At 49.9% G+C, this 71,126-nt stretch overlaps 1 protein-coding gene across 1 annotated transcript; it reads left to right on the forward strand.

Moving 5' to 3' along the window:
• Positions 1-19,127: 19,127 nt before the first annotated feature.
• Positions 19,128-43,619, forward strand: Trim29 (tripartite motif containing 29). The gene is made up of 9 exons (XM_055622372.1): positions 19,128-19,931; positions 27,797-27,892; positions 28,802-29,035; positions 30,602-30,800; positions 33,191-33,292; positions 35,432-35,524; positions 38,001-38,096; positions 40,939-41,015; positions 43,557-43,619. The coding sequence occupies exons 1-9, from the start codon at positions 19,128-19,130 to the stop codon at positions 43,617-43,619; spliced, it is 1,764 nt and encodes a 587-aa protein (XP_055478347.1).
• Positions 43,620-71,126: the final 27,507 nt, after the last annotated feature.

Below are 71,126 nucleotides of genomic sequence, written 5' to 3' on the forward strand. Positions count from 1 at the left end.
AGCCATTCCCCTAAGCTGGATGTGAGAAAGCCCATCAGCACAGGCATGCTCTAGACCCACTTCCTGTCCACTGGCGGTGCCCTGCCTCTGTGTGTGTTCTCACAGACATCGTGCTCGTCTTCACCGCGGGCCAGAATTAACGGAGATAAGAACCACGTGGGGAAATATCTGGAACTCTGAGCCGAATGAACACTTCTGCCCCTGAGGCTGGTTTCTCAGGTATTTGTCACAGCGATGCGACACTTGCCGAATACAGATGTGGTTAGTGGCAACGCTGACCCACAGTAAAGGAGGTCCGACAGTCAAAGGGCCTGCAAAGCAAATTGAATTTTTCTAGAACTAAGAGTTCTGCCTAAGGACAGCAACCTCGGCTTCTGCAGAGAACTGGGAATTGCTAACACATTGCTAACTTGTCATGTCCTTAAAATTCTCCCTCTCTTCTCTCCTCTCTCTCCCTTCCCCCTTCGCCTGCTTCTCCTTACTTTCTGGCTGTACCACTCAAACAGAATTCACCAAAAAGCAGCAGTTACTATATTTGTATCGGATGAAATAGATTTCAAGACTGAGTGAAAGTGATATTTCATAATGATAAAAGGGTCAATACATTAAAGAATCACAATAATTATCAACATGTTCCAAAAGCATAGTAGTAATAATAATAATTATAATCTGTACCAAATCTAATAACAGAGCTTCAAAATACACGAAGCAAAAACTGACAGAACAAAGAGAAAAAGTAGAGAAATTCACAACTACAGCTGCAGATTTTATTCTTCTCAAAGTAATTGATGGTATGATTGGACACAAATTCCGTCAGAATACAGAAGACCTGAACGCTACTACCCACTTCCTCGAATGAATTGATGTTTCTGAAGAATTACACACACCAACTCATTTTCCCCAAGAGTGCATGGAACACTCAGGCTGCTATAACAAGGCCTGGGGAAGCACCTCAAGTGGTAGAATGTTTGATTAGCACACACCACGTCTTGGATTTGAGCCCCAGAACCACGTAAAGCTAACAGTGGTTGCACATGACTGTAACCCAGCACTCAGGAGGCAGAAGCTAGAAGACCAGTTCGAGCTAATCCCGCTACATAATGAGTCCTGGTGTACATAAAATTTCTCAAAAATAAAAACAAAATAGAAATGAACAAACAAAAATATAGTGATATGTCACAGGCTGGATAAAAGAAAAATTCTTAAATGTCACAAGACTGAGCAGCATGTTGGCTGGCAGTCGTAATTCCAGCATTAGGGGAATGGGAAGTCCTGAGGGTGGCCTTGAGCTCAAGGCCAGTTTGCGTTACATACTGAAGTAAGCCCATACTGGGTGGCTGAGAGTCCCAGCTCACATTCTGAAAAGGTAAAATGAAACAACTAGAGCAATGGAATTGAATCCAAATCTACAAGATCTTTAGCAAATCTTGATGCTCTATCATCATCATTATTTAGTTTAAGATATTTTAAAGTTTCTGTTGTGTTTTTTTTCTTCTTCTTTGTTCTGTTAGATTTTGCTTCATATATGTTGAAGCTCTGTTATTAGATTTGGTAAGGGTTATACTTCTTATTATTACCAGGCTTTAGAACATGTTGGTAATTATCGTGATTCTTTAATGCACTGGCCTTTTTATCGTTATGAAATATCACTTGTACTCTCTCTCTATTTCTTTTTGTTGTTGCTGTTTTTTGAGACAGGGTCTCTCTACATAGGCCTGGCTGTCCTGAAACTTACTATGTAGACCAGGATGTTTTTGAACTCACGGAGATCCATCCTCCTGCCTCTCTTCCAAAGTGTGAGGCAAGGCACTAAAAGAGGATTAGAAGATACACCACCACAGTCAGCAAAGCTATGCGATTTAATTTTAAACTAAATCCAACAATACACAACGGATAGAGTCTAAACGCTTGTTTGCATGTATATGCTGTATTCACTTGTTAGTGTCGGGGAATTTTCATGTGTGTTTATGTATGTGGAGGTCAGATGTCTTTATTGGTCATATGTCATCTATTTCTCTGTTGCAGGGTCTCTCGCTGAACTTGAAGCTCATCAGTTCTGCAGTAATTGGCCAGTAAGCTTCAGGGATCCACTTTACCAACCAAGCCATCTCCCCATCTCCACAAACAGAGTTTCATCCAAATAGCTAAACCATAAATTGAAAATTATTATTTTTATTATTTATTTATTTATTACAATTTATTCACTTTGTATCCCAGTTGTAGGCCTCCCTCGTCTCCCCCCAGTCCCACCCACTCTCCCTCATCTCCCCCCTCCCCTAGTTCACTGATAGGGAAGGACCTCCTTCTCTTCTATCTGACCCTAGCCTATCAGGTCTCAACAGGACTGGCTGCATCATCTTTCTTTGTGGCCTGGCAAGGCTGCGCCCCCTTCCCCCACCAGGGAGTGGTGATCAAAGAGCCAGCCACTGAGTTTATGTCAGAGACAGCCCCTGATCCCCTTACTAGGGAACCCACTTGGAAAATGAGCAGCCTATGGGCTTCATCTGAGCAGGGGGTCTAGGTCCTCTCCATGCTTGAAAATTCTAAGTCAAGAATGTATTTGAATTAGGGCTATAGGGCAGGGCAGGACATTAACCAGCATGATTGAAGTCATGAGTTCAATCTCTAACAAAGCCCCAAACCCCTAAACTAAACAACAGCTACCCCAAATTAAAACCAAACAAAGAGCACAAAGCAAAACAAAACAAAATACATTTGATATGCTTAACCTACCAACCATCGTAGCTTAATAACACAGTGCCTGAATGTATCTGATGTGTATTTCCCCAAATATAGTAAGATAAGAAAACCGCCAAGAGAACTCTCCTTCATGAGTAAGAGACTGTAAACAGTCCATATTGAATTAAATTTGCAGAACAGTTATTGTAACCCACTCTCCTTGCAGAATCAAAGTGAAAAGTTTTGCTGTTTGTTTTAGAAAGACTCTTGTGTGTAAGGACCACCTATGAGGCTGGGTTTGGTAGTGCATGCCTTTCATCCCAGAAACTGGGAGGCGGAGGTAGACAGATCTTTTCATGTTTGAGGCCAGCCAGGTCTACAAAGTGGGTTCCAGGACAGCCAGGACAGTTATAAGGAGAAACCTTGTGTCAGAGAAACAAAGAAAAAAACAAGTGAACAAATGACATCTGAGAGAGGCAGAAGGCTCGGAGAGCCTGGGGAAAGAGGGAGTTGCTCAAAGTGTACATATTAGGGACTTTCTATCAAAGTGTGTCTTGAAGAGTAGCAAATAAGGATTCTTGTAACTCAGGGCAAGAGAAAGAGTTTTATATTCCAGACTGGACAAAGCAGGGCGGCAGCCAATGGAAATGTACCTGGGCTTTCTCGAAACCTATTAACATGGCACGCATCAGGTGAGCAACAATCTGGGCCTGGCACGGAATGCTTGGGCTGACTCTTAATGACTTTGTTTATCTTCTAGCATATGAAATGGGTGCCAAGGCTGCTTGGCAGGACGGTAGTTACAACTACAGGGCTGCAGTCGGGTTAAGCTGGATACTGATGCTGTCGCATCGGTAAGTATTCAAAAATCATTTGAAAAAAAAAATCCAACCACTCACGGGAAAACTTCGGGGAGCTATAAAAATTCAATCAGTCTGATAAAGGGTATTTATTTAAAAATCCAGCTAAAGTCACCGTTACTGGTACAATCCCTAATACATGCTTCACAGCCCAGGAAAAACTTCCAGGGTGTTTATCTTCATTACTCCTGCTGCAAAGTGTGCAGACACGGGAAGAAGCGAAACAGTGTGTATTAGCACATGCCATCGTGATTCATGTAGATAAAAATCTTCCTAGAACTAATAAGTGAAATTAGCAAGACTGCAGGATACAAGGTCGTTATAAACCAATAAACTGTTCTTATAGATACTAGTGGTCAGAAAAGCCATTGATCAGACAGGGAATATTTCAGTTACAATAGTACTATACACAATGAACTATTCAGGAAAGTCTTTATCTAAGACAAGCTGGAACTGTGCTCAGAAAAACATCAAACATGGCTGAGTGAAACGGAAGACGATCCAAGCAAATGGAGAGATAAACTATTTATGAATGGGAAGACACCAAGATGGTAATTTTTGACAAACTTTTAAAAATAATTTGTTTATTTAAATTTTATGTGCAGTGGTGTTTAGCCTGCATGGACATGAGTGTGAGGGTGTCAGATTTTGGAGTAACGGACAGTCGTGAGCTGCCCTGTGGGTGCTAAGAACTGAACCCTCATCTTCCGGAAGAACAGTCAATGCTCTTAACGGCTGAGCCATCACCCCAGCCCCCAACTTTTGACAAATTAATCTATAGATTTAATGTAATTTCTGCCATACCCCTGGGAGGCTTTCTGGTAGGTTCATTCTGAAAATACATGGAAGTATAAAGAACCAAAATAACCTAAAAGAGAAAAACAAACCTGAAAGATGAGTGCTGGGTTTGCTTTAAGACCTGAAAGAGAGAGAGAAAGAAAGAAAGCCAGGGGCAGTGGAGTGGACAATGTGACTGTAATCCTGACACTCGGAGAGGCAAAGGCAGGTGGATCTCCAAGTTCAAGGTCAGCCTGGTCTAAAAAGTGAGTCCACAGAAAAACCCAGAAGAACCAAAACCAAAACCAACCAACCAACCAAACAAACAAAAAAGAAAAACGATAGCAATTGAGATGGTGTTGTACTGACATGTAGAAGGATCCGTGAACCGTATGATAGAAACTCTAGACATGGGCTGACAGTATGCAGTTGACTGAATTTAGACAGCGGCATCAAAGAAATTCTGTGGAGAGGAGAAAATCTTTCAAGCATTGGTGAAGAAATAATTGAACATTTTTGTCCGGAAGTAAATGGAACTTAGCTGGGTGCCATGACTGACACCTGAAATCCCAGCTCTTGGGATGTTGAGGCAGGAGGGCTGAGTCCCAGGCAAGCCTGGACTATAAGTATGAGTAAGACCCTATCTTGCAACAAAAAAAACAACAGCAAAGGCTGGGGATGGAGGTCAATTGGCAGAGCGCTTATTGAGCAGGTGCAAAGCCCTGGGTTTGGTTCACAGAACATGGTGTCAGGTGTGATAACACATACCTGTAATATCAGCACTTGGGAGGTGGAGACAGGAGGATGAAGAGTTCAAGGTCATTTTTGATTATGTAGCAAGTTTGAGTCCAGTCTGGGATATGTGAAACTCTGTCTCAGGGAAAAAAAAAAAAAAAAAAAAAAAAAAGAAAAAAGATTCTTAGTTAAAACCTTCTAGAAGGAGCTCAGTTCTTCCTTGAGTCATAAGATTCATTTTGGAATTCTGACTTTGATGGGGAGAGCTTAGGGGACTTCATACCTTATTTTAAGACACACAGCAAGGTGGCGATAGTCAGGACAGTGTTTTATGACATGGTAAACTCATTTAGATGACTGGAAAGAGAAAGATAGTTTGAAAACAGAGTTAAATACAGTGAATTTTTTAAAAATAAAGATGACACTGTAATTTAATGGGGAAAAGAATAGTTTTTGTTCAACAAGAGTTTTTAATAAATGGTTCTATAAAGATTGGAAGTCCATGGTCTGTGGGCAATAATCTAAAAAAAATTTTTTTCAAGACAGGGTTTCTCTGTGTAGCCTTGGAACTCTGTAGACTATCGAACTCACAGAGATCTGCCTGCCTCTAACCCCTGAGCTCTGGGATTAAAGGTGTGTGCTTTGGTCCACTGGAAACATTATTATTATTATTAATATTATTATTATCATTATTTTGTACCAAAATCAAGAATTAACTTGTTTCAATGCCTAAAATCTTTGAAACCTACAATTAGTTAAGATTTTTTTTTTTTTACATAGAAAGCATAACTCCTACAATTCCTATAAGAAAAGCAATCAATATTTTGGATTTTTATTAAAGTGAAAATCTACTTTTTAGAAGACATGGTTCTGAAAGTGGAAAGGCAAGCCATAATGGGGCTGAAATATTTGCAAAATCTGTGTCTAACAAAGGACTTGGGTGGGGAATGTATGCCTGTATCTCCTTTTCCCACTCCATAAGAAAACAAACAGCTTGTGTAAGAACCGGGCCAAAGGTATAGAGATCCTGAGACAATGATGGCGAGCACGCAACAGAAGCTCAAGTGTCATTAATACCTAGATAAACGTTCACCGCCATCGCACGGGGGTGCCATGAAGTGGCTAGAAGGGCTACGGTGGGAAAAGAACGGTTAGACCCTGCATTGGCAAGATGTGAAACAAGATGGTGCGGTCACCCCGGAAAAATGGAAAACAGTCTGGCAGCTGCTCACACAGTTACATGACCAAAAAAGAATCCATCCATAAGAAATGAAAACAGGCATTTCTGGGGGCCAGGAGGATGGCTCAGTGGTTAAAGCGTTTGATGCAGATGTGTGAGGACCTGCCCAGAACCCGTGTTTATGCTGAGTGGATGTGATAGCCAGCCTGCAGTTCCAGACTCAGAAGGTGGAGACAAGGGACCTCTGAACGATCTGACTAGATCGACTAGCCATGTCTGAGAGCACTGAGTTTGATTCAGAGGCCCTGGCTCAATGGATAAAATGGAGGAGTGGATAAAAGATGATTCCGGTAATCATCCTTAGGCCTCCACATACCTGTGCACACACCACATGTGCGTTCACACCCAAATGTGCGTGCCCACAATGTGCAGATGTGTATACACACGCATACTCCACACAGTAAGAACGGAAAAAGGGGGAAAAACATTTCTGCAATTCTTCATAGTATGTTTTCTCTTTTTCACTTTTCCTTTCTCTCTTCCTTGTTTCCTTCCTTCCCTTTTTCTTTCTTCTTCTCTTTTTCTTTCTTTTTGTTTTTGAGACAGGGTCATTCTTTGTACACCATACTGGCCTGGAACTCATTCTATAACCTACCCCAGCTCGTGGCAAACCCCCTGCCTCAGTTTCTCAAGTGCTGGAATTATAGGTGTGAGCCACCATTCCAGCTTATTCATAGCAGTTACTATAACAACTTCAAACAAAGAGCAAATGTCCATCAAAGGTTGGTTAGGTAAATCAGTCATGGTTCCCCCAGTGATGGACACTGAAGAGGAAATTATAACAGAAGTGCCATGGCTCTCAAAACACGTGCCAGAGAAAGAGACCATGCAGAGATGACAACATCCTGCAAGTCCGCGCTGATATGAAAGTTTAGAAAAACTAATGTCAGGAAGCAGGTCGGTGGTGTCCAGCACCTGGTAGCTGCTCCAAAGGAATTTTCTGGAATGTTGAAAACTTCTGTATTGTGATTCTCATGAGTGAGTGCACTTGTCAAGAGCTCACGGAATGGCACACTTGAAGCTCGCTTACGTACAGTATGCCTTATACAGTTTTATACGCCTTATGTAAAGTATGCATCAGTAAGTCTAAAAAAGGCATACTATTAAGAAAATCAATAGGCAAGCCACAGATTTAAAGAAAATATCCATAAAGCACGTATCTGAAAAGGACTTGTTGCTACCAAAATATACAACAGTCTTTTCATTCAATAACAGGGGCTGGGGCATAGCTTGCTGGTGAAATTTAGAATGTGTGAAACCCTGGGGTCAGTCCCAAGCATTAATAATATTAATAATAAGTCACATACGGGGCTATGGTGATGGCTCAGTGGATATAAGGCTTGTCATATAAGTGTAAGGATCTGAATTTAGACTCCCATGTGAAGACCGGGCATGACTGTACTTGGCTGTAACCCCAGTTCCAGGATGCTGAGACAAGAAATCCCAAGGGCTCACTGACCAACCAATACAGCCAATCAATGAGCTCGAGACTCAGTGACCAGCCAATAAAACCAATCAGTGAGCTTGAGGTTCCGTGATCCATGACCAACCAACACAGCCAATCAGTAAGCTCAAGGCTCAGGGATTAGCCAACACAGCCAATCAGTGAGCTGGAGACTCAGTGAGAGACTGACCCTGTCTCAGAAAGGAAGGTGGAGAGTGCTTCCGGAAGATACGAGACGTTGGTCTTTCTCCTTTACACGTGCACTCTTGGGCACACACAATCTCATATCCTTGCGCATGCACCCCCGTGAACATACAGATGCATCACATATGCTCCAAGTAACCCTATTAAAAGTGGGTAAAAGAGTTACAGAGAGTCTTCACACAGCAAGGAAAACTTAAGCACATCAATATTCACGTGACACATCGTTTGACATCATTAGTCACTAGGCAACTAGGAGAGACCGCCACAGACCTCCTGGTGGCTGTACTGAAAAAACTTACAGGGGCTGGAGAGATGGCTCGGTGGTTAAGAAAGAATGCTGGCTGCTCTTGCAGGGGACCCTGGTTCACTCCCCAACACCCACGTGATGACCATGAACAACTGTCTGTAGGTCCAGTTCTAGGGGATCTGGTGCCTCTTCTGGTCTCTTCCAACACCAGGCACATATGGTACACAGACACACATGCAAGTAAAATTAAAAGTAATTTTTTTGGGTGGGGGGCAGAGGCGGAGAGAAAGCCTAAAGCAACACGAAGTTGGTGACGCTACAGAAGTACACATCGGAGGAAGGAGGACCCCGCGATGGGTTAGTGTGGAGAAAAAAAACCCCACTTGGGTTGAGAGGAAGGACTCCAATCATGGCGTGAAAAGGCCCAGATGAAGAATAGAAGCAAGTACCATGGGATTGTGTATGGCAGGTAGACTGGATGAGGAGGATTAAGGCAGATGACGTTGGCTGGGGGCTGGGGGCTGGATGGTGAGGCTATTGAGACAGTGTAAGTGAAATATCCGCCCGGCCCAAGGTAAATAAGGCAATTTTAAATCTAACAGGTGTCTGTGTCTTATTATTTGTGATAGCAGTTTAGATAGTAGCGCTGTGATAATCTTAGGGCTGATAATAAACATTATATAACCCAACACTCATTTTCTTTCTTTCTTTTTTTTTTTTATTTACTACAACACACACCACTGGTGGGAATGTCACACAGCACGGCCACTTCTGAAAAGAATTTGACTCCTTCCTTCCTTCCTTCCTTCCTTCCTTCCTTCCTTCCTTCCTTCCTTATGTGTTGTGCATGTGCAAACATAAGCATGCATGCATGTTCAAGAGCACCCACAAGTGACACAGTGCTCACGTGGAGGTCAGAGGACAACTTGTGGGAGTAAGTTTTCGTCCACCATGTAAGTCTCAAGGACCAAACTCAGGTCCTCAGGTCCAACGGCAAGTGCTTTTCCTGCTGAGCCATCTGGCCAGTCTCCTACTGTTCCTTTTAACGTTAAACACATGCTGTTTGATGCGGTGACTCTGCTCCTGGGAGTGGAGAAGTGAAAGTATGCCCGCAAAGACGAATGTCACAGGAGCCTTAGACTCAGTAGTCATGCACCAGAAACAACCCAAATGTTCCCGGCAGAACTCTGAGACGATTTCCAGTGTCCTCATCCAGAGGAATCAAAAGTTACAGGCATGAGTCACCAAGGCGTGTTGCTCAGAAACAAAGCAAGCCTGTGAGGAAGTTTTGCTGTATGATTCTGCTTACTTTGAGATCTAGAGGAGGCAAAGCAGATCCATAGTTGGAGATGCTATTATTTTGGAATGGAGGTAGGCGGTGGGATTACCTGGGAAGGAATGAGATTTCCTAGGAAGGTGGTAACTTGCCATGTTATGACAGAGACGTGGGGCATTAGGATATAAACACTAATCAGCACCACACAGCTAATATTTGTACATTTTGTGTGTGTAAATTTTCTCAGAAGAGTTGTGTCAAAAAAAGAATAAAAATCGAGTGGGTGAAATCCCAGCGACATGAGAACGGCACAATGTGATCGTTGTTGAGGCCGGGTGACGGGCACACGGGGGTTTCAATGAGACTATTATGTTTACTTTGTGTGTTTTTCAAGTTTTCCGTGATAAAAAGTGAAATAAAATGAAGGGGAAGAAAAGGATAATTGCACCTGGAGGGGCTGTTTGGAGTTCCTGCGAAGGCTGGGAAGCACATTCTGAAGTCTGCTCGTTCTCTCCTTGATCTACTTCCCCCTCCCCTCCTCAGGCCCTTGCTCTTGCTGCTGCATCTTTCTTCGCCCTTCCTGATGAGTTCTTTCCTTTTATTCTTTCTCCCTCTTCTCCCCCATCTTCATTTCTTCCTTCCCATTTTTTTTTTTCTCACCATCCAGCTCAGGCTGTCAGATGTCCTCCAGGTGTCCTGCTGTCTCAGCCTGTCCCGTGCTGAGATTACAGGTGAGGCCACAGTACCTGACAAGCTTTTCCCTGTTTTCCACCTGTCTCTCTTCTACCGTGAGCCCTCATTGCCCTTTTCTTATAGCCCTTTGTCCACCAGGATGGCACTGTGACAAAGGTGCCCGTTTTTAGGGGAGACGGTGAGAGAGGGGCTCGGGATTCCTTTGAGGCTCCACTCGCTTTCCTCCTTGTCCTTTGCTCTCCACTCTGATGCTGGCACGTGTCCTCCAGAAGAGGCTGGTGACACCCTTGTCTCCTTGTCTGAAAGCCAAGCGCACCTGTAACAGGATGGGCAGGCTCTGCGGCTCACATTTGTCATCTCTATCTGGCTTCCCCGAAAACTCTCAGATTAAAGAAAATCTGATTCTGGTCCCAGCCCTAAGACCTGGCTCACCTCCCCACAGAAGCCACCCCGCCCTGCCCAAACTTCCACCTCAACCTGGTTCCTGTCCAGACAGACTTGGGTGACAGCTTTCCTTCTCTGTCAGCATCCCCAGACGTTGTACCCTGGTTTTTCTTACCAGGCATCAGCCAGAGGCAGTCTCACAAGACACTGTCCCTCTGCACTCTTTCTCATTCTATGTTTACCACCCATGAGCTCAATAATGTTAAATGAGCACCTGTTATTTGCTAGGCACTGTGGCCATAGCATTGGTAAGGCAAGCAGATAGAACAGAGGGCTATGGTACAGTGTTGCCAAGCAGCTCCTGGGGCGATTGGGGAAGCTGGGTGGGGGGCACACAGAGAGGTCTGATATACAGCATGGATTGGGGGTGGGCAGGTCGAGCCACTCCAGACAAAACACCAGTGAAGCTAAGACCGAAAGTAGGCAAACAAGCTTGAACTCAGCCTGTGAGGCAGTGTGCTCAGCGCTTCTGGGTAGGGCGCCCTGAGAGCTGCAGGCAGGGCGGGTGGTTAGACTCTTGGTATAAAGGGAGGGTCAGGCTAAGAAGAAGCCTGCTCTGCTCACACACAGCCTCTTTGCTAGTAGTGGCCACGCCCACCTTCCTCAGCTGAACTGCCAATGTGTGCGCTCACCTAGATATGGCCTTTCCTGGAGTGGGTAAAGTAGAACTGGTGCCCAGCCTTCATCCATCTTCCACCTGGGTGCCCCCATGCCCTGACCCGCACACCCCAATTCTTACCCCCTGTACCCCCATTTTCCCAATTCCTCCCACCCCACTCCACCCCACCAAACCTTGGGCTAGGCAATGACTCAGGAGGAGCTGGCCTCAGTGTCTGACACGTGACTCCTGCTCACCTGCTCCTCTGTTCCCTTTGTCTTCTGGGGAATCCTGGGGCTTTGTCTCTGAATTTGGGTCATGTTTTTGGTTGTGGTTCTGATGCTGGTGCTGGCCCTGGGTACAGCAGGTTTCCCAGCTGAGCACATACCCAGGGATCCAGGCCTTCTGGAGGCAGATTCTGACTTCACGGATACCGGAGGGAGAAAACCCCCACACTCTTGAGCTGGGTTAGAAAGACAATGGGCAAGGTGGGTGGGCTTCAGAGGCCTCCCTAGGGTGAAGAAGCAGCTGGAGGAGGCCTCCTACCTGCATTGGGAGGCTGAAGGAATGTGGAAGCATAGAAAAACTTGTTAGATCCTTCAGAGTAGCTCCTGGCATGCCCAGCTAGGAGGAAAAAAACCCACTAGCATAGTGTAGGGAATTAAAGAGAAAATTCTGGGGCCGGATTATTCGAAGTCCAAACCCAGTTCTGCTAGCTATTAACCTAGTGACCTTGGGCCTGTTACCTAACCTCTCTGTCTATTTCCTCATATTTAAAAGGAGGAAAATGAAAAGGCACCCACTTCCTATTAGGAGAGGATGCATTGAGATAACCATGGCTGAGACTTCCAATGGTGCCTGCCTGGTACCTGTTAAACACTGCACATATAATGGTAAGGCCATTTATTGTGAGGTTTCTAGCTATTCCTGTCACCCACTGGGGGCCTTGCAGGAATTCTCATCTGGTGTCCCTGGGAATAAGAGAACAGGAAGGAGAGTGGCAGAGAAATGTGAAAGCTTGGAGCTGGGCATCCTTGGCATCCGTGAGTGAGGGAAGCAGCTCAAGTTCTCACTCTCAATTCCTTTTTATGTAAGATGGAGATAATGTCCTCTCAGAGGGCGTGGGTATATGAATGGTTCAAGGCTGGGTCCTGGCTGCTGGGTGGCTTTGGGTGAGTTGTTGTGTATCTCTGGGCCTCTGATTCCTTACCTGTGTCTTGCAGTAGGCAGTTATGCAACCAGGGCAATACAGAGCTCCTGGCAGAGAGTATGCACCCAACCCCAAACAGTAGCTGGTTCTCTTACTTCAAGGGCACCAATAGTGATGATGAAGGAGCTGAGTGGGGGCAGGACCAGGACTGGCTAAATGACAGGCTCAAGACAAAATGTCTCCCTTCCCAGGCTTCCTTGGAAGTTTACCTTCTTACACCTGGGCATTGTTCCAGGAAAAGAGGAAAAGAAGGTGCCTTGTGGCCCCTGAGGATCCAGCAGGGACTCCATGCTTCTCTCTGTGACCCCTTGTGATATTTAAGCCTCTCTGGAGGGGGACATCCCATGGTTCTCTGAGGCTAGGGCTGCTGTCCCAACCTCTCCCTACCTCCTAATATCTGTTCGTTTTGTACAAAACAAATAGTAGCAGTAACAAAACAAAACCCTCTTATTCTATTCTCTACTTCCTGTATGTGGACAAAATTGTGTCAGGCATCTTCCAGCCCCTGCCTCCACACTTCCCTTCTCTGTCATCATGCCTCTCTCAACACTGTGAGCTATCTCCCTTGGGAATCATAAGTCAAAACCAACCCTTTCTTTCCTAGTCTCTTCTCTCTCTCACAATTCTACAAGAAACAAAGATCTGGAATCCAAATGTCAAGGAGGAAATGTTGTCTAATTAATTTTCCACTGTCCCAGCCCGAACTCCTCCGGAGCGTTGTAGAGAGGCCTTCACCTAGCTGTCTTCAGTTGCTCTTGCTGCAGTTAGTCTAGAGGGGAAGCTGGCTCAGCCTTGGTTCAGAAGGGTATCATTATGCCACCCCCTCTCCAGGCTAAACAATCCCAGTGCCTTTAACCCTTTCCTCTCAGGTCTTGTTTTCCAAGTCTTTAATTATTTTTGCTGCCCTTGTTCAAATTTCAGAACACAGGCCTATAATCATGGAACTTCAGGGCTTCAAGCTACCTGGATGTGCTCTGGAGGAGAGCCATTAGCAGAGGTGGCAAGCTTTGCCCTCCCCAGCCATTCCACAGGGGAGGGAACAGGTCACTTGCCCTTCACAGACCTTCCCAATGGCTCCTGCCAGAGGAGGACCTTGCCTGGGTCTCTTTATAGGGAAACAGCAATCTGGAGAGCTCCTTGTATATCGGCAGTATGTGCCGCCCTTCCTACCCTCTGAAGTCCTTCTGGGCAGTGAAGGTCAGCCTCATTTCGTAGACAAGGAAACTACATCAGAAAGATTAAGTAACTTACCCAAATCTACCCACTGAAAAAGTCCCTTGCTGGGCTTGGTTGGAACATGGCTGTAACCCAGAACTAAAGAGACTGAGGCAGGAGGAGCATCACAAGTTCAAGGTCAGCCTGGGTTATATAATAAGACCAAGGCCAACTTGAGATGAGAGGCGCTGACTCAAAAATTAAAATAAAACAAGTAAAACGCAACAAAATTAAATGAGGTAAAACGCAAGTCCCAGGCTCCCGCCCCCAAGCTCTGTCCCCACCTACTCTTATTACCCTCCTACTCCCAACTCCTTGCTCTCACACAGGCCCTGAGTACAGCCGTGGTCTCTCTAGAAAGAAAAAAAAAAAAAAAAAAAAAAAAAAGCTCAGGGCCAGGGAGTAGAGTCTGGAGTCTAAACCAACTGAGAACCAACAGCATAAATGTGAATTTATGGAGGGCCTCATTCCCACCAGTTGCCTGTGGCTGTGAGACCTGACCGTGGAAACCTGGAGGCCATGGGGAAGCAGGGTGGTAAGGCAAGAGCTCTGGGACCACGTCTTCTTCTGGAAGCTCCTGTCTTTAACCCTTCCAGCCTTTCCGTTCATAAGAAGAGCTGGACCGCACCACCTAGAGTATTGTTTTTTGTTGTTGTTGTTTTGTTTTTGTTTTTTAATTTAAAGTCAGAAGATCTCTGGACCTGGTGCTGCACACCTGTGATTCCAGCACCCGGGATGCTGAAGTGGGAGGACTTAGGAGTTCCTGGACAGCCTGGGCTACAGAATGAGACCGCCTTGTGACTAAAACACGAATGAAAACGAAACAGAACAAAGGGAAACCGCGGCCCCCAAATCAACCCACGAATGTGTTCAGACTGGTCCAGACCCTTCTCTCACAGCCCTGATGGCTACTTAGCTCATTTTTCAGTAGGATCAAAACTCGGGTTCCCCTGCATGGAAAACTGTCGCTTGTAGTGTATTGAAGCGAGATTCAAAGAAGACTTCCCTGCGGCAAAAATAGTCCTTTAGCATGGGCTGCGTGGTGGGGTTTTCCTCCCATATTTTTAAGGGTAGAGACAGGGACATGAAAGACTTTCGAGGTAGAGTCTTGTCTGGAGGCAGAAGGATGGGCCCTGTAGCCACTCCCTTCCCAGCCTGGGTTCCCAGGAAGGTGGAGGTGCTCTTTCCTTTTAAGGGGTTTCCTCTGCCCGTGACAGGAGGGTTAGTGTCAGAGTCAGGTGCAGTCAGGCCACCAAAAGTGGGCGGAGGAGGCTGCTCCACCCCGCTGAATCAAGGCTTACTGGAGGGGGACCGCTTCAAGCTTCCTCTTGAAAGGACTCTGGGAGGAGTCCAGGGTCAGCTGCAGGTGGGCGTGGGAGTAGGCAGCCCAGTGGGGGCTGGCAGGCTGGGCAGCTTGGCATTTATCCTGAGCCAAGGCAAGGCGTGGAAATCTCCCCCGCTCTGTAAGGACTCTTCTCTGGAAGCGGTATCTCCGCTTCACAACCCTTGCTAGGGATGAGGGAGGGCCCAGCATTGCAACTACACGATAGGCTTTAAGCTAGACCAGAGGGAGGACAGGAGAAGGTGGGCAATGAACAACTGAGGAGGCCCACCTCTGTTTCCTTTCTTTTCTCAAAAGGCTTTTGTTTGTTTGTTTGTTTTTTGTTTGTTTTAATATAAAGGTCCTTCGGCTTTGGTCCTCTGGGAGCCATTTGCAGTTTGCATGTGACACACAGGTTCAGAGGTCCATCAGGAAATGAATTTTCTTAGGTTGCCCTTGGGTGGGCACAAACACAGAACCAAAGTGGGAAGCCTTGGAGAGGGATGGAGTAGTCACCTTTCTATGAACCCCTCCAGCACCTCAGTGCTGGAGCTTGGCCTAGCCCAGGCTAGCCTTGAACTCCCCAAGCAGCTGACAAAAATCTTGAACTTCCGGTTCTCCCTTCTCTCCCCCTCCCCCCCCAAGTGCTGGGGTTACAGGCATGTACCATCTTGCACAGTTTATGCTGAGGACTGAACCGAGGGTTTCACGCATGCTAGGCAAGCACCCTCCCTAGAGCTATAACCTCAGTTTTAGCCTCACCTCCTTGGTCAGCTCTGCAGACATCGGCTACGGAAATTGAAGATTGCCTGGTGGGCAGGGAGGGTGCTCTGAGCGGGACCTGAAACCTGCTCAACCTGATTAGGCAAGGGGTCACTCTCAGGATGGCCTGGGCTCTCCCTCCTCTGGGCATCCCAAGCCCCCTTGTACTTGTTCTCTTATGAGCCATTCACCCAAAATTCGAATGGATTATTCCCTCTCCTGTGACATCTGCAAGCTCCTCAGTGTGGATCAAGAACTCACTCCTGTCTGTGTGATGGGTCCCTGCTCAATGCCAGGTACACAGTAGTGCTCAGATATAGGTGGGGACGAACCAACTCTAACCCACACAGACAGCAGGTCCGAGCTAGATGTCGCCTGTGGGACAGGCAGGTGCTAGGACCAAGCCACAAACCCCGACGCCTCAGATAAGAGGGAAAGCCTTTTGGAAGAGAGAATGGCATCTCTTCATGCCATGTGCCTGGAAGCCCTTGCACCTGCTTGCCAGCCCTTAGGACAGCTGAGAGTGGCTTACTCCAGGACCTGCCATCCACTCACCTTCCTCCAGTCCATCCGTGTACCTCCATCATCCATCCACCATCCCCAGGCCTGTGTGGGATGTGTTGGGGGAGGCTCATACTGACTCAGAGAGCACCAGGTACTGTCAGCACTTTGAGGTATTAGCTGCAGATTGACAGCTCAAGATGGTGACAGCAGGGTGGGAGGAAGCAGCAAGTTACACAGACCAGGGCCTTGCAGGGTCAGGTGCCAAGCCTCCATTAGCAAACCTTTGCAAGCCATTCATCACCTACAAACTGTCTAGATCTCTCTTTCCTTTCTATGTCCTCCCCCTAGTCTTCCTTCCTCTCTCTTACCTTCTGCTTACCTCCTTTTCTAATTATTTTTATCAGTTATTCATCTGTTTAGCAATCTGTCCATCTACCCATCCACCCCCCTATCCACCCATTTCTACTCATATTCATCTTCTGATTTCTATTGTCCAGACAACTACCCACAGATTTGTTTTTGGTTTTTGGTCTGGGCATCTGTGGATCAGCTAATTCCTAAGGTTCATGGTTCTTCCTGGATTTCTGGGAGGCAGGTGTATGAACTCTAAGGACCAGAGCTGTTGGATTGCAGGGAGCCCAGCGGCTTCCCTTCCATCTTCTCTTGCTCTTCTTCCTCTTTCATCCTCATCATCTGGTCCCTCAGGATGAGGAGACTCTCAGGGTGAGGAAGGGCATGTCTATACCAAAGGCCCAGGACAACCTTTTCTTTTCCCGCTCTGTTTCTCCTAGGCTTCAGGCAAGAGTGCAGTGTGGTGACACTGGCTTTCCCTCCTCTCCCCTCCCTCCTCCCCCCTTCACTTCCTCTTTGCCTCTCCATTTTGTCTTTCTCCTTTTCATTTTCGATTTGCTCTGTTTGGATTTATTTATTTATTTTTGGCCTGGAACTTCCTATGTAGACCAGGCTAGACTCAAACTTGGGGCAATCTTCCTGCCTCTACCTCCCAAGTGGCTAGGATTGCCACCCTGAACAATTACACAGCCTCGGGTCTGTCTTTTTGACGGTAGCTGGGTTCCCCAACCCAGAAATCTCCTTGAGTTCTTCGGTAAGCCATCAATGAGTTCGAATGAGTGGGGTTCCCGTGATGCCCCAGGACAGGAACAAGCCGGCACGCCCACCTCCAACACACACACCCCTTCTTACCTCTAGCTACTTTGTGAGCCAGCTGTGTCTGTTCTGTTCCCAGGGCTGTGAACACAAAGGCTTAGCTGCCAGCGTCCTGAGTCAAGGGGTGGGGTTCCCAGGGTTTAACCTGCATCTGAGGGGAAGGAAAGGAGACCCTTTCTCTGCACATACCTTAGAACCTTCTATCCCAGCCATGCCCACATTCTACCCCATCCATCCATCCATCTCCAAGGGTAATGGGGACATTCCTGTACTCTGGGGCAGCTGTTTCCAGGGCATGTCCATAGGGCATGTCCTGTAAGAACAGAAGGTTCTGCTGCTTGGCAGGAAGAGATCTGGCGGTTCTCATGTCTCTAGAGTTATCTGAGTTCCACACTGTACTGTGCCATTTTGGAGGTTATTCCATACGGCCTGGCTCAGTGAAGGTGTGCAGGTTTTTCTGAGTCACACCACAAACCTACTGTAGAAAAAGGGGAGAGTCAAATGTCTGGGCTCTAGGGACCCTCTACAGGCTGCTTTTGCTCAGATTCCTTTCATTGCCATGTTTCTAGCCCACGGGCCCTAAGCAGGTTTTAATCTGTATTTGAGGTACCTAAGGCTTACCCGTGCCCTTTCTTAGGACTATGGGCACAAGAAAACTTCAGCATGTTTTTATGTTCTAGTTTATGTTTCAGATCGTGTTTAATACGTTCAAGTGAGATATTTAGGTGAAGGAACCTCACAATCTCAAAAGCCCCAGATTCCATTCCCAACCCTGAAATGGGCTGAAGCCAGCATCCTCTTAGTACCTAAGTTTTTTCTCTGTCAGAAGGCACCGTTGGGGGCTGGGGAGATGGCTCAGTGAGTGAAGTGTTCACTGGGCAAGCACGGGAACCGGGTTCAAATCCCCAGCACCATGGAAAAACCAGAAGTGTGTCTGAGTCCCACTGCCAGGAAGGAGAGACAGGCAGATCCCAGGCAGCTCCAGGTTCAGGGAGAGCTCCTGTCTCAAAAAATAAAGTGATGAACAATTGAGGAAGATGTTGGTCAGACAGACAGACGCATGCACAGAAGCACACCCAATCACACAAACACAGAGCCAGATTGAGGATTGGAGGGAGGCTTATATGTAAAGTACCTAAGACATCAGCAGCAAATTGGTTAGGATCAGTCGTTCAGATAAGACCCAGGCCACGGCTTCCTTTAGAATGTGCTGTCTCAGGGTGGTAGAGACTCGCCTTCACCTTTGATATCCAGCCCACAAATTACAAGGCGATTTGGTTTGTGTGACCCAATTAAGAACCTTCTGTCCCATGGACCTCCGTGAACACCTCACCTTCTGCCCCCGAGGGGCACCGACCTCCTCAAAGCCTGTCCACCTATGAGGACAGAGGCTCCGCCTTCTTGCTAGAAGTGCATCAGATGAAAGCAGCCAAACTGGGTTGTCAATGGTGGGAAGTAATAAAACGGGGAGAAAAAAAAAAAAAAAAAAAGAAAACCACTTCTTTAAAATCCCCAGCTAGGGATGAATGTGCAGGCGTGGCCCAGGTAATTAGCCACTGGGCCCCGCCTGTCTCTCTGGGCCCGTTGTGTCAGGTAGCTCCGCCTATGGCTCCTCCTCCTGCCCCACCTTCTCCTCCACAGGTGTGTCCCTGGGCACTGCCTGCCAGCCCCACTCCCTGCCTGAGACATCCGCTGAAGTCGGCTGCCAAGAGACCCCCAACCAGCAGAAACAGGCTAGCAAGTGACCTGCCATGGAAGGTGCCGACGCCTCCAGAAGCAATGGGGCCAGCCCGGAAGCCAGGGACGCCCGGAGCCCACCGGGTCCCAACGGCAACCTGGAGAATGGCGCTAAAGCAGACAGTAAGGACACCAAGACAACCAACGGGCACAGTGGGGAAGTGACGGAGGGCAAGACCCTGGGCAGTGCCCTGAAGACAGGGGAGGGGAAGAGTGCCCTATTTTCCAGCAATGAGTGGCGCAGGCCTATCATCCAGTTCGTGGAGTCGGTAGACGACAAAGGCCCCAACTACTTCAGCATGGACTCTGCGGAAGGCAGGAGGTCCCCTTATGCTGGGCTCCAGCTGGGGGCTTCCAAGAAACCCCCTGTGACTTTTGCTGAGAAGGGGGAGCTGCGAAAGTCCATCTTCTCCGAGCCCCGCAAACCCACGGTGACCATCGTGGAGCCGGGGGAGGCCCGCAGGAACAGCTATCCCAGGGCTGACTCCAGCCTCCTGCTCCGGGCGAAGTCGGGCTCCGAGGAGGTGCTGTGCGACTCCTGTATCGGCAACAAGCAGAAGGCCGTCAAGTCCTGCCTGGTGTGCCAGGCATCCTTCTGCGAGCTGCATCTGAAGCCCCATCTGGAGGGCGCCGCCTTCCGTGACCACCAGCTACTCGAGCCCATCCGGGACTTCGAGGCCCGAAAGTGCCCTTTGCATGGCAAGACTATGGAGCTCTTCTGTCAGACAGACCAGACCTGCATCTGCTACCTCTGCATGTTCCAGGAGCACAAGAACCACAGTACCGTGACAGTGGAGGAGGCCAAGGCCGAGAAAGAGGTGACCCGCTGGGCCCCTCGCTGCCCGCCCTTACCCCTCCCACCTTGACCCTCACTGGGGACCTAAGTTTCCACTGTGCTCTGATCCTTTCGAAAACTTGTCTTCTTCCTCTGTACCTCCGGCCTGAGGGGTCAGAGGTCACTCTCTAGCCTCCAAATATCTTGGGAGAGGGGCATGCCATAAGTGAGCAAATAGAAGCTCCAGAAAGATTAGAGGCTGGGCTGAGCTCTTGAGATGACTCTGAGTCAGGAGGTGGTGTAAGACTGAAGGGTTCGGAACTCTCTCCTGGGCTCTTCTTGGCTGGTCTGTCTGTAACCTGGCAGTCACTCTCTTCACTCCCCCTCTGGAACTCCTTACTCTGCTCTATCTGGTCCCCAAGCCACTCCTTTCTCACACACCCCTATCCCTTACTCTGCTCGCAGTTGGGCCCTGTGTGCTTTGTTTGTGTGGCTGCAGCCGACAGGTCTGTGCCTGTGGGTGGACAGCATTGGAGCGAGAGCCTGTGTGGGTGGGTGTTAACGTGTGTTTTATCCGCAGGCGGGTGTCTGCGAATGTGGGTGTCTACCCGTATTTGTGTATAGGCTACGTCAGTGTGTTTGTGTGAGCTTCCTGTGAGTGATTAGGTGGCACTTCCACCGGGAGGAGCAGAGGCAAGCAGAGACTTGTGGGTGTGTTGCACCTGGGGAAGGTATTCTGGGTTAGGCCCAAGCTAGGGCCACTGGTCTTTTCCCTCACCCAGCTGCATGTGTCCTCCCCAGGGCCAAGCCTTCCTGGTGGCCAGTGCAGGGCTCCACTTTCTTGTCAGCTTTCATACCCCAAGTAGCAGGGGATCTCTCCCTACCCATCTCCCTGATTGTATGCTCGCTGGTCACTCTCCCTGTGTGCCTCTTGCCCCTACCCTTCGGCAGCAGGTGCTGGGTCACAGGTGGGAACAGACTCAGTCATCCTCTCTAGAAGCTTCATTTGACTCCCAAAGGTGTCTTTAGTTTTTCCTGTTCCCTGGGCCCAGTATCCCCTGGCCCCAGTGTCCCTTAACTCCAGTATCCCCTGACCCCAGACTGACTTTTAGCTTCACGATGGGAGACACACACACACACAGAGAGAGAGAGAGAGAGAGCATGAAGCCCATTCTAGAGAGAGAGAGAGAGAGAGAGAGAGAGAGAGAGAGCATGAAGCCCATTCTCAGAAACTGTACTTGGGAATTCAGAACAGAATGAAGGGCTGAGTCTCAGGCCTAGTGTTAGGAGGTTACCAGTCATAAGCTGTAAGTTCTGTCCCTGTGAAACTGAGGGATGGGTTAGGCAAGAGGTTCTCAACCTTTGGGATGCAATCCTGTTGGCAAATTTCTATCTCCAAAAATATTTATACTACAATTCTTAACAATAGCAAAAGTACAGTTATGCAGTAGCAAGGAAAAGAATTTTATGCTTGGGGGCAAGGCACCACAACGTAAAGAATTGTGTTAAAGGGTTGCAGCATTAGGAAGGTTGAGAACCGCTGCTCTAGAGTGTTTTCCCATTTCTCTGTGAAGCCACAGCATTTTCAGAAAAACTTCTGAGGACTCCATGGTGAGAAGGGGACAGAGCGGCCACAGGAAGCAAAGGTTTCAGGTCCACCCTCCACTGAGAGCTAGTTGTATACACTGGCCTCTTTTCTAGGCACCCTTTGGCTCTGTTGTGAGTTTCTGCAGAAGAGCTGGTTCTGGAGGGCAGGAAGGTGTGGGCAGCCTGGCCTGGAGACACCAAGTTTGCTATTCTCAGTCAGGGGCTGCTGTAGGGCTTAGGGAGGCCTTGACCTCGAGGGCTTGTGCTGTAGGTAAGGAAGCAGAGGCTCAGATGGACAACAAGATGGGACACCCTCCTTGGTATGCAGAAGCACAAACACGGAACAGCAGAGGGAGGAGAGCAGGCCTGATGGAGAATTCAGTCTCACGGTCACCTCTTCAGTCTGCAGATGTTGGGACACACCCAAAGAAAGGATGGAACCTGGCTATATATTCTAGCTGGAGAAAGATGTGTCTAGGTCTTCTTGCAATATTTGGGGTCACTTTGGAAGGGAACGGGATACTGGAGTGACAGCTATGGTGGGAACTTGGGGTAATCTGTGTGTGCGTGTATGTGTGTGTGTATGTTAAACTCACCTGTCTATGCTTTTACAACACTAGGATAGACAGAAGACTGCAGTTTGTCTAGGGCCATCTATTATGGGATGTTGGACTTGGGGGCCCTTGACCCAGAACAGGGGAGGTGGGTGGATGGACTGCTGTGAGGCCCAGTGCCAATTCTGAAGTCATCTGAAACAGACTCAAACAGCAGCTCCAGCACGGCTTTCTGCAAGGAAGCAGGCAGAACCAGCTCTGCGGGCCTGCTGGTGAGGCCGGGTGAGGTCACTAGGCAGTGTCTGGGGGAGTTGCACAAGGCTGGAGATGACACCCATGGCCACAGGCACTCATCTCCTGGGCCTTCGTTCTGTACAGACTTGGAGCACAGGCTCTCCTGGGAGCAGGGCATGCCAGATGATGGCCCCTCCCTCTCGTGGACCTCTGTGTTTCCCTCTCTTTACTTTCGATGTCCCAAGTGGTCCCATGGATGCTCACTGATCTAACTTATCTTTCTGAGCTTTCTCAGGCTATGTTAGGAGGCGAGACGAAGAGGGACATGAGTAGCCTGTTCATCCGCTGGCCTCCCTATCCATCCCAGGACCCTCCAACTACAGCTTCCTGCTCTAATTGGCCCTGTCTTAAGGTGCATTTGACCTGGGCTCTGGGTTGATAACATCACTGGCATAGGAAGCCATGTGCTGATGACATTCAAACTGGAGGAAGTGCCTCCCTGAAGAGGCTCCTATCCAGTGGCTTTTGTCCACATTCTAGACATCATCATTTGGCCCTATTCTCGTATTTTGCCCTGTGGCTTGATTTCTCATCTTCTTGCCCAGTTCTCTGAGCAAGGCTGAGCCACTAGGTTACTAGGCTAATGCAGCTGCTGGTCCTTGGGTTTCTTGCTGTGCCGATTTGGGGAGGAAAGCTCCTTGGGCAGATGGTGGGGTCTGGGATTCAGGAAGAGGAGTCAGACTAAAAGCCAGGGTACCTAGAATCTCTCTGGGCATTTTCAGGGAGAACATCTGGTCTAGGTATGAGACAGGGACCTGGTCGGATGGATGCTGAGGGGAATCAACCGAACGAGAGATTTAAAGACAGGAAACGGAGGAAAGTGAGAACAAGGCAGGCAGGTGGTGACCCAGTCTCTACAGAGCTCATGTGTGGGCCAGGATTGGGTCAGCATTTGCATGGTTTCAAATGAAGCAGTCTTGTAGGGTGGGGTGCCACATCAGGTTCTGAGACGCAGACTCACACAGAGGCCAGGGATGAAGAACAGAGGGGCTGGGTTTCTCTCTACCAGCTCAAACCTCTTTTAACACCAGGATCGAGTCTTTTTGAGATCATCAAATCCAAGGGCCTCAAAAACACCAGGCTGCAGGCGAGAGTCACTCAGTGACTTGTTAGAATTCAGAGTCCCAGGCCTTGCTCCAAGAGGTCCTGGCTCACACAGATTCTAATGTATAGCTGGGCAGGGGAAGGAAAATGAAACTAAGAAGAGGGGTGGTGACGTCAGCAATGTTCCTTAGTGGTCTGCAGATGCCAAGATGAAGCCTCTCACCCTAGCAGGCACCTTCCCCTGACCTGAGGATGCAGAGGGAGTGAATGGGGGACCTCAATGGAGCCAATGGACAGATATAGGGGCCGTTTAACATGTAAGCATAGAAATATGAAATCTATTCAGCATTTCAGATTCTTATCCAGGTAATTACCATGTGTCTGGGAGTACAAATTTGGCAATTAACTGGCTCATTTGGTAAGTGTCACAGCCCAGGGCCCATGCAGTTAATCCAGGCTGACGGAAGATCTTGGCCAGCAGGCTCCTCTTTCCCGGTGGCCTTGCCTGTTCACCTGTCTAGCGTTTGACTGTGTACACTTGATGGGCCCATCTAGGCTGAATCATCATAGGATGTGCCATCCCTTTACTCTCAGGGGACCTCTGCTCACTCAAGAGGCCAGGGATGAAGAACAGAGGGGAATTTCAATGCTGGGCAGCCCACGCAAGGGCCGTCCTAGCCGTCAGAGAGGAGAGGCCCCAGACAGTGTGGGAGAAGGGAACAAAGGAAGCATTTAGGGACAGGCCTGGGCAGGGTGAAGGGGAAGAAGGGAGGAGTGGGAGGAAGCCAGGAGGGAGGAATGGGGAGGGGTGGAGTTTGGGATGCTGAGGCCTGTCAGACATCTGGGGCTGCCACTACATTCTCTGAGGGCTTGGGGGAGGGAGAGTAGAAGAGAGGAAGCTGGTGCCCTTGTGTGTATGTTGAGCTGTGGTGGGACGGTGGGGGTGGGGTGGGGGTGGCTGTAGGAGGAGAAGATGGCTGAGGTTTCACCAGCTTCAAGGAGGAGGGAATACGGGTGGAGGTCTATGTCCTAGGAGTGTCTAGACTTCTGCCTGAGAGGTGCCTCCATAGGCCACAGAATAAGAAATGGGCCCTGTGGTTGCATCTTGGCTTTACATCTCTTTCTCACTGTGCACACTCGGGCCAGCTACATAATCTCTCTAGGCCTAGGTGACTGCATCAGCAACACGTGGCTGACACCACTGACCTCCACAGGGTCTTTGTCTTGTAGGAGATGCTCAGTGGCCCAGTGCCTTTCCTCCTCCTGTAGTCATGGTATCTTTGGACATCTTCTGCGTAGAAAAACAAAAACAACTCCCCCCAAACCTGTCAAGCGCTAAAAGATTTGAGGCTCATCCCTAGAGATCTGACCCTAACACCTGTCTTCAATGGGGCAGGACTCCTTCGAGGTGGGAGAAGGGATCATTATTGTGGCATTACTCTCAGCCCCAGGGATCTACTGTATCTTGTAGGTTTGGTCTTGCTGACTGTGTTGTCCGTACCAGGCCCCTCCCAGCCTGTTTCCGACATCCTCAGAGCAGAGCCCTAGAGAAGAGGACGGCTGGTCTCTCCTCTGCCCCGACCCATTCTGCCGCCCACTGATGAGACAGCTTGTCTCCACTTCTGATCCTGTCGTTGCGCGTGTCCAGGCTGGCCATCTCCTCCTCCCAACTTAGGTGGCTGGGCAACACCTCCACTCTCCTCTCCAGACCTCAGATGGCCCCTGCTCACCTCCCTCCCCTCCTTGCCTTTCATAGAATAGACTCCCAGGGGCACATCAAAACCTTTCTTTATCCGTAGCTTAGGTGCTTCATGGCTTAAGCCAAATTGGACTCAATTCTTTGGACTCAGTACCTCCTTCCTTCTTCTCGGCTAGGCAGTTCATTCTCCTCGGAAGAGCCTCTACTGATCACCCCTATCTCTTGACCCTGGCTTTTGCCTTCTCCCACTTGTAGAGCTTTGCCTGGTCCTTAGCTTTTTTTTCTGCCCCCACCCTGCTCCCCCCAGTGTCCTCCACTTTCAAGTATTCACAATACTTTACATCTTAAGTCGGCTGTCTCAGCCACTGTCCACCCCTCATCCTGTCCTCAGGCTCCTGACTGCGTCCATACCACATCTGGACTCCATCAGACCCATGTCCCAGCATCACCATGCAACGCTGTGCAGACTCACCTGAGCACACCTGCCACCTGCCATGTCTCACTGCCTTGTCCCACCTGGGAGGTGCCATGTAGGCGTGGCAACAGGGACCTTATTCAGCCAGTGCTGACTGTGGGCCAGGTGTTTTCTGTGCTCCGCTTACTGGTTCCCATCTCCCTGACACCTTCTGCAGTGGGTGCTCAGGCTTCCTCCACAGCACAGATGATGCTTCCCGAAGACTTAGGGAGGTGAAGGAACTTAGTAAGACCCCCACAACCTGTCTCAAGGGTCTCAACCTTAGATTCTTATCCATGAGCTCTGGCTGAGCGAATTTAAAAGGCTCAGCTGCAAAAGATGAGAGACCGCAGGCTATAATTCAACCCTGATCCCCCACCCTCTTCCCCCAGGAATTCTTTAGGGATGGGAAAGTTGCTGGGACAGACCCCTTATCTCACTTTTTCTGTTCCTCAGGGTACAGATCTGCTGTTCACACTTGGCCCACATTGGGGTCTTTGCCAGGCTTTGACTCTTCACCCTCAAAGAGCAGAGTTGGAGGGTGGAGGCTTAGTCTCTTCATTCTCTTCCTTCCCACTACTGTGTCTTCTCTGAAGCTTTGTTCCAGAGACTCAGCCAAGTTCCCACCCTCATCTCTTCCTGAAAGCCCGCCTTCCTCTCTGGTGATGGCATTTTCCATGCTGCAGGGATTTCAGACTTTGGGGGTGGGGCAGAAACTTACTGAGAACATCTGAGAGTTGTTTTTTTTTTTTTTTTTTGCCTGGCAAGCCTGGGAGTGTGAGGGTGGTGGGCTGATCATGAGAGTGGGACTTCCTATCTGGGGGTCTCTGTGGCTCCTGTGTCCCTGCCTTCCCCACCTCTGGACACCATTTCTAAAAGGCCAATGGGAGCCTTTCTACCATTAGATGCCCTGATCTGGGGGTTTGCGGCAAGCACTCCAGGACATGCCCTTAGCTTCTGTCGCAGGCACGGCGGAGGCATTCCTCATTTTTGTTCAAAAGCAGCTGTTGGTGCTTCAGGCCCAGCTGCTCATGACTCCTTGCATCGTCATTGTCCTTATGGTTTGTGATTTCTTCACTTTAGCCAATGTAGTCTTATAGGTTCCTCAGGGAGATGGCTAGAGAAAGGAGTGAGAGTTTCTTTCAAACTCCAGTGGTTCTGGGAGGCTCTGAGTTATGTAAGACTTCTCCAAATGATCACCCCTTTATACTCCAAGATGGACAGGGATTTGGCAGCCCCAGTGAGACCCAGGAGGAAAACAGAGGTATCCTCAACTCACTGCATAGCCTTGGCTTTAGCTTCCAATCTGCATCAGTTACAGCTGCTTTTCAGAGAAGAGTCTTTCCCCGCATGGAAGCCAAGGACGGAGGCAACACTGATGTTTCAGTGCCCTCCTGATAGAGAGCCTTCCCAGCCTATCAGAGGGTCTGACAGTCTGTGAGCCTCTGAACAGGGGTCTCAGGACATCTCCACCCCTGCCTAGCCTCACCCTGTAGTCTGTTTCTTCAGGGAACCTGGGGAAGAGTTCCCGTCTTGCCTACACTGCAGATACGCTCCCTTCCTTATAAACAGGTTTACAGCTCTGCCTGCCTAAACGGAGTCTGTGCCGGCGGCAACCTCAGCTCTGGCTTGCAACACAAGGCCTGTGTCATGCCACAGAAACGCTGCATGGGGTTACTGCTACAGGACACTCCCTGGGCAGGGCTCTGCCAAACTGGGTCAAGTCCAGATCCTCTCTTCAGCCCCCTGAAAGGAGCCCAAGTCTCTCACCTTTCATGTTAGGTGAGAAGGACGTAGAAGGCTTAGCTCCTATAAGGACACAGCTAAGCTGTCCAGACCCAGTAGTCCAAGAGTACAGAAATAAGGTTTTTGATGCATTGCTAGCTTCTTTTCCTCCTCCTTCTCTTCCTCCTCCTTCTCCTCCTCCTCTTTCTTCTTGTTCTTCTTCTTCTTCTCTTTCAGAGACAGGGTTTCTCTGTTAGCCTGAACTTGCTTTGCTGTGGCCTTGAACTCACAGAGAACCGCCTGCCTCTGCCTCCCCAAGTGCTAGGATTACAGATATATGCCACCATGCCCAGCCGTTGTTGGATTCTTGACCACTAGCACAGTGTCCAGCAGATCTGAGGCACTGGTAACATTTGCTGAATGAAAGACTGTATGGATGAATGTTGAATCTGCCTGAGTTTGCTCTGTGGTGAGTCCCTGGCCTGGATCTCTGGTACTGTTCCCCTCTTATCCTGTTCCTGACAACGTCAATCTCCACACTCTCCCTACAGACCGAGCTGTCACTGCAAAAGGAGCAGCTGCAGCTGAAGATCATTGAGATAGAAGATGAGGTGGAGAAGTGGCAAAAGGAGAAGGATAGGATCAAGGTGAGCAGCCTGAGGCTCCCCAGCTGTGCCCGTACTCTCCTGCTGTGCTCACTTGCCTATGTTGCCTGGGAGAAGGCAGCTGCTCCAGGCTTTGGCCCACCGTGATACTCACACTTCCTCTCATCCTCTTTGACATTCCCACCCACTTTCCTTCCCAGCCTAGGTCAGGCATTTAGGTGGAATTTTGCTTGTCACCTGAACTAGCAAACAGACCCTAGACCCATTCTGCAATGTGTCTGCCAATATCCTCTAATGTTTACCCTGCCCACCAGACTACCCAGCTACTAAACACATGCAATTTCTTTCCTACATGGGCCAGCATGGTACTCTGTCGTGGCTTGGATAATTGCAAACTAGTCTAAAGTAACTGACTGGGAAGCATAGCCTCAGAAACAGCCAACTGATTTACTTTCCAAATAATGTTTGTTCTGGTTGGGGCTCCTGAAAACATACCCTGACTTGTGGGCGATTGTCTGAGCATGTAGAGGGTTGGAGTAGTGGCTCACTACTTTTGCACCCAGGGGAAAGAGCCATAGTAGATAAGGAAGAGTGGGCTATAAGAAACACCTGCAGACAGAGGTGGTACACACCTGTAATCCAGCCCTCAGTGGGTAGAGGAAGAAGGATCAGAAATTCAAGGCTAACCTTGACTACACAAGAAATTTGAGGCTAGCCTCATTTACGTGAGATCCTATCTCAAACAATAACAAAGCAATCCACCTAAACCAAGAAGTGCACGATGGCATGCTTATCAGGAAGTGACATCCCTAAGTGATGCCTTCGAATAAGAGACTTGTGGATGAGTAGGCTTATCAAGTTAGGGCCCTGGGAGTTCTCCAAGTCTGTTAGAAAACTGGGGGCTTTTCATTAACGCAACTCTTCTTCAACCCTGCCTGACTCTGGACCTAGAGCTTCACCACCAATGAGAAGGCTATCCTGGAGCAGAACTTCAGGGACCTGGTGAGGGACCTGGAGAAGCAAAAGGAGGAAGTGAGAGCTGCGCTGGAGCAGCGGGAGCAGGATGCCGTGGACCAGGTGAAAGTGATCGTGGATGCTCTGGATGAGAGGGCGAAGGTGCTGCACGAGGACAAGCAGATCCGAGAGCAGCTGCACAGCATCAGTGACTCCGTGCTGTTTCTGCAGGTAGTAGGCCCCGCCATTCGAAGTCCTCATCCTTTTGCCCATCCCATCCAGTCTCTCAGGCCCTCATTCACTGTCCATTCGTGCATTCATTACCCGTTTATTCACTGCTCATTGACCCACTGTCCATCCATGTATCCATAATCCACTCATTACTTATCCGTTCACTATCTATGCATCTACTACCTATCTACCCGCTACCAACCCTTCATCCATCCATTTGCTACCCATCTGTTCACTACTCATCCACTCACAGTCCACCCATCAATCCACCCAACCATTACCCATTACCAATCCATTCACCCATTACCCACACATTCACTGTCCATCCTCCTGGTATCCATCCATCCATCCATCCATCCATCCATCCATCCATCCATCCATCCACTCACCTATCCATTCACCTGTAACCCTTGCAGAGCATGCCAGTCTACCTACCTATCCATTTATTACCTATCTACCCATCCACTCACTACCAACCAACCATCTATCCACTTACTTGCTACACACCCACCCACTATTTATCCATCCATTCACTACCAGCCTTTCCATCTATTTCATTTTCTAGCCAATCTACTCTCTCTACTCTAAGGAAGACACACAAATGTCACCTTGTACCAAGTTCAATTGCTATGCACCAGCAGTGCTCTAGGCTCGATAAGAAAGAGTTCTGTGATTAATTAGTAATGCCTGCCTTGGGAAAGGAAGGAATGGCATAAGAGTGTTGCATATTTGTTATCACTGCTCTAGTCGGTTTGTGTATTCATGCGTCCATCTTTCTGTCTGCTAGAATGTTTTGGTACTCCTAGGCATGCAGGACTCTATCCGGTGCTACGGTGAATAGAGAAGCGTAAGACATGGTTTCTGCCCCCAAGCAGCTGCAATCCAGCTGGGAAGATAAGACGTGTACAATTAGAGAACAATATGGAAAAGTGTGTAATTAAATGATAAAGCATGTGGCTCAGGAGATAAGTGCCTATGGAAATTCAGAGAAGGGCTGGAGGGCTGGAGCAATCTAAGGACAACTTAGTGGAGGAGGAGGAGGAGTTTGGATAGGGTCTTGCAGGCTGCTTAGGGCTTGAGAAGGAGGAGGGATGCTCCGGTGAGGGAGAAGGGATGTTTGAGAACCACAGAATTATTGGGGCAGTCTTGAGTAAGGCTTGAGTGTGGAAATATCCACACTGTTCCAGTATTTTCATGCACCTTTTTATCCTTTCCCCTAAAGTCTAAACAGCCTGTGTCACTTTTACAACTTCCCATGTATGTATATATGTATGTATGTATGTATATATGTATGTATGTATGTATGTATGTATGTATGTTATGTACACATTAGTGGTGGGAACCATAGAGTCGGTCATCTGACTGTTAATTCAGTCAAGACTGATTTTAGTCAGCTCATCTGTCCAGTGAGGAAAAGGAAGGCTAGCTATTCAGCTGATCCTAGAACCCAGCTCTTCTGGCTCTCAGCATGGAGTCGCCAGCTAAATTGAGAGCTCTCTTGCAGACCAAGGTCACTGTAACTCTCAAAGACTGACAAAGTCACTGACTGCTTTTCTTTCTTCGTAGGAATTTGGTGCGCTGATGAGCAACTACTCTCTCCCTCCACCTCTGCCCACCTACCATGTCCTGCTGGAGGGAGAGGGCCTGGGACAGTCACTTGGCAACTTCAAGGATGACCTGCTCAATGTGTGCATGCGCCATGTGGAGAAGATGTGCAAGGCCGATCTGAGTCGCAACTTCATTGAGAGGAGCCATATGGAGAATGGTAAGTCCTCCCTTGTTCTCAGGGCCAAGGATATGAGTATTTCTCAGTCAGCCCCTGCTGCCTTGAAATAGAGAAGATCCTGGCTCGCTGGCTCCTCATGGTCTCCATTTACTCATCCACTGGAGCATGTTCAGACTCTAGTGTCTAGCACCCCTATTGAACTGGCAGCTATTACAAGGGGCCTCTAGAGAAGAGAGATACTGGGAACTGCTTTACAGGTGCCTTCTCTCTGGGTCATTGATTAAAGCCCAGGACTGGTTTCATTCAGATCTCCACCTGACTGTCAGCTCTAATCTAGCAGCTGCATACTGCGGCTCTTCAATGGGCCAGACTTCGAACAGATGAGTTGCAGGCTTCAGAAGTAAACTAGAATTATATCTGGGCTTGGAAGGAGGCCCGTCACCATGGCTGTGCTGAGTAATATTGAGCCCACAGGCTGAAATTGGCCTGGTGGTGGGTTGGAGGTGATGGGACATGGCGTCTCTCCCTGAGTCACCTGCCCTGAAATCAGCCCTTCTCTGAGTCACGCTTTCCCTTGTAGAGGTCACCTGCATTCTCTCACAGAAAGCCTCCTAACCTGAGGAACTGCCCTGTTAATCTCTATTCCACCCAATTCCAAACCTTTAGGGCCTGAAGCCAGGGTACTGTCTCCAAGGCCACACCCCAGTGGCTCAGGCCCAGTGCACATCTTTAAAGGCAGGCTGATTTGGCCTCATTGCCATCAGCACCAATGGGAATGGTTCTGTCTGGTCTCCAGGTAAAGCATGTCACTCACTGTTCCCAGAGGAGAGAGGCTATGAGTGTGCAGGGGACTGCCCGTGCATGAGACCACACAGTGTCCTTGTGAAATACGGGGGGCAGTCAATCACACCTAAGGACAGATAAGCCATTTTAGCAAGACAATAATTTGGCTTAGAATGGCACTCAGATCCTGACAGCCTTTTCCTAATGACAATAGCCATGATCTTAATGGGGATAGTGACAGCTGGTGTGATTGAGGACCCCCTGGTCATGGACATTATGCTGAGTTCTTTCCTTCCGTGGCCTTTCCATGTACGGGGTGTTGCATCTTGAGAAGCAGCCTTTCAAAAGCACCCCCCCCCAGCTGATGGGTAGCCACGGGGTACTGTTTGAGTTAGCACTCTGCTAGTCTGGGTGCTATGGCGTCGTAAATGGGACCCCCACAGCATCACTGCTGACCGTGTCATCAGTGATTTGAGGAAGGACTGTCATAGTCTCTGTGATATATACCCTGCAGGGAAGTCCCTGGGTATGGTTTGGGCAGGTGTAAGAGGATAGTCCTAACTAGGGTAAGGGTGGCCTATGAACCTTGTAGGAACCACCCAGCCTCCTGGTGGCTCATTGTGCCATTTCTAGGTCACAATGATTCCTGCCACAGTCTCTGTGCAGGTGTGGCCTGGCATCCAAAGCGAGATGCGGAGTGAGATGGTGGCCAGGAGCAAGGCTGGGTGTGCTGATTCGGCTGTCCTGCACCCATGCTTCGGGCCCAGGGGAAACAGCCTTTGCCTCTGTCATGTTTTTGTCACCGTTGCCTAGTGGCTAGGTGGTGTCTGCTGCAGGACATAGAGGATGGGTAGCATGTGAGTCAGCCCTTGGAGTGACCATTTGCTGCTCCCTGACAATGGCTTGCCTACCAGGCTGGGGGTGCATTCCTCCCTCCCAGACCCAGGGCTCAGAGGCATCAGGCCACCTCCAGAGATCCTTGGTCTAGTGGGACCAGGGCTGGGCCAACACTTTTAGTCTCCTGTGTGCTAGGATCCCTCTAGATGCTGATGAAGATGAAGATGATGAAGGATAGCTCTGGTCTGTTTTCTCTTTACCTGAGAGAGAGTGAGAAGGATGGAAATAGCAGTCAGAAAGTAGTAAGGGATGAGAGAGGTGTGGAGGGCAGCAGGTTCAGAGGGTGAGAGGCTGCAGCTGTGTGCACCTTACCCTACACAGCTAGCCAGATCTCTGGACCACAGAGGCCAAGAGAGAACCTCAGTCCACCACCTGATGCCGGCCAGCAGTGGCTGGGACTGAAGCGGTGTCAGGTATCAAATTCCAGCTCTGTCTCAATTGTCAAATTGCCAGGGGCAGATCACTACCCTCCCCTCTGGAGCCTTGGTTTCCTTCTATGTCACACGGAGATGTTCACACCTGCCCAAGAGTTGATATCCAGATCAGACAAGAAATGGGTATCAAAATTCCCTTGCCATAGACACAAATGCCTTTGCAAGGAGTCAGTGTGATGGGAAAGAGGTTTACCGGAGGAGGAGAGTAGGTGTGGACCCAGTGTCGGCATGTTCTCTAGGCTGGGAGGGTTTGGCTCTCTCTGTGGAGGCTCCTCTTCCCCACCTGTCTCTCTGCTGACTCTCCCTCTCTTCCAGGTGGTGACCATCGTTACATGAACAGCTACCCAAGCAGCTACGGGAATGAGTGGAGCACGCCTGACACCATGAAGAGATACTCCATGTACCTCACACCCAAGGGTGAGGGAGAGTATGCTAGCAATGGTAGAGGTCAAGGCCACTCTCAGATAGGTTCTTCCTGGGGAGAGGGACCATAACTCAGTGTGTCTGGCGCCTGCATCTTGTCCCCGAGTGCTAGTGATGGATGCTTCCGTACACCCACCGGTGGCACGTGTCCTGGTTTGGTCGCAGGTTACCCAGCACTCTTGCTCCTTAGATGCACTGGTCCCCTGAAGCAGTGTGTCACTCCCCCTGTAGCCTGTGTCCTTCAGAGTACCTTCCAGACTGTAGCGCTTCCGCCCAGTCCGACGCAGTAAGCCCTGGGCGGAGCCGTTGCCTCCCGGGCCAGTCTGCTCCTCCGAGTCACCTGCCTTCTTGGCCTACCCTCCAGGGAGACAGCCCGGTGGACTCTAGGCCAGGGCCTGCCTGTCCTTGTCTCAGGATAGTCTGGAACATTCTTAGAGGCCAGCAACAAACCACAGCAGGGCTTGTTACATAAGGGTGGGTGTCCCAGGCCACAGGCTCAGGGTAGAGGGCGTGTGCAGGTACATGTGGAAGCCTAGAGAGGAATGGGGATGCCAAAGAGTGGAGGTTGGAGTGGCAGGGTGTCGATCTGGGGAGGCACTTAGCTGGAGAGAGAAGCCAGAGGCCCTGAGACAGACAGATAAATCTGCAGTGAACAGGGCTAGGGATTGGGAGAAGTGAGCTCATCAGACAGGAAGTTCCCCACCCCACCTTTTACACCAACACCCAGACTTTCTGGAAGGTTCTAGGCAGCAGAGGGGTGCCAAGATTTCCCCCTGGCACTCGTGGGGTGAACCACATCTGACATCAGTCCTGTGCCTTCTCTGCCCAGAGCTCTGTTCTTAGCCAGTTCTGTGAAAGGACAAACTGCGCTGGCCAGATACCCAGCACCTTTTTTCTTAAGAGCTCCGGTTGGACTCGCTCCAGCCTGATCTCTCTGGCTCTACCCTGGCTCAAGGAATAGCCTGATGGGGTACTCAGAGCCCGCAATGATGGGGTGGTCCTGACCTCACTGGCTTCTGCTTGATTCTCCCTGCATAAGGGAGACCCAGGGACAGAGTGGTCCCACTGCTGGCCACCAGGTGTGGGGACTATAACCTGCCACAGCAGCTCCCCAAGAGTGCCAGGGCTGAACCAGCCTGAGGCTGATCACTGTCCCCTTTGGCCTGTGTCCCTCTCTGTGTAGACAGTCTGTGAGACTCCTGGGATAGGAGCTTTTCTGGCTCTGACACTGGTCCTGTGCGTCAGTTGTGACATCTGTAGGTGGAAGAAACAGGTTCCTCTGGTGTCCCTGCCCTGCGGGGGATGGGGTGGGTAGGACACCTGCAGCTCCCAGGCTCAGGGTTAGAGGAAAGGCATGGGAGGGGCTGCCGAGATGTCAAGAGGATCAGAGAGATAGGGCCACCAAAGATTACCGGCTTGAAAGCTTGGAGTCAGTGGGATTAGGTAGTGGCTGTGCCCTCCCTTGGAGAAGTTAGTTCCCAGGCTCAGGAAGGAGGGATTCTCTGCCCAGTATGGAGAGCAGGCCTGTGATGGGAAAAGGCTGGATGGGCAGTGCTGGGCTGGGTAAGCTGGCAGTGGGTGGAATATATGGTATCTAGGCAGGAGGGTAGAGACAACAGAAGGACCCCGACAAAGGGCTGTGTGGGAGCACAATGCAGGAGGGCAGTGAGGAGCCACAAGTTGTGTTGATCCCTGGACAAGTTCCAAGCTGGTTCATTAGCCTTTTGTAGGAGGCTAGGTCCTCACTGGGTGATGACCCAACCCCCTCTCCCCATCATGCCTCTCCTCCTACTACCCCAGATCCCAGCCTCTGCTGTCCAGTTCAGACAGGCACTGGCTCAGGAGAGAAGTGTTGGCTTGTCAGCTTCTTAGCATACCCCTCCCCCCCAAAAAAGCACCCAGGATTTTAGTGCTCTGGGGACAACGGCCAGTAGTGTCCCCTCTGCTTCCCAAGGATCCCCATTCAGGTGATGAGTTTTGTGACTGCCTGAGGCTAGATCCAGGAACTGTTCCTAATAAAAGAGAGGGAGATGTTTGGGGTCCTGTCTAAGATCCCCTCAACAAGTCAGAGGCCATGGGCCCCAAACTGAGTCAGGCCCATGTTTCTGCAGCAATGGTGTTTCTGTCCCGCAGGAGGGGGCCGGACGTCCTACCAGCCATCATCGCCCAGCCGCCTCTCCAAGGAGACCAACCAGAAGAATTTCAACAATCTGTATGGAACAAAAGGTAGGAGGGGGCTCAGCTTCCAGTGGGCAGGAGCCCGTGTAGGTGTGCAGGAGGGAATATGGGATGATGGTGCCAGGGCTGAGCCATGGATTGAATGTCTTGACTATCCAGTGCAAGATGAATGTAGGAAGTATATGTGTGTGCGTGGGGGGCAGGGGAGAGGACAGGATGGGTCCTCCTGAGCTGAGAGACACACAGAGAAGAGAGATAGAGACAGACGGCAGACAGACTCACATATGAGAGAGAGAGAATGTTTCTACTGGCTTACGCAGAAATGCATGATGTCATTGGTTAGGCTCAGGGAGAAGCTACTGAAACTCGGCATCTTTAAAAATCCCCAGTGCATTTTCTCTTTTTATCCCTGAAAGACGAGTTGGGGGAAATGGGGTGAGTGTCTACCCTGAGGTTAGCTGTGGTGACCTCTCCTAGCAAGCGTCAGGACTGAAGGCCCACAGACCTGAGCTGACTTTTGTACTAGCCCTTCAGTGGCTAAAATGATCTCTCTCAGATGCAAAAGGAAACAAAGGCATGACCTGACATGGGTGTACCTGTGAGGCACCACCACCTTACACAGTACTGAGGGGATTGGGGAGGGGCATGAGGATGTGCCTTTCCCAGGGGAGCTTTCAAATACAGGATCTCCTGCTCCTTGTGCTAAGGGCAACACTGTGCTCCAGGTCAGGATAATTTGCTCACGAAGCCTCTGTTTTGGGGGCCCTGCTTTTGTGCTGGAGCTCTTGGTACTACCTGCCATGTAAAGGGAGGACTGAGCCAGTTCCATGACGCATCCCCAACAAAGATACATCCCTAAGAAGACTGCAATGAAGACTAGACTCCTGGAAACTGGAAGGTCACTGCCACCGGGTGGAGAGGGCAGTGCCCGGCATCTCTACTGGCCATTGAGATTCACTGAGTGCTGAGAAGCTAGCTCAGTTGTTAAAGTATTTGCCACACAAACACAGGAACCTGAGTTTGACCACCACTCGTTACAGGCTCTGTGTGCCTGTGATCTCAGGGCTAGGGAAATGGAGCCAGGGGGATCCTGTGGTCATACTGACTAGTGAGCCTAGCTAAATCAGCAAGCTCCAGGTTCAGAAAAGACCTCGTCCCCAAGACGATGTGGAAACATGACTAAAGGCACCTGATGTCCACCTCCAGCCTCCACAGACATGAGTACATATGTACCCGCACCTGCCCATACACTGGCTAGCCCCCGCCAGCAGATAGCCATAGGACAGAACAGCACCGAGACAGTTCATCTTAACCGCTTCCTGGCCGGTACAGAAGTCTGCAGAGGTGCGTCCTTTTGTCCTGATACTTGCTGAGAAAGGCCCCCAAATCCAACTTCAGCTTGGCTGCTTGCCCCATTTTGTTCAACTCATCCTTCAGGGACAGGAGGAACACATGGGCTAGTGTGGGCACTGCTGCAGGGGAGCTTCACTTAGGTGGCACCCAAGGCTCCCTGCTGCTGAGGAAGAACTGGAGGACAGTGCCCCATTAGTGGGGACTCCAATGTCATCTTGATGCCCCTGCTATTTCTCTCCATTTCCTCTTCTTCCACACCACAGAAACCCCCTTGTACATAGCTGTCTGTTAGCCTGTTCTCCCCCACGAATAGAACAACGCCAGGCATTCTGTCAACTGTTGCTGTCCCCAAGTGATAGGATGCATTGGTATTTGTTTGCTCTTTTGTTAGCGCATTTACCCATCAAACATGCAATGAGTATCTTCTAGAAATAAGGCCCTGGAAGGCATCAATTTTGATGCTAGGCCAAACAAACATGTCCCTAGCACTACAGGAGATGGACAGTTATACAGCCAGCTGCAACCCAGGGCCCAGGAAGCTCAGGGTGTTGGGAGGGAGCAGGTAGAGGCGGAACTGGGAGAGGTGACATGGAGACCTGCTATGTGGATTGGCTGAGGGTGGGGAGCAAGGGCCTATCTCAAGTAAAGGCTCATTCTGGACCCAATGTTAGAGGCAAGGAAGAAGCCAGTGTTGGAGAAAGTGAGATCACAGCTTGGCTGGAATGCCAGGAAGTGTGTGGGAATGGGAGAGCAGCTCATTGTGAGGACAGGAGCTAACAAGACGGCTTAGTGGGTAAAGGCACTTTGCTGTGTAAGCCTGGTGACCTGAGTTTTATCCTTGGAACCCCATGTTTAGGTGGGTGGAGAGAAATAACACGAAGGTATGCTCTTGATCTCTCCATGTGTGCTGTAGCGCAGGCCACTCCGCATCACATGATACACATGAAAAGGTACAAATTCCCTTCTTCTTCTGAGGACAGTGGCCTGCAGGAGCACACCTATCCTTTCTACACCTTCCGTAGCAGGGAAAGCCTGGGGAGTGTGACACAGGAATAGTGGCCTCAGAGGTAGCAAAGGGACCAAGAGTCAAGGGACTGATTATGTCCTGGTCCTGCCCTTCTGTTTCCATGCCAGCCTACCTGGGTCTGACATGCCTTCTTTGTTCTGCCAGGTAACTATACCTCCAGGGTCTGGGAGTACTCATCCACTCTTCAGAACTCTGAGGACCTGCCCATTGCGCAAGGCAATTCCTCCTTCTCCCTGAAAGGTGAGCTCACTCCCTGCCCCTTGCTTGCCTGGAGGTTGCCCTGCTTGAGTCTCTGTTCCCTCTCTGACTAGTTCCTTCCTTGCCTTCTGGAGGGGCAGGCCCCAGCCCAGGAAGCCCGGCCAAAGGAGGGGAGGGTGCTGGGCTATGGCAGTGTTTCTTGGGTGTGACATACATACTGGCTCTTAAAAAGGGTCTGGGACCACAGGTTTCAAGGGCTGGAGAGGTACACACTCTCTGCATCCCTACCCGCCGGCCCAGATGCTGCTTCTGGGTTACCTGCCCAGCCTCTGTGCTATGGAGTTGATTTAACTCTGTTTACCCAGTGACTCCCGGCAGTTGACTAGACCCCAGGTCATGTAGCAGCCCCCAACTTCCTATAGAGTCATCTTGCAGCAGTCCCTTTGAGGAAGTGGGATCAGGCTTCTCAGGTCTGACCTTTTTCTATACGTGTCCCTCTTCTACCTACTGTATTCCTGGAGGTCTTGAACATGTTGAATGGTCTATACCGCTTCTCCCCTGGGGTTGGAATCATCCTGAGGCTATAGGCTTGAAGCAGAGTCCAGGGTATAGTAAGTAGGCCCAGGGCCCTCCCATCTCTCCTTCTTGGCCATAGAGGCAGCTCTGATGAGGAGTGATCTCACCTCTTCCTATACCCAAAACACCTGTCCTGAGGATCAGAGGCTGGTCCCTTGGAATGGAGAAGAGAAGGAGCTATCTGTGGCACACCGCCACTGAACCAAACCAAACCAAACCAAACCAAAACAAATCATACTCCACAGCAAGCAGTGGCCTATGACGTGGCTTTATCACCTCGTGGTCCAGTCTAGGCTAGGGCACAACCTGTGTCAAGGACAGGATGCTTGGGCTACTAGCAAGATGCAGAAGGTAATGAATAGGGAGTCCTAGCCTACGGGACCCTGGGCCAGGCCTGGGATACTCTGGGACTTGCCTTGGCATGCTGGCTTCCAGCAGGGGTTTACCTGCTCCTTGCCCAAGCCTAGCCTGAAGGCCACTGGACACAGAGGGCAGTGGCCCTGAGCCCTGGTTCAGACTTTCTCCTTCAGACTCGGCCTCCTGCTGAGGCCCTTCCTGGAAGGACTTCTCACTTCCCGTGAGTCCACCTCACCTTCAAGCAGAGCAACCACCAGGCTGAGTAGGAATGGCTTAGCCAGGTTGCCCTGTATGCCAGGAAGATAGCCTGCAGTACTGAGACCCCCCCCCCTTGCCCACACCCTCCACCAGCTCCCCAGGGGACACTGGAACTGCCAAGCCAGCTCCAGCTGCTAGGTCTGAGCACGGTTGTAGAATGGCCCAGGTGTTAGAGCCTCAGCCTCCTGGAGAGTAGGCGCTCGCTGCTAACACCTCTCTCTCTCCCAGCAGGCACTGGGAATGGCCCCTATCAGTTCACAAGCTTGGGCCAGGCCACTGCAGAGTTTTCCAAGCCACTGGACCGCAGTGGGCTGTTTAAAAACAATCCCGGTACCTGCCTGTTTCCCACCCCTTCCCTTCCTCTGCCATAGTAGGGCAGGCGAGCCATCGTGGGATATCTCTGCCACTTCTAGGGTGCTCTGGTCCCGATTTCTCAGAGCTCGTCAGAGAGAGATGCATGTCCCCCCACCCCTGCCATCCCAGCTCACCCTCTCTGGACTTCTGCCTGCTGCCAAGGCTGGTCTCCTGGGCACCCCGACCCCACCCTTAGCTCTTACAACTGGAATGGGTTTTTCTTTCTGGATACTGAGCGGTCAAGTCTCAATTCCCAGTCTTTGCCGTCGCTCGGGACCCATAGAATCTTCTGTTTCTCAGGCAGCTCCCACCCTAGATGCAGGAAAAGCCCTGTGGGGGTTCTCATTTGGCACTGTGGGTAGTGCTGGGGATGGTATGGCCCACCCCAGGCCGCCACAGCCTTGCTGGACGGTGGCTGTCAAATACAGTCTGTTAACCTCTCCAGCTTTTCATTCTCCAACTCACGGGAGGTTTCTCCCCAGCCACTGCGGTTTGCCCTGTGGCTGAGCAAGCTTTCCATTGCACTGCACAGTTAAGCTCTGCATAGACATCTCTGGGCTGAGAAGGGCAGGGAGGCAGGTAGCCTCACCTTGTATGAGCACCTTCTCACCAAGTACTGACAGCCACCTGCTGGGACCTTGGGCTTGCTGTCCCAGCTCTGATGGTCACACTGGCAAATGGCTGCCCTTCTTCAGGTTCCTGGTCTGCTGCCAGTGAGATGTGAGACAACACAAGCCAGGCAGAAGGAATGGGATTATGGATTTTGGAGGCTAGCAAACCTTGGTTTCCAATCCTGACAGCTGCTTGCTGGCGTACGACTCGGGCAAACTGTTGAGCTAGAAGAGACGGGAGAACCAAGCAAGGCGCAAACATACACTCATGGTGCTTGGCACGAATGGGACTAAGTAAATGAGAAGCATCGCCCTGACCTCCCAGCATAGTGCAGCAGAGCCAGGAGTCTCTCCCTCCAGGCAGTGGTAGCAGGGCCTGTCCTGGACTCTGGCAAAAGGACAGGTCTGTGCGCCATAAGCCCTCAGGGCCAGTGGGTGGCGATCCTAACAGCATAGTGCAGAAATGGACTGGGAGACAGCATTCTCCTGCTCTCTGGCCCCATCCACCTGGCTGGCTCCTCCTCCCTCTGTCTGCCTCGCCTTCCTTTGCCTAGCCTCCCAGGATTTCCAGCTGGCAATTGCACCACCCCAGCTGCCGCACACCTCTGCAGGTGGCTGAACTTGGTCTTGGGCTGGATGATGCTTGGGGGTCACTTTGCTGCTCTAACAGTGGGGGTCCCTGACCACAAGCCAGGGCTCCCCCCAACTGGAGCATCTTATCTTCCCAGGATATCCTTCCCTCCTCCGGAGCCAGGCTCCCAAGGCCCAGCCTCAGACTTGGAAATCTGGAAAGCAGACTCTGCTGGTGAGTAAGGCATACTGGGAGGGCAGCCGGGCACAGGCATGTCCAGGGATGGATAATAACTGTGCAGGCTTTCAGGGTCTGTGGCTCATGTTTGGGAGTGTGGGAGGCAGCAATGGACCAACCACTCACATGTAGCAAAGAGACAGGAATGGACGTATAGGCAGGCGACCTGGGTAAACACACATTGCCTTTGACCTTAGTTGAGAACCTGTGACATGGGCAGCCCTTGTTTGCCTTTGCAGGTAGTCACTGGGTGTCTGTGGTGGCTGGGTTTCCAAGAGGTGATCTCAATATACTTAGTCAACTGGCCAGGCATCCTGGAGATGGTTCCCATTCCCGGGGTGACTTTCCAGCTTTGAGAGCATAGAGGCCATTAGGGGTGATATCGTGTGTATGGGGAGCTGGAACGCTCCCATATTACTCCCAAATAACCCTAAGCTGTGGTTATTAAAAAGTGGCACTGGCTGTGTGTGTGGCCAAGGGAGCCAGACCACCTGCTGGCACCACATACCCTTTGCAAGACCCTTTTCCTTCTTCTAATACGTAGTGAGATGAAGTGGCCTTCAATTCCCTGCAGACCAGATGTATCATACCCAGGGAACAGCAGTGGTCAGACACTGTCACTCTGGAGCCTTCCTCTCCCCGAATGCTTCCCTCCCAAGGCTTGCTAGGTCTTGAGAGGGATATCTAGTGTACCATGCAGGTAGAGAGCAACATGGGTTTACTGAGATGGGGGCCAGAGATCTTGCTTCTGCTTTTGCACTTTGAGGTCAGAGCACAGGATTTGCCTCTGTTCTACAAAGAGCATCTGGGGCTCTTTTAATTGGAAAAAAAAAAAAAAAAAAAAAAGCTCTTTAATTTGTGGGCAAGAGGAGCTAAGTGATTGTGAATATAATGTGGATCTCGGCCCAACGGGCATTGAAGCAGCAGGACTGTAGAAAACAGATAATGGGAGAAAGTCATTCCTCCCCCTACTGTATACCTTCCTGTCCCCCAGACCCGATCCCCCACAGAGAAGGCCTTCCAGCCTCTGAGGGCTCCAGGAGGACAGGGCTATGGTATCCAACTGGCAGCTATTGTTGGGAGGATGGAGGCCAAATATAGTGAGCCCAGAGGCCAGCCTGAGAGTCAGGCTGCCTGGCAACTGGGCCAGGCATCACCAGCTTGCTATGTGATCTTGTGTGAGTTGGTCTTTCATGCCTCAGTTTTCCCACTTCTAACATGAATTCCACAGGCTGGGTGAATTCACAGTCCTTTTAACTCTCATACTCCGTGACCCTAATTAGGGAAGGATGGAAAGGAGCACCCTGCTCACCCACTGCTAACATTACACAGACAGCAGCACTGTCCATTGGCCTGCAATCCATATGCGACTGACCCAGCCTTCCTAAAAGGAAAGTCCATTCTCTATATCCTGTGACTGCTCTGGGGTCCTGAAATGGACCCAAGGGCTAGAGACTGGCTCTGGGCCCTGCTGGGCTAGAGCGTTCCCATGACTTTGTTCATGCTCTGCTTTCCTTTTTGGGCCCTGGTTTCTTCCTCTGTGAATTGATGGGTTAGCCCAGGTCTGGGCTTAAGAACCTCTTGCTCTGGCCTTGCTGAGGACTCGTTCTTACTGTGCAAGTCACAGGGGCTTCTAGGAGGCACAGAGCAGCTTTATGTCTGACCCACTTAGGGTCAGGTCTGATTCCCGAGACCCTCCTGAGGCCAGAGGTGCTCTTAGTGGCCAGGGACTTCCATTCCAGACTGACTTCTCAGAGCCCCGAGGCAGGGATTAGAGGGAAGGGAGGAAGAGGGCTGATCTCCCTGAGATTGTCATGTGACATGGTTCACAGAGGAGGTTGGGAAAGCTGTTCCTGGCTCTGGCCAGAGAGGATGGTCCTCCACGATTATGGATGGTGGTGAGCATAATGGGCCGGGACAGTGGTATGTTCATTCTGTACCCTTCTGTCAGGGAGAATCACACAGAGAGAACCTAAGCTGACACGTGAAATGCTTGGGACACAAGAAATGGGGTGGAGCAGGGAGTGAGGGGGTTTTGGAGTCCAGCCTCTGAGTCTCTCATCCCCTGTTTACTAGCTGGTGACTTGGGCAAGTTGCCTGGCCTCTCTGTGCCTTGGTTTGCTTACTTATAAAGTAGCTGTGATCATAGTAGCCTATTTAATTGGACAGTTGTAAAACCTAATTGAGTCTGTCGATGGAAAGCCCTTGGCACAGTGCTGTGCAGTTCTGTCGAACACAAAATGCGAAGCACGTGGTGGCTCCGGTGGCACTAGGAGGATGTTGGGGTGGGGGATGACATCCAAGCTCATAGACTAAGTGACAGGAATGGACTCTAGCTAGAATGTGGATCCAGAAGTTCTTATGGTCTCCCAGGCCACCTCCTGGTAGCAAGATAGGTAGATCTTGCAGGTCAGACCACAGGGTGCTGTGGGCTGTAGGTCTGGCACAATGCTGCTTCAGGGACCTCTAGAATGGGTGGGCTGGCCCCGGGGTTCTGCTGCCACCTGGCTACCCTAATCACTCCCGTTTTCCCCACAGTCTCACTACCGGCCATTCTACGTCAACAAAGGCAGCGGCCTCGGGTCCAACGAGGCTCCCTGAGTCTAGCACGGAGCTCCGCCACCCGACCCTCCTGTCATCCCTGCTTTCCAAGCTGCAGCGCTTTCGCATGGGCAGGAGCCCGGCCCCACTCTGCCCTCCCACAGCCTCTGACAGCCCGGCCGGGGCATCCTAGCTTCCTCTGCTCCCCTAAGGGCTCCTTTTCTGCTTGGTGACGTATAGTCACTGTGATTTCTATGTGTGAGGCCAAGTTACATACCACAGGGGTGAGAGAAACCTGGGCTCCCTTCTCATAAGCCTCCCCCAAGGCTGGTCACCAGGCACACACAGTGCCCGTCTGTCTACCTGCCTGCCCAGGCTCTGCCATGTCCAGGCTTGGTGACCATTTCCCATCCTCTGTGGACACTAGGTGCTCAGTTAAGGCAACCTCTCTGCTCCCATCCCTCGGGCTCACTATTTTTTAATCAGCAGCTTGAGCCCATGAGGAGGAGACGGGGCTTGTGTGTCCTCTCGAATCCCCTTTATCACAGTATGGCTGGCCCCGGTCATGCCTTAGGACATGCTCTCGGCATCTTGGCCTTCTCCTGGTCCAGTGGTGAGGCTCTGCCATGTCCACTTTGAGGCTACGAAGCCAGAGAATGGGCTCTCCTGTCTGGCAAGAGGATTGTAGCCTGGACATTTTCTCTGCTGTTGCTGGGAAGAGCAGTTCCCCTGAGTGCCACAACCCACTCACAGACAATTACCCGTAGACTCTCACCGATAGGGAATTTGGTGCTCTTCATAGCAATGGACAGCAGGAGGGCTGGGAAGAGGGTTGTCACTCGAGGGGTACCACCCACATCAGGAGGGTCAGCTTCCATCCGTGTCACATGTCACTGGGCTTTGAGAGGAACAAATCAGGATCAGCCCTGGGTGCCCGGAGCTTGTCTCCCACTCTGGGCTGATGGGGCCTCATGGGTCAGCTTGCAGGGGTGGGGAGGGCTACTTTTGGCTTGGGCTTCCCCCTCCCTGAATAAACCATTTATCTCTTTACTTCTCTGGTAATGAGTCGAAGGGAGATGGTGTTATCCTCCCTCTCAATTCTTTGGTATTCTGTGTAGCCCTGGCTGTCCTGGAACTCACTCTGTAGACCAGGCTGGCCTGGAACTCAGATCTGCCTGCCTCTGAGTGCTGGGATTAAAAGCGTGCGCCACACGCTCTTGGGTCTAGTCTGTGTCTCTGAGGAGCAGAAACCTGGAGCTTTGTGAACATGCTTTCAGGAACACTGAACACAAAAGGTGGAGGCCTAAGAAGCTCTGAGTTCCCTGAGAGCGCCTGTGAGCGCTCAGAGCCTCTGGCCAGCATACCCTAGAGCAGTGTCTCCACTTTCTTAATGCCATGACCCTTTAATGATCCTCATGTTGTGGTAAGCCCTGACCATAAAATTATTTTCATTGTTACCTCATAGTTGTAATTTTGCTCCTCTTATGAATTATAATGTAAATATCTGATGTACAGGATATCTGATCTGTGACCCCTGTGACAGGGTCTTTTGACCTCCAGAGAGGTCATGACCCACAGGTTGAGAACTACCACCTTAAGGTCTTCCATAGGTGCTTTGAGCTTGTGGCTTAAGCCTTGTTGTAGAGATGAACCAGAGGCAGGGCCCAAGGACATTCTCCATGTAGGGACCTTGGATGGTGAAGGCCATGACAGAGGCCACTTCCCAAAGACAGCACTGTTCTGAGCTTGGGGTACAGAGGAAGGAGTTGACACCATCCAAATACCTGGAACCCCAGAGAGGCCTAAGGGACAGTCAGAGAGGACTTCCTGAAAGAGGTGATCAAACCAGACAAAACTGTCATGTAACAGAGAGAGTACAAACTTGACATGCTTTTCCCTTGTGGAGCCAAGACATCATATGTGTCTGCTGTTGTGGTTTTTACTCTTCCTCCTATTCCAGGCTGTCAAAAAAGTCCCCACACCACACACCACACACTCTGAAAAGCACCTAAATCAACCGGAGCAGCAACACGCCTCCTCCTTCCCTGTCCCTCTGCCTATGGGGTCCAGGGGAGCTTTCAGATCTCAACAGCCAGGCCTCCCAAGAAGGACCCTTGGGAACCAGAAGAATGGGGGCCTAGAAAGGAGAGAGGATAAGGGAGAAGGGGGCGGGTCTCAAAAGGCTCAGGAGAGACAGGGGTCACAGGTCTGTGTGGAGAGCTCAGCACTGCTAAGGGACCTGCCATCGATGCTGTGACCCTCTCGGAGTGACCCCGAAGTCTCCCATGAGAGCTCAGAAGACAGAGCTCCCTGTACTTGGCTGATGCTCCCTAAGTCCTAATCTTACTGCTGAGTTTTCTAAATAAGGGTCCCCAAGGAGTGCCTAGCAGTTGGGTCCTTAATGCTATGAAATCCACTGACCTTTTGTAGGACTTGTGCTTTGGAACTGAGATGCAGTGAAGGACACAGAGTGGCCCAGAGTCTGGGAACAGTGCTGGCCCTAGAAACTGGTACTGTGACTATGAAGTATCCAGGGAACCCTGTCTTCCCAGCTTCCAGGCCACCTCCCTCTGAGAGAAAATAACAGACTGGCCACAGGTCCCAGGACACAGGGGAAGTGTCTCTCCCAGTAGGGGGGAGAGAGGACAGAAGCAGGGACTTTTGTCACTTCAGGTTCATCGCTGACCCAGCAAAGCTCTGGATTGCAGGCAGTTCTGGGTGACACAGGGGGCCTATTAGCAGACAGGAAAGATGGGGGCTGCACCAGGTATGGTAGGAGGCTCTGGCTGGGCAGTGGGGACATGTGACTGCTCATCCTGGCCCTGTCATCCTCTCTGAAACTGGGCAAGCCATCTACCCTTCCTGGGTCCAGCCTTTGCCAGTGTTTCCACTGGATCATTGATGGGATCCATGGCCAGTTGTCACCTCGAAGAGGCTCAGAAGGGACCGGACAATGCGCTTTGTCGCAGGCAAGCACTGGGATGGAGAATCCCATCCTCAGGACTCTCTTTCTCCAGACCAATAGTCTCTTCTTTCCTCTCTCAGGGCCACAGGCCTCAAGTACTCGACTCAGGAGAGGCCTTTCCATTTGAAAGAGAAGGATGAGGCCCTACAAGCTTTGAGCTCTTCCCTGAGCCCCCAGGACTCTAGGGACAATGCCACTGTGTCCTGGAACACTGATCCTCACACACAGGCATGCGTGGGGCCTCAGAAACAGTCTGAGCAGAGGCAGTGGGAGAGGAGGGTATTAGATGCAAAGGGGACCTAGGAAGATGCACAGTGACGTTCTGGGGCTTCTCCGCATGTGAGGAGCCATTCGGCCTGGACTGGGGTCCTGGCTGGTCCATATACCAACTGCACAGCCTTCATCAAGTTGTACCACCTACACCGACATCATTGGAAGAACTTTTGAAGATATGACAACGATTTCCAAAACCCTGGTTGCATATATCAGTCATATTTGCAAGTAATCAGTAATTGAGAGATTGATTGAAACTTTATTATAATCATGGAAGCAGCAACAGTGAATAATGGCAGCCTGGAAAGAAGCTTGAGTCTACCAAAAAATAATACATTTTTTTTAATACACTCTCTTCTTTCATAACACTTTTTATTTTTTGGAGACGCTCTTGTAGCCCAATATGGTCCCAAACACACCTTGTAGCCAAGAATGACCTTGAACTCTTGATCTTCCTGTCACATGTCAGGATTACAGGCCAGCGTTACTACTCCATCTGGCTCTTTTATTCTAGCGTCTGTTGAAGAGGAATCCATTTCTTAGCTCTAGACCTCCTGGACCCAGCTTTCTGGAGTTCTAGAACAGACCATCAGGTGGCAGCATTTCACCATAGTTAATGCACACAAAGACACTCATCTGCCTAGGCAGCTGGGCCTGGGTTGCCCAGCCAGCTCTTTCCTTTCATAAAGGGGGCCGGCGTCCTTCCCTCAACCCCTCACCATTAGCTAAGCAGACCCTTTTGTCCTGGACACGATGGTCTAGGATGCATAACGGTGGAGGATAACCCCCCCCCGCCCCCAGCCTGTGCAAGAGTGGAGAAGGACTTGCCCCTCGTCCCACCAGCACATGCCACAATATTGTGGGCCCTGCCGTTGGGACTCCAGCTGTAGGACTGGCCTGATCAGGGACTGTGGGCATACCAGGTTTCTTTCTGAAGTCCTCTTCTCATCTGTTTTCTCATCACATCTTCAAGGCATCCCCCAAGAGCGACTAAGGCAGTTTTGTCTTTCTGAGTATTGACTATTAAAGTTTGAAAATGAGCTGTTGTTCAGCCACACAAACAAGGGAGATAAACACTAATTACCTAGTGGATGTGCCAACTTCTGGTTCAAAATACATCACCTTGCCAAGGTTGAGGCTCAAAAAAGGCTAAGGGAAAGAAGGGTGTTTGTGTGAGCTGGTCCCTTTGAGGCCGGTAGATGGGGATTCTACAGGGTAGATGAGCTCAACTCTTCCCCAAGTGATGAAGATATTTCCAGGGTCCCTGAGATTCACCAGGATGGATGAGGCTCTAGGGGAGGGAGGGAAGCGGGGAGGGAGGGAAGCAGGGAGGGAGAGGGAGAAGATCTTTTGTTTCCTGGGCTCATGGTTATCAATACATTAATATCAATCAGACACAGTGTTTTATTTCTTCGATGACCCATTGGTCCATGGCGGAGCCTTTCATTTCTTTAAGATTGTTGGCCCATCGTTACCTGAAGACTTTCAGTGGCACTGAATTGGTGGGGTGCAAGCCACATTATTGACAATGAAGTACTTGCAAGGAGGCTGATCTGGTAGTGGGAGGCCTGGCTAGGGGAGCCTGTGTTCAGAAGGACTCTGATGGCCTTTCGGAGGAGAGTTACCTCTCCCGTGGCTAAGAAGTATGAACTGCACCTGATGAGTTTATTTCCTAAGCCAGGTGAGGCAGGTGAACAGGATCGGGGACAGACATAAAAGTCCGTTCATTCATAGCCATAGCCTCTGCTGTTTGTAGCTGAGGTTCTAGATCGGCAGATTCAACCAAAGGCAGATTAAAAATGTTACAGATAAAAAAAAAATTGCACCAGTTTGGAACATGGAGACTTCTTTTTTTTTCTTTGTCATTATTCTCTAAACAATACATCTATTTATACAGCATTTACCTTGTATCAGATATAGGTAATTGGGAAGACTTGAAATTTACTGGAGGATGCATGTGGGTTATATGCAAATTCCACAGCGTTTTACCCTAGTAGCTTGTGCCTCTGTGGATCGTGGGGGTTGGGTATTGGAGCCATGGCAGTGGGTAACCACAGGTGTGGTGGAGGGCTGCTGGGTGGGGGCCTGAGTTGCGCTTTCACTGGGAGCAGTGAGCTGATGTAGTGTGGTAATACAGTGGCTGTCTGGGGGTAGGGGAGGCTGAGAGGATTCAGCATGCGCTGAGAGCAGAGGTCCTCATAAACCAGGATGGCTGTAGAGACATCATCCAGGAGCCCACTGTGGAGGGGGATGGCCAGGCAGTCAGGGAAGCTGACCCATGCTGAGCAGGAAGTAGCTGTGGGTAGAGGGCTGATGAGCAGGACAAGCAAGGGGAGGGGGCGGCGTGCTTTGCCTCAACTGCCAAGGGCCAAGGAGGATACTGTCCCGGAGATCACCCTCGCTTATGCCTGCATGGGAGGGAGCATGTGGGGTCAACAGAACAAGAAATTTCTGATCCTCAGTTTCCTTGTCTACAAAATGGATCAAATACTGTCCTTAAAAAAAAAATGTGAGGATTAAATAAAAACAAGCACAAAGTGCCTAGCTCTTTGTTGTCGGGTTAGGCAGGAGCTTCATGAACAAACGAATAGGACAAGGGTGGCCCTGTCCTTCCCTTCCCTGCCCACTGCTCTTGCGATGGCTTGGAAACGGAATCTTCCCATGTAGGCAAGGGCTTGTTGGTCTCTGCTGCTGCTTGATGGTGCATGCTTGGCCAGGTGAGCCTAGGCCCTTCCTTTCCCCGTGTGCATGTAGCTACAGGTCTCCCAAGGTGCATCTGGTAGGGGGGGCCAAACTTTGAGAGGGACAGAGGCCAGGCTCCTTCTGGAGTCCAGGGCCGGCCGCTACATGCATGGGTGGCCGGGGTAATTCATTTACACCTTTCATCCTGCTTAGACTAATCAGCTGCTCCATCCACCTTCCCTGAGTCTGAGCCTTCACGCTGAGCCTGTGTGACATCATCTCCATTCTAGGGAAGGCCCATGCTCCCTGCTGGGGTCCTTGTCTCAGCCCAAGGTTCTAGGCCCTGGCTCAGCACTCCTGGGGCTTTTTTTTTTTTTTTTTCTGCCCAAAGCTTGCTGGTCCGGAAATACCACAGAGGCTACCAAAAGATGCCAATCAACTTCGGTGCAGCAGCCCGCTAGATCTGCAGAGTCTGTACCCTTGCATCTAAGCAACTGGGGAAGAAAATTAGTTGGAAAAAAAAAAACATAACACGGTATCTACATTAAACATGTATAGGCGTTTTAATCTTGTCATTAGTCCCTGAACAATACCATCTGACTCCTGTTTCCACAGCATTGGCATCGTCTGAGGCATGGTAAGTCATTCAGTTGCCACAAACAGTACACAGGGGTGGCATTTACAGGGGGATATACGTGGGTTGCCCGAAAGGACACGCAGTTTTATCCACAAGACTAGCTCATCCTTGGAATTTGGCATCTACCTCATCCCGAAACCAGATCCTCTTGGATTCTCAGGGACCACTGTGCCCCATCTGAGGAAAAACTCATACCCAGGAGTCCATCTTTGCAGCTCTTGGCTAAGCAGAGCTGAGCAGAGCCTGGCTCAGAAATAAGCAGAAATACGAAATTGTTGTTTGCACAGTGACAAGGCATCGCCTCTGCACAAACATTTTGAAGTGAAGACAGTGGAGTTGAATAGTGTCTGCTGCTCTGCCAAGAAAGGCAGAAACTCTTAGATACATTGGCTTGGCTGAGGAGAATGACCCCCAGAGAGGGACACAGGACCACAGCTGTCCCCCACGGTGGATCTGGGAACAAGCCACAGGGCAGGGCAGTGAGGGTGGGGGAGGGAGGCGACTTTCCCTTGAGGTCCTTTTGAGGGTCTTGAGTCTCCAGTGCTGTGACTTTTTCACGCACTGAAAAGCACACTGGCTGTTGGAAGGGAGATACAAATCAGATGGAGACACCGTTTTTGCAGTATCAGTGTATCAGACACTGCTTGTGTCTGGGGAAGGGGAGGGAAAGGAAGTCTTTGCCACGACTTTCCTTAGAATGAGAGGAGAGGAAGAGGTAAAGTCTAAGAGAGCTGTGGCTGAATGCCAGGGGGAGTCTGGGGTCCCCTAGCTCACACAGGAATCCAAGCAGATGCTTGAGGTGTTTTGAAGGTAGCATAGGAGTTGGCTGGAGGGGCGGCGGAGTGGGGAAAGATGCAGGTTCCTCACTTCCATCCGTTTTCCACTCAAGGCTGCTCAGAGAGCTACTGAGGAAAACCAGTCTAAGCCCTGGCATTTCTGTGACAACTGTATCCTCCAGACCGGTCTGTGCCAGCCGCTCTGCCACAGCAAGGCTCCTCATTAACTGAGGACAGCAGGCCAGCTCCTTCCGGCTGCTTTCCTCTACTTATGGATTCCATTTATACGCTCCGAATCCAAATCCTGCAGGATTTAATATCCACTTTGTAATCTACTGGCACCAATAGGCATTATCTAACTAAACCTTAAATTGGAAATGCTAGGCTTCCATTTTCCTCACGCCATCGGGAGGAGCCGGGGCTCTGTTCGTCCAATGTAATTTACTCTTGTGCTAATTAAAGTGCATCACTCTGCGGTCCTTGCAGGCATGTAGCCTGCTCCCGGTGCTCCACGCAGGAGGCGAGGCGAGGACCCGTGCTGGCTCGTCTAGGCTGGAGAGTGCTGTTAACTTAGTCCCAAATATTCCTTTTTGCTTTACAACCACTTCATTTCCTGAGAGATCAACAGGTCACTGGCTCTGTCATTCACTCATTCATCCCCTTCCATGTTTATTAGGCATTCATGGCAGGTACAGAAATAAAAAGATAGTAAACCTATGATCAGGCTCTTCCTACCTGGCCTCTCTCCTCATTTGCCATGACGGTTTTATTTGACACGAATTCCCAGGACACACTATCTTGTCAAAGAGCCCTTGAGGAATGGGTAATGTCATACATTGTTATTCTCTGCTTGACAATATTTCAGTAACTCTCATTTTCTAAAAAAATAAAATAAAATAAAATAAAAATTAAACATTTTATTTACTTGTCGTTGTTGAGCTACAGGTCATGGTGAGAAAGAGCAGAGACTCAGGGTACCCTTCACTGTGTTTCCCCGATGGAAGCATCTTGAAAAACACAAATCACATCCAGGATGTTGATACAGCTAAAACACAGGGCAACTTTGTCACCAAAGGGTCCTCCTGAAATAGGGTCACTTTCCACAGACCTCTTCTGTTATTTGGCTTTCCATTGCTGTGACAAATTACTTGAGAGAAACCAGCTTAAAAAGGAAAGGTTTATTTCAGCCTTTGCTTTCAAAAGTTTTAGTCCCTGGTTGCTTTTACACTGGTGGGGAGGCAGCGCATTGTGGCAGAAGCTGGAGTTGTGTGTGTGTGTGTGTGTGTGCGCTGCTCACCCCGTGACTGCCAGAAGGGAGAGGGGGACAGGGTCAAATGACCGTCCTCCACTTATGGGGCTCCCCCACCTCCTAAAGATCCCACCTCCTCCCAACAGCCTGTCAGACTGTGAGTTCTGATATGGGTTAACACACGGATGAGGTCAGGGCCTCCAAGATCTAGTACCTCTTCAAAGTCCACTCTGAACACTGCTGCAGAGGGAACCGGGCCTTCAAAGCCTAAGTACTAGGAGATGCTTCATGATCCAAACCAGGGGTTGCAGAGACAACTCAGAGTGTTTTCTGCTCTTGCAGAGGCCCAGTGTGGTTCTCAGCAGCCATGTTGAACAGCTTACAACCACCTACAGCTCCAGTTCCGGGAAGCTGATCCTACCTTCTACCCTCCTTGAGCACCTGCTCTTCCTGCATCTATCCATCCCCAAACGACTCACGATTAAAAACTGAACTAAACGAATACTTAAAAATCCAAACCGTACACCCCCTTTTCTCCTTTTTCCCTGGCACGTAGCAACCGCTCATCTACCAGCTGTTTTCTGTGTCTATAATTCTGGGTTTTTCACAAATAAACTCAACAGGCTGTAAGCCTTGGAGACCAGCTTGAAAACTCATAGACCCTCACACCTTGCTGATCGAGGCACAGGTCACTAATCCCTTTCACAGCAGTGCAGGTGGAAGCCCAGCAGCAAAATTGGTTGAAGAAGCTGGATCCCAGGATGGGTCACCCTGACTGTCCTCCAACCCCAGGCTCTTAGATGTCACGTGGGTCTTGCAGGTATGACTTAGACTGACGGTAGTCTGTACAGTTAGGGCCTGGCTTGGCCTGCTGCCCATTCAATTCTTGCAGTGGTCTGTGTCTGCATGCTCTTTTTGACTCTGAATGCTTTATTTACATGTTTTATGTGTATGAGTGATCTACCTGCATGTACACCTGCACGCCAGAAGGGGGCACCAGATGCCATTGTAGATGATAAAGAACCAACATGTGGTTGCTGAACTCACAGTTGAACTCGGGACCTCTGGGAAGAGCAGCCAGGACTCTTTACTGCTAAGCTATCTCTCCAGCACAAGCCTGAATTCTTAAGGACAGGAGAGGAGCCCCCATGTGGGCCGTTGCCATGGTTCCTGGAGAGGAGGGTGTAATCTTGCAGAGATGAAAATGAGGCTGCAGGTGTCTGGAGGGTTGGCCGGGGCTTGGAGGTCTCCCTCGCCTCAGGTATGTGTGGAAGGGTACTTAGGCATTGACTCACTGCTAATCACTATTTCCTCTGAGACCAACCTGGCCTCACAGACTGGGTTGGGGGTCATATGTGCCCCAAAGCCACAATGGCTTATCTCCAAAGTGGTGTCACTGCTGTGTGGCCAACAGGAGCAAGTCCTCATGAGCATCCTCTCTTATCCATCGGCCATGAGCACTGCTACCTTAGGCTTGGGCCCTGCTCCTGGTAATTGGACTGGCAGCTGACAGGGCTGCAGAGCTGCTTCACCTCTGACCATCATCTCCTCTCTCCTTGAAGGCTGTTCCATGTGTCTGGCTCCCTCCGCACACAGCAGCCGGCATGCTAGGCCTATGAGAAGTAGCGCTCCCTAGACGCAGCCTGGGTCAGGGAAGCTACTGAGTGAGAGAAAACTCTCTCATGTTCACCCAGGTGGCAACTGGAGGAAGCCAGCACTAGAATTCCCCCACTCCTGTGGGGGGTGGGGCTCTGCCTGGAAGGTGTTTTTACACTCTTTCAGTTGTCACACACACTGTTGGCTTTGGGAAAGCATCGTGGATCTGTCCCTAGGGCTTCACAGACAACGGTCCAGGTCTCAGTTCTGCCACTTAGGATGTCCCTACCCCTAGTGGGTTCTCAGTGGTTCGGTGTTCTTACCCGCAAAGTAGGAATGATGCAGTTCCGTACCTAATTGGGGGAAGATGAGAACTGATCAGCACTGACACATAGAGACTGTGGCTGCATACAGAGTACCCTCACAGGTTCAAACCAAAGTGCCAGCACTGACAGAGCGAGGTGTCTACAGTCTCATCCATAACCAAAGAGCCATTTGCAGGTGATGTCTTCTAGGAGAGGGAAAACCAGTTTTCTTCAATGGAATGACACTGGATGGATCAACCACACTCCAGGGCAGGCCCTAGGACCAGGAGTTTTTATTTGTTTGTTAGTGTGCTCTTGCTTTGTTTTGGTATTTTTTTCTCCTATTGTCATTTTTGTTTGTTTGTCTTGTTTGTGTTTCGAGAGAGCAGAAAGAACATGAAATTGGATGGGCAGGGAGAATCCGAGGGGAGCTGGAGGAGGGCAAGATATGATAAAATATATTGAAGAAAGAAAGAAACAAAGAAGGAAGGAGGGAAGGAAGGAAGAAAGGAAGGAAGGAAGAAAGGAAGGAAGGAAGGAAAGAAAGAAAGAAAGAAAGAAAGAAAGAAAGAAAGAAAGAAAGAAAGAAAGAAAGAAAGAAAGAAAGAAAGTCAATCCCCGGTACCAAATGTGCACAGGAGCCTTGTGTATGCTACTTCCTGTGTGTGAGTCTTTCTGCCCAGTAGAGCAGAGTAATAAACACTCCACCATTAAGCATCTGAAGGAAAATTTGAGCCCAAGTCAGTCTGAGCAGAGCTGTGATCATCGTATTGAGCTACAGTACTGGGCTCAGCTAGATATTCAAATCTGAACCAAGGGGCTTGCAATCCAAAAATATCAAGAACACAGCTAGCTAATAAAAGGCAAGCGCCCAATTATAATACAGGTGAAAGCTCTGGGTGTGCATCTTGCTAAGGAAGGTACGAACTACCAAAACATAACCAAAAAGTGAGTCTCCAGGTCCCGCTTCCCCAGTGTGGGGTTTACAGGCATGAGCCACCATCCTGCCACTTTAAATGTGGCTTCTGGAAGCCTGAGCTCAAGCAAGCGCTTTACTGACTGAGCCACCCCTCAGCCCGGAACTGTGCATGTTAAATGAGTAAACTATATAGCATCTAATTTCCATATCAAGAAAGCCATTAAAAGGAGAATTAAAGCCTTATCCGAACTTGAGCTGAGTGGACGATGCGGACGCTGGGGAGTGGTCGCCATGCTCCTGGGCATTTTGGGTGTAGTGTAAGTGGAGCTTGGGACTTTCTTCTGGGATGTCGTGCCTCTGGGCATACCCATGAAGAGTGGAGTTAAGTGCTGAACCCAGACCTGTTGGTACTGTCCACTGTCTCTGTCAGGAAGGTGTTCAAATGAGCCATTTCTCTGCTCAGCTTTAATGGAGGCTATTATTCTGTCCCACCCCACTGCCTCCATGGAGAGGCCATCACGTCATTATGACCCTGGGCAGATTGTTATAAATGATCCTAGGTCACCCCAAGATTGTGTGACAAGCTTGGAGGCAAAAGTCTGGCCTTGGATGCTTGCGACCCTCTGACCTCAGTCTTCCTACCAGGTATCTGAGGGTGCCCGTCCCACTGGTGGGTCTAACGCACATGGTAAGCTGGGCCCGGCGGTGTACGCCTGCCATCCCAGCACTCAGTAGGCAGAGGCAGGAAGTTTGCTGCAAGTTTGAGGCTAGCCTTGTCACAGCAAAATCCTGTCCTCTACAAAGGGCTGGGGGGGGTGTGTACTTAAATTGATAGACTGCTTGCCCCTAAGTTCTATGTTTGATCTTAGCGCTCCATAAACCAGGCATGATGATGTATGCCTGTAATTCCAGTACTTGAGAGCTAGAGACAGGTCAAGGCCATGCTTGGCTTTTTACTGAGTTTGAAGTCAGCCTGGGGTACATGAGGCAAAAAAAAAAAAAAAAAAATACAAAATAAAAAACAAGAACCAGTTGTGTTGGTCTTGGCCTTTGAATTTACCCTGGGAATGAATGAGGGGCTGACTATCCAATTAACAAATGAAGAAATGACGGGCCATAAATATGGTACCTTCCCAAAGGATACCAAGTCAAGACCAAACCCTGCTGCACACGTGTGCCACCAGGTTATCCAACTTCGGGATCCTGGGAACACTGCACAGCTGAATGCTGCCAAGAACGCCATCAACAATGATCAATTTCACCTGCAGGACATACCTCGAGAAGTAAACAGATGCCACCAGCTCCTCCAAGGAAGAAATGGCAGTGCCCCTTCAGCACCTCTCGGGCCCAGGAGTCTTTTGGATGTGATAAAAGTGTGGCTCTGGGCAGGGGCTGAGGAGGGCCGCAGGGGAGGGGGAGTGGGAGCTCATGTCTGTGAGTGGGTAGACTCCACGTTTTCCTCTGCAGGGCAGAGCTGGGGGTCCAGCCATCTCTTCATGGCCCTCCACCTCTCCCCGAGGCTGGGGAGAGATGAAGGGACTGGCTTTCTGCACTGCTCTGCGGTGCTCAGGATGGCGGCTGCATATCTAGCAGGATCGCACAAGCACTCTTGATAAACAGCGGTAGCCCGGCTCCTGCCAGCTAACAGGATTAATCCAAATGCACACGGGCACAGCTGGGTGAAATCAAAACAAGGGGCCCAGGCAACATGACACTCCTTAGCAATGGACCCCTCCTAGTCTAGAGCCTTAGAATGTCAACCTTCCCCTTGTGTGCCTGCGTGTGCTGATGTCAGTTTCTGAGGGCCTCACGAGGCCCATATGCATCAAGGGTTCAGGGGAAGGGTCAGGGGACAAGGCAATGGCACATGAGAGAGGCTGGGCATATGGACAGCCATCATGGAACGGAACTTGGTGATGCCTGAAGTTTGAGAGCCACAGGCAGGGAGGGACACTCGCTTTGGAGGATGGGGAAGAGCTTCAAATGCTCCTGTTGCCATCTGATAGCCCACCACTCCTCCAGCCCCGCCTGATGAGAAGACCTCACCTTGACTGTTCTAGCCTCCTTGGACAGGGGAGGAAGGTATGCTTACCCAGGTAAACACACTCTATCCCACATAGTTTTAAGCTGCCTGGAACCCCACTGTGCTGGTGAAGAAACCAAGGCAGCGTTGAATGTCTGTTAGATCATGTTCTCCACACCGTCAGCTCTGGGGAAAAGCATGCCCAGGGCCAGCTCTAAGGCAAAGGCCAGAACAGAGCTCACCGCTTCTGCTTCCGGGTGGCAAGTCCACCCCCTCTCTGCCCCAACACCCCTCCCCGAGGTCAGTCACCCTCTGGGGTGGAAGTTTCCTAGCACAATTCCTGACTGAGCCCAGCACCCCCACCCTCACCCCAATATCCATCCCTATCCCCGAGGAAGCACCAGGTGCTGTTGGGGAGAGAGGCGTTCTGGGGCCGGGATGTGTGTGTCACGTACCTACTTCCTGTTCCCGGAATGACAGGCAAGACATAGGGGGCCACACTCGTTCCCCAGAACCTCTGGAATGATAAATTTAATTTCTGTGCTGGATGCTTTAGTCAGCCTTTTGTACTCCTACTCCTTCTAACGTTCCCTGGCAGCCCTAGGAGGTGACTGTCGCCTTTCATATGAGGCCCAGTGTCCAGGGCGAGCCGAGGCCACACTGCTGGAGCCTCACTACAAACCGCAGCTCCACCTTTCTGCCTTCCCAGGAGCCAGCCTGGTTCCTAGCTCCTTTGAGTAGGGAGTGAGAAGAGAAAAGGGGGTGAGGGTGGGAGGGGGTGGGTGGGTATGGAAACACAAGAGAGTTTCTTATTCCCTTGATATTTGGTTCTGTGGCCTGGGGAGATCCATTTGCCTCCCTCAACATGTAATTCCAGGTTTATAAAACAAACAAGAGGAAAACGCTGACCTACCTATGCTGCTTTGTTGTGGGAATTAAATGAGAAAAATATACGTGCGCGTGTCTCCGTGCTGTGAGGCGTCACAGAACATTAGCTACTCTACCACACCCCGGGGCAGGCGTGTTCCCCAGCTCCACGTAGCTTTTCTATTAATACTGTTCAGAACAATAATGACTTTGTAATGATCCTGTTGCAGCTTCACATCCCTGCATGGGGGCGGGGGGGGACCTCGATGGGCCTGATACTGAGATACCATGGGGCTCTGTACGGGACCGAGGGAAGGAACGCTATTCTTCACTTTTAAAAATATTCACACACACACACACACACACACACACACACACACACACGCCTATCTGTATGTATGTATATATATATATGTTCGTGTATGTGTCTGTCTGTCTGTGTGAGGGTGTCAGATGCCCTCGAACTGGGGTTACGGACAGCTGTATGCTGCCATATTGCTGGGATTTGAACCCAGGTCTATCTGGAAGAGCAGCCAGTGTTCTTAACCACCGAGCCATCTCTCCAGCCCCAGTTTTCTTTAGAAGAACAAAGAGCTACTTATATCTTGGCCCTCCAGAGAACATTCTGAGCTTGGAATCTGGACTCCTGAGGAAAGCTAGTCCTACCTCCAAGAAGGTGACTTATAGCAGCCATTGCAAAGTGGGCTGCTGTTTGACTATCCACTATCCCTGTTCTGTTTCTCTCAGGGCTGCCACTCACTCCCGCTAGCACCATCTACTCGGTGCCCAAGGCTGAGTTGGGTTGAATTTCAAATCCTTGCTTCTTGGGAAAGCGACATCCCACTGTGCTACTAGTAGCCCGGGGGAACTATGAGCCACTTATTCAGTGGCAGAATCAGCACTTGAGCTGTGGTCTAGGACTCTTACGTGTTCTATGGACAACTTTATGCTTCACTTGATTGGTATGCAATTGGCATGCCATTGGTGGCTAATCCGTTGATCAGCCCCAGACATAAGACACTTGCTATGTAGATCCACTAGGATCTGGGAGGAGGGGACGGCAGTGTCATCCAGGAGTGGCTACCAGGTCCTCACTGCTCCCCTGCCTCTCTCCCTCTCCCCCAGCAGTCACACCCCGAGAGCCCGCCCCTACGCTTCAGAATACAGCTACTGGGTGCCAGCAGCTCATCTGGCCCCCTTCCTGATGTAAGTGTGGAGGATGGGTGAGTCTATGGATACCGCATGGTCAGGGGCGACACTGAACTGGTTTCTGCCTGCTCACGGCAGTCCAGTGTTAAATTTTCAGTCACTTTGAAAGCTAGTTTTCAACGCAGCTACCACTAAAAACTGAATTTTTTAAACTACAATTAAACAAGTTGTATTAAACACAAAGGCAATAAATACTCAAAACTCATTACTTTCTAATTATTTCCCTACATTTTCCTATTTTCTATGCTCCTGAGGTTATTTATATGTACTGTTTCTGCCTGGTGGACCATCATAGCACACAGTGATATGCTTATTCCCAAGCCCCGGTTCAGTCTGCTCAGTGGCTCACCATCGGCCAAGGGGGGAACATTCCCAACACAAAAGCGGGAAATGCTGTAACCAGGCCTTTATTGTTTCATTATTGTCAAGATTTGAACAAGGCCATGGAGAAGACCATTAATACCCCTTAAACTTAAAACTGCACCATATCTATAGCTATTGCATTGTATGTAGCACGCGTGCGCACACGCACTCTCAAGCATGTGTAAATGAGGAAATATTCTTGCAGAAAATGAGGGCCATTATCTGAAACAGCGAAGAGGATGCTAAACCCTCTACGCAGGAGAGAAGGGCCAAAATATTTTTGTCCTATCACTTTTCTTTTCCTCCCAGTAATGCAAATGAAAATATCGGCCAATGTGTAGTCATGGTCGTGGGCTGGTGACGATGCCAGGAATTGTGGAGAAACCATCTAGAATGTTCTGTGAGAATCTGCTGCTTGCATGAGCCTCCACAGTAAAGGGTGCTGTGCCTTTGATTACTGCAAAGTATGTTAGTGAAGTTGCACACACAGAGGATATTAGCACCCTCAGGAGTGGCTAACATCTGCCACTTTCTGCCCTTGGCACTAGTCCTTAACTCCGTCTGCCTGGTGTGCTGATGCACACCTGTGTGATCCCAGCACTCCGAAGGCCGAGGCAGGTAGATGAGGGAGTCCCCAGCCAGCTTAAGTTGCGTAGCAAGAACCTTATCTTAAAAAACACAAAAACCAAGAAGCTAGAGAGATGGCTCAGTGTCTAAGAGCACTTGCTGCTCTTGCAGAGGACCCAGGCTTGGTTTCGGTGCCCGTATGGAGGCTCACCGCCACTCACAACCAAGACTGGCTCTATGTTCAACACCCGTGACCCCTGAGGACACCGCATACCTGTGGTGCACATCCGCACGTGAGTACATATGCATACACACAGTAAACTTCAATAAACTAGATAAAAATAACTCTCCTAGTTGCTGGGAGTAAGATAGAGCTTGGATTTGCAGTCTCCCTAGCTCCCACAGAGAAAGCTATTCTGTTCCCAGTGGTGACAGGAATCCTCCCCTCCCCCCGGAGACCTGGGACAGAAGGACAGAAGGCAGAAGGCTTGCTTTTCTGGCCCAGCCCTAGGAAGAACACCATCCTTTTGCCTAACTCCACCTCAAACCCAAACACAGTACCTACCATTAGGTTTTGACATGAGCTTTTTAGCCAACTCTTCTGTCTGTGTCCTCTACAGGTAGCCATTAGATCACACAACTTTTCTGCTGGAGCTCACAAGACACTGTATGACCCAGCCTTGGGCTACCTCATGCTCTGCACCAGCTGACTGGCCTCCTTGTATTTCTGGGAGGCCACCAGACCAATAGTGCTGGATTTTTTCCTCTACCTGAGAAGATCTTCCCCTGAACCTCTGTTTAGGTCAATGCCTCATCTTCAAGTCTTCACAAATCTCTTTACCATACTGAGGTCTTCCTTGAGTCCCATCTCACATGATCCCTTGTTCCTACCCCAGCACATGTGTTCACCTTAGCCTGGTCAATTTTTAAACACCCTTATAATTTGTTTTCTGTTGCTATGAGAAACACCAGGCTTTCACTTCTAAGGTTCCAGATCATAGTTCACTGTAGAGGGACGTCGGGAACAGAACTCAAGCAGGAAGTAATGCAGAAACTGTGGGGGGACTCTGCTTACTGGCTCCCTTCTCTGGCTCACGCTTAACTAGTTTTCTTGTCCAGCTTGTCCCCACCCCAGAACCACCTGCGTAGGACTGTTACCACCCACGTCGGGCAGGGCCTCCCACATCCATCATTAATCAAGAGGATTTCTCACAGACATGGCCATATGTCAGTGTAATGGAGGCAATTCTTCAACTGAGGTAGCCTTCCCGGGCGACTCTAGGTTGGTTTAGGCTGACAATAAAACCCAACCAGGGCTTTGTATCTCATAATACCATATACTAACATCTCATAATACTAATATCTCATAATACCATGTACTAACATCCTTGTATTTGCTCCATGAGGCAGGATGTTGTCTGCATTGTTCACTGAGCTACCCGTGCCCCCAAAATCATGCGAGGCATCAGTAGATATTTTTGAAGAAATACTTTGTGGAAGACAGGGTGGCTCCTGTGTAAGTCTGTGTGAGTGCCAGGACGGGAAGCCCCCTTCCTCAGCTCAGCTTAGCCTGGATTCTGAGCAGTCTGCCAGTTAGAGCCCATCTGAGGCCTCATCTTAACCAAGGCTTCCAGAGAAGCAGAGATGTAAGTGCACACATACACAGGAGGAGCCGTTTCCTCCACAGGTTGACAAGCCCTAAGTTCCACAGCCAGCAATCTGGGAACCCAGCGGGGCTGAGGGTGTAGCTCCCAGCTGGAGACCCAGGAGGAGCGGGTGCTTTTGCTCATTAGGAAAACACGGGTGTCACAGCTCAAAGGCTGCCAGTCTGGGGAACATCCTTCTCACCTCAGGAGGATCAGTCATTTCTTTCTGTTTAGTCATTCAACTGAGTAGATGAGGCCCACCTTTTCGAGACGGGACCCTGCTTTACCTAGCCTCAAACCTAAGCTCATGATGTCCTGCACACACCGAGGACAATGGACGACCAAGCCTCTGAAAACCTTGTGGCCCAGTCAAGCTGACACATAAAAATGAAACTTGGCAGACTCCTACCTGCTTCTATCCTCTAGAACAGGTGTGACCTGTGACTCTCCGTTAAGAGGGCAACGCTGCTGCCGGTGTGGTCTGTTCACATCACTATTTTCTCCTCCTGTTCTCCAGGGACCCAAAATGTGGGCAACATGAAGGTAGAAGAGGGCCCCATGGTCCAGCCTTCATTTGCTTATCTGTGAAATAGGCTTAAGAGTGTTCCTGTGACACAGGTGGAAGATGCAGATAAAAGGCAGTGTCTTCTTTACCAAGCCTGGGTGTCTGTTACCAAACGGCTCCTACTCATGGCTAGTGAGCTACCAGCTATCTCAGGGAAGGATGGAACCTACCTCCTTCCTGAGGTAGGTTGTGTCAAGTTGACAATAAAACCCAACCAGGGTTTTAGTATCTCCTATAGTACAATATACTCATTTCCCTGGAGAAGTAATCTAAGCTTCACGAGGATTCAGCCTCTCACATCCAGGACCAATGACAAGATGAAGACAAAACTCAATCTCAGAAGGAGGAGAGAGAAGGGGAAGAGGCAGAGAGCAGGACTTGCTCCACCAGGGGCCCTGGGAACAGTTTAAGCCGCTGGATGTCTCCATCCTCCATCTGCGGCCTTTCTCATCTGGAAGGATTACTGTCATGAAGGTGGCAGATCAGTGCTGTCAGAGGACAGGTGTGTCCAGGGGGAGCTGCGTGTAGGTTTGCCTGGAAGACAGGGACGAATGCAGGGCCTGAGCTCCTGCATGCATAGGTAGTGTGTGCATTCACTTCCGTTGCCTGCCGGTGTTTGAGTATCCTGATTGCCTGGCCTGTGAGGCCAGGGGTCAGGGGCGAGAAGCAGCCCTCCCCAGCCCACTTCTCCCTTCTCTCCTCCTAGTCCCCAGCAGAGCCAAAGCTCTGGAGGAAACTTGCCCGGCTCTGTTGCCGAGACACCCGCCATCTGCTGCCCTGCTCTAACAGCTGTTTGGCAAGGTGAAGATGCCTAGATCATGATGCTGGAGGCCAGAGGCACAAGATGTTCCCAGCTCAGGTCCTCACAAGGGAGAGAGGTGGTTAATGTGAGTCCCCGTTGACTGGATGTGTTACAGCAGGTACGAGCACACCTCAGCCTTGTCCTCTGCGTGTGCCACACCCTGATACACATCACAGCTACCCTCTGCTCAGGGGACACAGCTCAAGTAGGTTAGAGTCGGTTGCTTTCAGGACACAGTTAACATAGGGCTCATCTATTCATCCAATAGCTATTTATTGGCACCTATGCTGTATTTCTGGAATCTAGGAATGAGCAAAAGAGATGCGGCCCCTTCTGTCCCAGAGTGAATGTTGTGATTGGAAAGATAATAGTCTACACGAGAGCGCATGTAAAGGGAGGGGGAAGGACACTGATTGTCTGTGCCTAGAATGTGCCACTTCCAAGCTGTGTGACCTCAGGCAAATCACTAAACCTCTCCGAATCTTGGTTTCCCCATGTGCGCAGTCAGGGTGATTGAGATCATGCCAACTTCAAAGGTTTATTTGAAAGTAACTATATGAAATTGCACAGAATGCTTGGCTCCTGGCACATGTACCCATCTGCACAAGTGCCATGTTATAGTGACACCGTATGTTCAGAAGTGGAAATAAAGACAACAAAATTCTCTTTTCTTCCAGCAACTGATGCCCAAGAGGTCAAAGGTTGTACCTATACAGCTTCACAAATTTTAATTGGTAAAACATCAATTTGGCCAAACTCTTGAGTGTTTGGTCAACAAAGACCCTAACAACTGACATTTTCTCCTCACTGGTGGGATCAGGTGGAGTTTGAATGGGATGAACCAGTTGATTGTTCTAATTGAATGAATCAGTTCTTTGTTCTGGTATCATGGTGACCCAGTCTAAGATAGACTGTGATTTTTTTTCCAAGGCCCTGGATGTGTTCTCTTGCACAAGGAGCTGTTTGGCATGGTTCCACCTTCATCTTACAACCATTAAAAACAAGCGATTGATCGGGAGGACACACACATGTGCCTGCACACTCACGCACACGTGCCCACATGCGTAGGGGGCATGCCAACTCATGGCTGTCCCCACTAACTTGGGACCAAGGGAACCCAAACTCCATATTTTTTACAATCTCTTCTTCAACCAGTGCCACCTCCCCCCCCCCAGCTAAAGAGCCAAATGGCATTGCCTGAGTGTGGTCATTTTCTTGCCAGCCCTTGGGTAGACTCAGGCTGCTGGCATCCTATTCTGCCCATGGCGAGAAGCATGATCCCGGCCTGGCATGGAAAATGGTGGGTTGGCATTGCCAACCTGTGGGGTTTGTAGGGAGGAGGGAAAGGATGTTGGTTACTGGCAGGCAGACCTATTGCCACTCCAACTTGGCATGTCTGGGCAGCCTCAGTGGTCCAGACAGAGGGAGCAGGGAGAGGGGCTCTTACCACAGCCTGGGTCTGGTTCCCTGTCTTGCCTGTGGGGGACTCTAGCTCTTTCTTAGCTGAGAGCTTGGTGTATAGGGCCATATCTGTAGGTAATGGAATACATCCATGCAGAGCCCCAGGCTAATTCCATTTCCATCACGTAAGAGTAGTTCTCCATTATGTGGGAACTTATATTTAAAAAAAAAAAATTCCTATAGGGTGATACATGCTAGCTCTTAGCAGTTGGGGAGCTGATGACATATTTTTGGTCTTTTGAGACAGGGTTTTTCTGTGGCCCTGGCTGTCCTGGACTTGCTTTGTAGACCAGACTAGCCTTGAACTCACAAAGATCTCCCTGCTTCTGCCTCCTTGAGTGCTGGGATTACAGGTGTGCTCTACCACACCCAGCTAGCTGATGACATCTTAAGGACGGCACCTGCCTTCTCTGGGAGTGATCAGTTCTTGCTGTCACTCTAAACCTTGGCCTTGAGCTGTACTTTCCTAAGCAACAAGACAGGCTGCTCAATAGCTCTGTACAGAGGCCACCGGACAGGACAAGTTGTTTCCCTGCCTTCGGCCTCAGTTTCCTGCAGCTCTGTCTACTGTGACAAAGATGAAACAAGACAATGCTAGTGGAAATGGCTGCAAATTGTCAAGCCTCCAACCCACTTGTGGGATGTCACACCCATCCGCACGGCCTTCCCAAGGTTAGCTCCTTGAGCATCTTCTGAATTCAGTTAGTTAGAAAGCTGTGGGGTCAGTTAGACAACCCCCCACACACCCAGAAGAAACTGGATCTATGTTCCAAGGGACCCCTAGTTCCTTCTGGTGTGCCTGACCGATCACCTCATTCCTCTCCCTCCTTGTGATCTCAGACTTCTGCAGAGCAAGTCCCTGGGCAACACAGACTTGAGGAGAGCAGGCAAGAGCAGCAGCTACAGACAGGGAAGATTAGGGATTCTCTTTCTGCTGCCTTCTCGCTTTCCTGCTCTGAGATGGGTGAGCGGTCCAATTTACTTTTTGACGAACATATCTGCATTATGAATGATACCGGGGATGGAATTGTTACATTAAATCAAAGTTAATTTTCAACTTCTGTTCAGGGCGCCATAAATAATCAACTCCGGGGATAAGGTTATGGACTGAAGTCGCCCAAATTATGCTAATGAGGATGATTAAACTTTTGAATTCTAAGTTTCTGTAAGAATAACAATCAGTTAGCATTTGCATTTCCATCGTGCCCTAGGATCTGTGGCTTTTCAGGGAGTTGCTATTAAATATAAATAACGACGCCATTTTTTTAAAGCCAACTTGAACCCTGTGGGGCATATTGTATTCTCTTTCCTGGTGCGCTGCTTCTGCAGAGGTGTCTGAGGCAATCGGAGACAGAGGGGCAGGAGGAGCCCAAGCAGCAGAAGCTCTGCATTCGCCTGGTCTCTGCCTTAGAACTGCAAAGGCATTTTCATGTTCTAACAGAGACAATAATTAAATCTTGCCATGGACCATTTGGTAAGGAATGCTGGGGAACCCTGTTGAGCCTTAGAAGGGCCGCTTGCAGCCAGTGAGCCGTGATCACCGAGGGAATCTCGAACTTTGGATGGGGTAGCCATTCTTAGCTTTGCTGATGTGCCGTGTGCCTCTGGGTCTAGCGTTAACTCTCCATGCTTTCTTGTCTGTTCCTGCACAGGCTCGGGGGGGACCTTTTCAGAGGAGTCCAATCCATTCCTCAGTCTAGTCTAGGAAGGGGCAGAAATACCCAGTTGATTCCTGGCTGTATGTTTGGCCACTCGTACCAAAGCCCTCTCCAGGGGATGCTCAGCTCCCCGTGTCTGCACAGGCCCAGTGGCTGCTATCAAAATGACAGGTCAGCCCAGAGGTTAGGCTGCTGGCTGAGTAGCTATTGTTTATCCCAGTTTCAATTTCATCGTCATGACAACCCACACAAGTCATTGTCCCAGCCGATGCTGCTGTGCGAAGGTGTGTGAGAGATGAGCTTTGTCCGGGCGCGCTCCACTGACAGTCAAGGGCCTGACTCTGCACTTGGGCCGCTGCTCCTTTCTTTCCTCTGTGCGTCCAGAGTGTTCTTATTTTCCCCACCACTTACCCAGAAATTGTTTTTGAAAAGCATCTCATTTCAGCTGAGTTTGGCTCAGAATGGTTGGGAATAGGCTCGGCTAGAGCTTTCTGTGTCTCCTCGGCATTCTGGCAAGCCTGCTTCTCTCTGAGGGCTTCCAGAACTATGGACATGGCGGGATGCTGGGGGTGGGACTCTGTCTGCTTATCCTTCTCTGCACCCAAGGGAAGGGAGACAAATATCCTCTTACAACCTGATGTAAGTACTGGCCTTCTGGTGGCCTCCTCCCTGAAAACCTCCACACGGATGTCTAGCCTCTGGTTGCTGGTTTCTCTGAGAATTCCAGGAGGCTGAGGGGCTGTTAAGATACCAGCTCTGGATGCTAACACAGAGGAGTCTTAGAAGAACAGGGCACATGACTTCCCTCAGCTTCTCCTCTGGGTTTTTCTATGCTTTAAGACAATGCAAGCCAGGCGGTGGTGGCACACACCTTTAATCCTAGTACTCAGGGGCAAGCAGATCTCTGAGTTCGAGGCCAACCTGGTCTACAGAGAGTGTTCCTGGCTAGGGATACACAGAAAAACCCTGCCTTAAAAAAAAAGAAAAAAGAGTGGATATGATTCATAACTGCTTGGTCGCATGGACAAGCTCCACCTCTCCTTGCCTTAGATCTGGTTGTTGGGAGGAAGGAAAGGTCCTGGCTGTAAGATAGAGCACAACTCCAAGAAGACCCCCTGAGAGGTCCAGCCAGCCTCCTCCAGGAAATGGCTTCTCTGTGTGTGCAGGGATCAACTGCTATGAGGAAAGCCTAGATGACCCAGGACAGCGCCAAAGAGGACTTTGATTTTTGTTTTTGTTTTTTTGTTTTTCTTTGTTCAGAACTGTTTTGCCTGAAACAGGGAGGTGGGTTGGAAGCAGGTGTGTGTGGGTGGGTGGAGGGGGGAAATGTGTGGGGTTGGGGAGGGATGGCAAACCAGTCAAGAGCCCGGCAGCTTTAGCAAGCTGTTTTAGAGATGGGTGCCTCTGCTTCTGAGGGACAAGCAGGGGTTAGGCTCACGAGTCTGGTGTCTTGTCATCATGCAAGGACAGAGTTGAGTCAGACAACAGCAGTGGGTAGAAAGCCACAGGGAAGCCAGGAGCAGAGCCAAGCCAACCTGGAGGCAGAACCCTGGGAGATGGCGGTCTCGTTTCAGACTCAGACCAAAGGTTGGCCAAGCTAAGAGACAAAGGGAGCTGCCACCCTCCTTACCCTCTTCATTCAGCACATGTGCCTAGAATCTTTGCCATGTGCCTGCTTCTCTTCTGGGACCTCACACCCTAGGGTGACTGCCTGTGGGACTGAGGGGTGATATAATTAAGCTGGGATCTCAGAGGGGGTCTTCCCCGGGGAGACTGTTTTAGCAGAGCAGTAGTGGAGCTGAGTGAGGAGTTCTGGGAGGTCTAGGAGAAGGTACAGGCAAGGGCAACAACAAGTAGATCACATTTGGGCCTGTGTGTTGAGGCCTTGGGAGAGCCCACACGACTATCAGAAAGACCAAGGGAGGTCAGATTGCCCCAGCCTCTGTGACCACTTGCAAAGGCTTTTTGGGTGCAATGGGAAGCTAGGCGTGATTTCAACAGAGGACGGGTGTGATCTCTGGAGCCTAAGAGCCTGCCTGCTGCTGAGATAGACTGTATAAAGTTTTAACTCTCCTCTGCTTTTATTACATCCTCACCCAGACCTTGTCATGGGACTGGAGGCTGTCAGTGTGATGATCACCAGACTACCAAAATGGCACGAGGATCAGATATCTTTCTAGGAAAAGGGTGGACCAGCCACTCTGCTGCATGGAGACTTTCAGGGCTGCTGCAACTCCTCTCTTTAGACTCCTACTGTGGCACCCTGTGCTTTTCCCCAGCTCTGGGTGTTCAGAGACCTTAATTACAAGCCCCCTCTGTGCTAAGGGATCTGCATAGAAACCCCTGTGTGTAAACACATCTATTAAGCTCTCAGACTCTAACTCCTGGCTTTGAACTAACCACCAAGCCCCCTTGGAGCATCCCCACCCAAGAGATTCATGGCAGGCCACTGCCCTGGTGTTCTTGGTTTAGTTATAAGATGCCTGGACATACCCATCACACCCGAGAGGACTTCTTCCACGATCTCCAGACAAGGAGCCCCAGGGGCACAATACCCAGTCCACTCTTCTGCCCTGTAAGAAGAAAAGTCCTTGCCCAGCTACCCACGACCCAATGATGCCATTACAATCAGTGGACTAGCAGATGAATGGGGGTGAGTTGTCATGTACTGCTAGGGGCTGGGCCTGTCTGACCTCCACAGTCACTTCTGACCCTATCCTATCTGATATTTTCTGTGTTTATATGATGTCACTTGTTGGTTTTCTGGGCATGGGAACTCAGTCTCCTGCTTTACAGGCTAGGCTTGGCTGTGTCTTCAGGGACGTTTCTAACTGAATTTCTTCTACACCACTGACAACAAGGCTTTACGAGTTACTGACTGCAGAGACATCTGAGCTAGCAAAAAATCAAAAGAAACGAGTTCAGGAAAGGATCCAAATTACATTGACGGATATCATCCTGCTCTCGCAAACAGTCAAACACTCCCCCTTTGATGGAATAGCCTTGTTATTAAAAACACATTAAAACAGTGAAATAGAAAACAAATCCTTTGAAATAAGATTTCAACCTCTTCTCAGATCCAGGATTTTATTTAGAAGGTCCATCTTCTCACTCTGAGTAGAACCAGGCATGAGAGAGCTCAACCTTCTGTCTTGGAGCTTGCTTAATCAAGGACGGAGACCTTGGCCAGGGTCCATGAAGAGCAGGTGCCCAACAAAGGAACGCCCCTCTCGGGGATGTGGTCTGGGCTGCTCCCACAGGGGGCCCGATTGACTCAACCTTGTTGCCTGTCACTGCACAGAAACTCTCAAATCCCAAATCCCTGAAGAATAAATCCTTGACCCAAGAAGACTGCTATTTCAGTAGTAGCATCCTGCTCTCCCCTCAGATCTCTCTCTCTCTCTCTTTCTCTCTCCCCACCTCCTAACCCTAACTTTGGCTCCACTTGTTGCTGTCTACATACAAGCTAGCTGTTCTCCCTCCCTGCTATGCCACATTCAACAAGAAGCCCTTGCTGTTGGCAGGAGGACTCCATGCTGCTCTCTGGGACTTGTTGGCTTCCTGGAAGGTTGGGAAGGAGTGAGAGAGGCTCGGCCAGCCAGGTCAGTGTTCATGTTAGTGCTGCTTAATTCTCGCTCGGTGATGAAAGGCTCACCCAGGGACTTGGCTGAAGTGAGTGTAGGTCAAATGAGAGGCAGTGTTTTATTATTCATCAGCCATGCACAGAGGTGGCACAGTGGGGGAGGCTGAGGGACATTCCGTGGTTCTCCCCCTCAGGCTGACAAGCAGGGCATCAGTTCCCAAGTGAGAGAGCAGGGGCTCGGGGCAACACAGCGGACCTGCTGTAACCCTGGAGGGGAGACACAGAAGCGAGAGGATAAGGAGGAAGAGTTGGGTTTCAAAGGCATGAGATGGATGGCCTCGAGACTGGCAGAATGCATAGGCCATCCTTCTTGGGAGGAGGTCCAGGCCAGCACCAGGGGGCGCAGTTTCCAGTTCCTATTGTCTCTGGGCCTTTACCTCTCTCTCTGTCAAATGGGAAACACTGTAACAATTTATACTTGTAATTTGTAATACTGTAACATTGTGACGATGCATGGCCTGCTTGTGTGTCTCATGTAGCTGCTGGAAGGTGGACAAACATGAGGGACTTGTAAGCATTTTACTAGGAAATAAAGCCAAACCTCTAAAAAAAAAAAAAAAAATGACAGAATAACACAAAGAACAACCACCTATTTCCATCTGGATTTATCTCCTCTTTTCAGTTTATTCCATTTATCATTTGTCCTTATATTCCCCACTCCTGAGCAAAGGACATGATGTTATGTATCTGTATACGTATACTCAGTTTTTTTTTTTTTTTTTCTGAGTGCCTTGAGCAAGTTATATATGTTAAGACTCTTTACCCTGAAATTTTCACTGTGCAATTTCCAAGACTAGGAATAGTCTTTTCGATACCTCAGTGAAGTCAGCAATTTTATAGATTTAGCCAGGCAGTGGTGGCACACACCTTTAATCCCAGCACTTGGAAGGCAGAGGCAGGCACATCTCTGTGAGTTCTATGGGTTTATGTTGATATACTACTTTTGACTAAACTGTCATCCTCATCAAAGGGTTTTGTTTTGTTTTGTTTTGTTTTTTTCTTTTTGCCTGATCTGATCTGATAATGCCCTGTGTAGTATTTTTCCCTGTGGTGCAGATCCAGTCTAGGGACAGATACTGTGTTTATTTCCCATGTCTTTTCAGCCTCCTTTAATCTGAAATATCCCCGTAGCCTTTGTAATATTAATAATTTTGAAGAACACAATGCTGGCACTCACTGTTATTAATGAACAGTTTACACAACTCCAATATTAGATTCCTCAGTTCATCTTCTAACTTGCCTGGCAATGTGGTCCTCTCCGTTGTTATCATCTCTGCCTTCTACAAAATGATTTGCCTTTTCCTTTAAAAGGGTCATTGAAAGGCTCACAGGAAGTTATTCACTTCCTTGAAGCATTTTCC

The sequence above is a fragment of the Psammomys obesus genome, unplaced genomic scaffold (assembly GCF_907164565.1).
Source record: "Psammomys obesus unplaced genomic scaffold, mPsaObe1.curated_primary_1811, whole genome shotgun sequence".
NCBI classification, from domain to species: domain Eukaryota; kingdom Metazoa; phylum Chordata; class Mammalia; order Rodentia; family Muridae; genus Psammomys; species Psammomys obesus.

Excerpts from the sequence above, each read along its gene's own strand:
- Trim29 (XM_055622372.1), top strand. The coding sequence starts at position 19,128 with ATGGAAGGTGCCGACGCCTCCAGAAGCAATGGGGCCAGCCCGGAAGCC. Across the intron at positions 27,893-28,801 it reads AGGAGAAGGATAGGATCAAG|AGCTTCACCACCAATGAGAA; the intron begins GTGAGCAGCCTG and ends CTCTGGACCTAG. Across the intron at positions 33,293-35,431 it reads CATGTACCTCACACCCAAGG|GAGGGGGCCGGACGTCCTAC; the intron begins GTGAGGGAGAGT and ends TCTGTCCCGCAG.